At 39.0% G+C, this 72,089-nt stretch overlaps 1 protein-coding gene across 4 annotated transcripts; it reads left to right on the top strand.

Annotated features, from left to right (window-relative positions):
* The first annotated feature begins 29,818 nt into the window (after positions 1–29,818).
* Positions 29,819–62,812, top strand: Cpsf6 (cleavage and polyadenylation specific factor 6). 4 transcript variants are annotated; one of them, XM_048418738.3, is made up of 11 exons: positions 29,819–29,964; positions 38,565–38,774; positions 41,098–41,201; positions 43,501–43,646; positions 44,579–44,752; positions 44,883–44,993; positions 45,419–45,923; positions 46,237–46,352; positions 48,088–48,241; positions 50,993–51,182; positions 58,079–62,812. In XM_048418738.3, exons 1-10 carry the CDS (start codon positions 29,905–29,907, stop codon positions 51,177–51,179), a joined length of 1,767 nt encoding a protein of 588 aa, XP_048274695.3. In that variant the 5' UTR covers positions 29,819–29,904; the 3' UTR covers positions 51,180–51,182; positions 58,079–62,812. The 4 variants fall into 4 exon arrangements, with proteins under 4 accessions (XP_048274695.3, XP_048274693.3, XP_048274697.3 ...); XM_048418736.3 differs by having other exon boundaries at positions 50,990–51,182; XM_048418740.3 differs by lacking the exon at positions 44,883–44,993.
* Positions 62,813–72,089: the final 9,277 nt, after the last annotated feature.

Genomic DNA, 72,089 nt, shown 5'->3' with positions numbered 1-72,089 from the left:
GTCTACAAGAGCGAGTACCAGACCAGGCACCAAAGCTACAGAGAAACCCTGTCTCGAAAAACCACACACACGCACACGCACACGCACACGCACACACACACACACACACAAAAGAGCTAGTTGCTAGTTGCTGGAGGACAGGCTTCAAAGCTACAGGGAAACTCTGTCTTGAAAAACAAAAACAAAAACCAAAACAAAAAAGAAACTTCTCTACAAGTTTAAAATTTGCTTAGTTCAAACTTCTGAAACACTTGAAAAGTTCCTCCGTGTTTTGGGGAAAATGTCGGTAAAGTTTGTCCCTTGGAGTTTCTTTGCTTTTCCCATGCTGAGGAATTCATTTAGCCTCTGCCAGCAGTGGTTCTTTTTTGGGAGGTGATTGACCCTTTCACAGGGGTCACAGGGGTCACCTAAGACCATCTATATGTCAGGTATTTATTTTGTGATTCATAACAGTAGCAATATTACAGATATGAAGCAGCAACGAACATAATTTTATGGTTGGGGGTCACCACAACATGAGGAACTGTGTTAAATAAAGTGTCACATCATTAGGAAGGTTGAGAACCACTGCTCTCCCGGCTGGCACGTGTACCTCTTTGGTTTGTGATTTGGCCGCTAGCTTTTCTTTCACATTCATTCTTTGCTTCTTATTTGAGTCGCCTGCAGCCTGCATACCAGCTTTCACAGCTGTCCTTGGCGCATACCAGACACCCCAACCTGGTAACTCTCAGCTTTCCCTCCTGCCAATTATAAGGATAGATGCAAACTCCCCGGTCACTTCCATCCTCCTGTTCTGATTGCGTCTATTTTCTGCACTGTTTGTGCTGGCCTTTGCTAGTCTTTGCCAGCAGGGGGCTCTGTATACCTGTTGCCAGGAATGCCTCCTCCTTCATGGGCTATTTATTTTTTTAAATCGTTTTTAGAGTGTTCATTCCTCACTGGTAACATTCCTAGTAAATGTGATGACTACCCGCGTTACTTTGGAGTCTAGATAACAAAGAAGATGCTTGAAACCCAAGTATAACCAGTGCTAGTCCACGACTTCACCACAACCCTGAAGGCAATATGCTAAAATCCCCATTGTCTACTTAAGCCCTCCATCAGCACCATCTACCTTCCTTCCCTCAACAAAAATACTCACCTTTAAAAATTATTCAGAGCCAGGTGGTGTGGCACGCCTTTAATCCCAGTACTAGGGAGGCAGAGGCACGCAGATCTCTGAGTTCAAGGTCAGCCTGGACCACAAGAGCTAGTTCCAAGACAGGCTTCAAAGCTACAGAGAAACCCTGTCACGAAAAACCAAATAAGTGGATGAATAAATGAATGAATGAATGAGCAGATAGATAGATAGATAGATAGATAAAATTTGTTCAGACCAGCTATCCCAGAATCAAAACAGTTCTTACACACAACACACTGTACATCTTTACCCAAAATACTCACTTTCACAGAAACTGATTTCCTTATTTTGTTATATCTTCAAACACTGGCATTGCTTTCAGGACAGGACAGAACTGGTAGAAATACGTTTTTAATGGAGTGCCTGCTGGAAACCTGTTAAAAAGTATGTGATTTTTTTTTTTTTTTGCTAATGGGGACCATGAAAATATGTTTAATTGGGGAAACATCATGTAGTTGGTTTTTTTAAAAGAGAAAATATGTTTTAATTTTATTTATTTATTTATTTATTTATTTACTCATTCATTCATTTATTTTGGTTTTTCAAGACAGGGTTTCTCTGTAGCTTTGGTGCCTGTCTTGAAACTTATTCTGTAAACCAGGGTGGCCTCAAACTCACAGAGATCTGCCTGCCTCTACCTCCCAAGTCCTGGGATTAAAGGTGTGCACCACCACCATCCAGCTGTAGGAAATAATTTAACAATTATTTAGTTAAATAATTATTTAGTTAAATAAATTATTTAGGCAAATTTTGACTTGGGGTTCACATCACTCAAAGGTCCAGAGTTAGGACGAGCTGTAAGAAGCTTAGAAATACAATACTAACCATACCATGCCACAGAGAACAAGGTTTCTTGCCATCTCACTCCTCCCAAGGCCTCATCTTTAGTTTCTACACCAAGACATTTGAATTGTTTTAGAATTCTCTCATAATCACCAACTAGCTACACTAGTTTCAACACATTATATTGTTGTAACATTATACACAATAGTTCCATCACAGTATATTGCTCAGGCAGATGAAAGTAGTTTCTGAGGAAAAGGCAAACTTTTTCAGAAGTCCTAGAAGACGTCTCTTTGAGCCTCAGCTACAACCAAGATGCAAGACCAGCCACAAACATAACTGGTACCTAGCAAATGAGTTTGGAGCTGAGACTAGTTGTCCTAAGAAAGGCCACATGAGAAATGAAGTCTGGGAAATGGAAACAATGTTCATTATGTTTTGCCACCCATGTGCATCTATCCTATCTTCCACAACTTCATCTTACCTATCCCCTTGATTTGTGATATTTCTGTTTTCAACCAAGGTAAATACTTTTCCTGGGTGTCCTAGTTAGGGTTTCTATTGCTGAGAAGAGACACCATGACAAAGACAACTCTTTAAAAGGAAAACATTAAATAGGGGACTTGCTTATAATTTCAGAGGTTCATTTCATTTTCATCATGTGGGGAGCGTGGCAGCATGAGGGAAAGATGTAGTGCTGGCTACATCTTGATCAGAAGGCAACAGGAAGCCGACTGAGGGTGGTAGATGAGCATAGGAAACCTCAAAGCCCACCCCCACAGTAACACACTTTCTCCAATAAGGCTATACCCTCTCCAACAAAGTCTATCAATATATCTATCAATATCTATCAATAGTGCCACTCTGTATGAGATTACAGGGGCCAATCACATTTAAACTACCACACTGGGCTATCTTATCTACTGTCAAAGGCTTTGATGCCATCCATGAGAGAAAATAATCCTCTCAAAGCAGAATCTTCAGGCTAGAATGTCAGAGATGTAGCCAAGTGTCTCCTAGATAACTAGATTTGGTTTTCCTCAAAACAATCATTTAAAAGGATCTTTGTTTTTTAGACAAATGTGCTGAGATGTTCACAGAAGGCTGGAGAGACAGCTCAGCAGTTAAGAGCATTTGCCGCCCTTCTAGAGGACACAGGCTTGATTTCCAACACCCACACGGTGGCTTGCTACTATTTGTAACTCCAGTTTCAGGGTATTTGGTGTCCTCTTCTGTACTTCAAGGGCATCAGGCAGCATGTGGTATGTAGACATGCATGTAAGTCAAATAAATGCAATACACATGAAACTTAAAAATAAATTTAAAAAAAGAAAAAATGTGCTGTTTGGGATTTGTTTCCCAATACTCCAGTGGAAGGACAGGAAGCTGTGAGATTATCAATGACATCAGATGAAGCTGCTGGACGGATGAGTGCGGCTTCTGTACTAATTTATCCACTTTTGTAGACACAGCACTTTTTACAAAAGACTATTTGGAGCATCTTAAACGAAACCTGTTTGTACAAATTAAGATAGAGAATTAAGATGTGTGATGGGAGACTGTACTGCTTGGTTTGTGTGTCAACTTGACATGAGCCAGAGTCACAAGAGAAAAAGGAGCCTCAGTTGAGGAAATGCCTTCATGATATCCAGCTGTAAGACATTTTCTCAATTAGTGATCAATGGCAGGGAAGTAGGTAATCCATGGTAGGAGGTGGTCAGGACCCTGGGCTGTTGGTCCTTAGTTCTATAAAAAAGCAGGCTGAGCAAGTCATGAGAAGGAAGTCTGTAAGCAGCTCCCATACATGGTCTCTACATCATTTTCTTCCTTCAGGTTCCTGCCCTGTTTGAGTTCTCATCCTGACTTCCTTTGGTGATGAACAGCAATGTGAAAACAAACTTTCCTCCCCAACTTGCTTTTTGGCCATGATGTTTCATCACAGCAATAGAAACCCTAACTAAGACAAAGACCTAAAATAATACCAGATTTATAGGAGAAAATATATTCCTTTTTTATACAAACTTTGAAAAAATACTCTGTGATGCCAGGGGCCCAAGTTCCTTTTACTCTATTAGTTCCAGGTACTAGATGATTCATACTTTTTAAAAATGTTTTTATATTGATTTATTTTATGTCCTACACACATGCCTGGTTCCCAAGGAAGTCAAAAGAGAGTATTGGATCCTCTGGAACTAGAGCTACAAATAGTTGTGAGCCACCCTGTGGGTACTGGGAACTGAACCTGGGTCCTCTGCAAAAGCAACAAGTTCTCCTAACCACTGAGAAGATGGTTCACATTTTGACAAGTGAGAAATAAGAAGAAATACTACTACCTTTTAAGAATGCAACCAAGAGTCATGAACATCATTTGAACTCAAAAGTTAATCACATAACCAAATAATCTAGCTATGAGCAAAGCTTGATTCTTGGTCCACAGTCCCTAGCTGCATTGTTCTTTCTCCTCATAGCTGAAAAAGCAACGGGACCAGCATGCCATTAGCTAAAAATTTTTGAAATGTGAACCAAACAACCTTTTTATCCCTTTACATTGATCTATCTTAGGGATTAGGTGATATGATCTATTTAGGGATTTGTCATATGCTCTATCTTAGGAATTACATCATACTCATGGCCAGTAAACAGCTATTTCTCAGTTTTCTTTATAATGTCTACATATGCTTCTTCATGGTCTGGTAGTTTATAATTTGAATGATGAGTCTAATGCCTACCAATTTTCCTAAGTTATAAAGAAGAAATTGATTTTTTTTCAAATAGGTTTCATTGTTACCTAGGCTCACCCCCAAACTTCTGGTCTCAAACAAACTTCTCTACTCAGTCCTTCCAAAAGTCCTAGCCTTTTGGGTAGCTAGAACTAGAAGCAGGCACCATTATGGAGAACAAAGAAGCCTTCAGTGGCCGTGTTAAGAGTGGATGAAGTAGCCGGGAAGTGGTGGCACACACTTATAATTCCAGCACTTGGGAGGCAGAGGCAGGTGGATATCTGTGAGTCTGAGACCAGCCTTGCCTACAGAGAGAGTTTCAGGACTGCCAGGGCTACACAGGGAACCCCTGTCTCAAAACCACCTCTCAAAAAAGAGGGGCTGAAATTCTGAGAGAATGTATATTTTCTAACATGGGCATAGCCATGTCAAGAACCAATACCTCAGACCCACCTTGAAATCTGCAGTGTATCTGGCAATCATGTCTTCTACAACACACAAATGCTCTCTACCACTCAGAGGTTCTCCACCCAGTTTATCCCTTGCCATTACTCCTTTTGATGCATCATATTCCGTACAGAAATATGAAAGTCTAGATGGTTTTTCACCTCTTTATTTTATATAGCTATTCCTGATAAGTAACCTCCAAGGCCATGGCAATTGTAGTTCTTCCGAATGTCAAAGAGGTAGTGGTGCCTCTGAACCAGTGTGTACTATGTCTTCTCCAACTCAACTGGATCCTGGATTCATCTGATGGCCACTTGTTCTACTTTCAGTTGAGCAAATTTTTGTTGTTGTTTGTTTGCTTGTTTTTTGAGACAGAATTTTTCTATGTAACAGTCCTAGCAGCCCTGGAAGTAGTTCTTGTAGACCAGGCTGATCTTGAACTCACAGGGATCCACCTACCTCTGCCTTCTGAGTGCTGGGATTAAAGGCGTTGAGACAGGATTTCTTTGTGTAGTCCTGGCTCTGCTGGAACTCTCTCTGTAGAACAGGCTGACTTTAGACTCACAAATATCTGCCTGCCTCTGCTTCACCAAGTGTTGTGATCAAAAGTGTGAGCCACCACTACCTGGCCTTGAGCAATTTTTGCTCACAGAGTATATAAACAAATTCTCCAATAGAGGTACCATATTTTAATCACATAGACTATTAACTAACCCTATTACTGATGTGGTAGTGAAGGTCCATGGGGTAATGTCACAGATTTCTTTGGATTAGAAGATACGAGATAAACCTAGTTTCAAGCATGAAAATACAACATAATAAAAAACATTATGTATAATTAATATATGCTAATAAAACACTAAAGAATGAATAAGGGGAAAATATGGAAAATATTTCAACTTTATAAAAACATTTATTGAAAACTATTAAAACAGATCAGAATAGATAATATGTAAGGTAATGAAGAAAAATTTGTTGCTGTAGAAAAAACTTTGCATTGTATGCTTGGGTAAAAAAGATATCTATTATGATGCCATCTTGAAAACATTTTATTATTGGATACTAATTATATAAAATGAATCTAGAGCATTTTCAGACATGCATATGCTTTGACCATAACCCTCTCTCCTTTCCTTGACATTCCCATCTTCTTCCTTCGCAGTCTTCTCATTTTAGGTACCACCCCCCACCACACACACAGATGGCACATGGAGAGAAAACACACAATACTTGTCTTTCTGAGTTTATTACCCTTTTGAGTGATTTTGTTTTTTGGTAAGTTCAGTCTGAGATAGGGTTTCTCCATGTAACCCAAGCTTGCTATCTTCCTGTCTGTGATGCTTTGAAAGAAAATGGACCCCAAAGGGAATGGCACTACTGGGAATAGGTGTGGCCTTGTTGAAGGAAGTGTGTCACTGTGGGGCGGGCTCTGAGGTCTCCTTTGCTTAAGCTTCGCTCGGTGTCACAGTCCACTTTCTGTTGCCTTCTCATCAAGATGCAGCCAGCACCATGTCTGCTGGCACTCGACCATGCTACCCGCCATGGTGATAATGGACTGAACGTTTGAGTTGTAAGCAGCCCCCTCAGTTAAAAGTTTTCTTTTATAAGAGTTGCTGTGGTCATGGTGTGTTTTCATAGCAATGAAAATCCTAAGACGCTGTCTCAGCCTCTTACAGGCTGGGGTTTCAGGCATGCACCATCGTTTCTGGCTAGAATACTATTTTGCAAAATCAATGCTTATTTATGCTTATTAAATAAAGTATCTGGAAAGATAGACATGAAGCGTTAGGATTATCAGTGGTTATAATGCTATCCTTCCTTTTGCTCTGAGCATTTTATACACGTCTCTATAACTCTTGCATATTAATTTTCATGGGATATAAATAGATGAAAGGTATTTCCAGTGGGCAAGGGGGTAAAGAGAAATACTCAAGAAAATACCTCACGCCTTAATAGTAGTTATTTCCACACAATGTTTTCTTTTTTTGAAGATTTGTTTATTTTATGTGTATGGACGCTTTGTATGTATGTACATCTGACCGCACACCAGAAGAGGTCATCTGAGACTAGTTACAGATGGCTGTGAGCCACCATGTGGGTGTTAGGAATTGAACTCAGGGCCTCTGAAAGAGCAGCCAGTGCTCTTAACTGCTGAGCCAACTTTCCAGCCCTCACAATGATTTCTTTTACCTAAAGCCTTTTCATGCTTTCAGACAGTTCTCTAAGAAAGATACACCATTGACTTCATTTTTATTTGTGATTTTTTTCTTCTTAAATTCTCTTGAATTTGCTATTGGTATAGGTGCACTGTTGCCATTTGGGCTGGTGCTTGCTTGCTATACCGTGTTTGTCTCCTTTCCTTCCCCCTTTAATGTAGAAATGAGGTATGATCATGCTGCCTGGGCTGACTTCCTGCAATCAACCCCCTAAGTAACTGTGACCAACTGTGTGTGCTACTAGGCCCAAGGCTATTACTCTCTCTACAAGCCAGGCTAGCCTCGAATTCACAGAGATTGGTTTGCCTCTGCCTACTGGGTGCTGGGATTATAGGCCCATGGAAACAAGATTTAAGGTCGTGAGCCCAGCGACAGGAATTTTACTCTCTAGTCTCTCACCATCGTATGCTTGTACCAAAGGCTACAACAGGGTCAGGTGACCCTGTCTTGTATATCCCACTCTAGTAACTGATTACTTGATGACTCTCTTTGTCCCCGAAGGCTCCTTGCTCATGGCTGCTTGTCCTACAGAGTTTTATCATCACTCATTTGTTTCTATGAGACCCGATGTTATGATTGTTGTCACTTTAAGAGACAAGCCACGCCCACTCCCGGCGGCCCGTCCCCTCCTCTCACCATCTTGGCTTCTCTCTGTTCCCTTTGGTCATGTAGGCGCTCCCACCTCCAGCTCTCTTCTCTGTCTCTCTCTTCCTCTTTCTTTATCTCTCTCCCCCACCTCCTTTCTCCCTGTTTTGCCTTCCCCTCCATAGCTCCCTGAATAAATATTTAACCTCATTTCTACATGTGTGTCTATCCATGTTTCTGTCTTCTGCCGGACTGCCATGTGTCTCCCTGCCTGGAACCAGCCACAGCCTGGAGACCAGCAGCCATCTCTGCCTGGTACTGGCTACTCCCAGGGACCGCTGCCGGCCACCACATGGCCTCCTACCACCATTCGGGGACCTACAGCATTTCTGCTTCTAGGGAGCTTGTAGCATTTTTAAAAATCATAACAATTGGTGTTGCTTGACTCGGATAGGCAGTCCTGCTGGGAACTCCTTTCCCAGGGTTAGGATCCTGAACCAGGGTTTTTTTCCACTCCCACCACCGGCTTTCTGGCTTCAATCGGTGAGTCTCCCCACTTCTGCTACGGTTGCTTCCCTCAACTGGAATCGTGTTTGGACTGACCCAGGGTCAGTCAGCCCGTGTTTTTGACTGGAGCATTTGATTTGATTTGATTTGGAGCCCGTGCATTTGACTGGAGACCCAGGGTCCCCCAGTTTCTTCATCTTTTTTTTCATTTCTTCTCTTTTCTTTTTCTTCCCTCATCATAAAACGCCGCTCAGAGTGGCCCCAGGCCCCTCTGGTTTCTGAGTCACCCGACCAGATTCAGCTAGGCCATAGCACTCCACACGTGGTCAGAGGACGCTCGTCCACGAGTCCTGGATATTCGCACTGATTTGCACCCTGCCTATACGGGAAGACGTTCCCTTATAGGCCTTGGATGCCGCTGTTTTGCCGGTTTTCATGATTTTGGCTGTGGACAGCAACTGCCGGTGGTGGTTCCCCAGCTTTTTTCAATTCCAGCCATGGCATAGTGCAGTTTTTTTGGTTCCAGCCTTTTGCTCCCCTCTGTGCCTTGTGATGTGACATGGCGGTTCAGCGACAGGACAGATCACACCTTTAGGTCCCTCTTATTAAAATCTTTACATCTCAAAAAATTGTGGCTTTTTCATACAACATGTGCCTGCTGCCATTTTGACTGGGGTCAGGTGACTTTGCCACCATCTTGGTCAGGTGACCAAGCTCTCCCATTTTTACTTAAGTATACTCTGCCTTGTCCCCTGGTTTTCACTAAATTCCTCTTGTTGACTCTGTTACATGTGTTTTGCGCAGTGGCATGCCTTTGGTAGGGCCCACAAAGAGCATCCACTTTGCCCAATTCCTGTTCACTCTTTCTGTGTATAATAATTGTTCATCACATCTCATTTCAGACTACAAGATCAATAATTCTCATGTTTTAAATTGGTATGCACTTTTAATTCTCTCACAAAAAAATGCCTTATATTTTGTTCAACCCTCATTTAAAATATGGTAGATGTTCTCTACCATTTCTGCGATTAACTTTCTATTGCAAGTAGTTTCTTCTTTCTGTCTTTTCACGAGTGTAACTTTTACCTGTTAAGTTAAGAGCCAGTACAGTCAAGCTCAGACCCAACTCTCTACTATACTGCAGTATACCTAATAAACAGCCCTCAACTGCTCAGAGTTCTCAGAAATGTGATATTTAAATATTTAATTATTAAAAAACTTTTCATAACAAAAAGAGACAGATTGGCTCCTAGCAGCACTCTGCTTCCTCCAAAGAAGACAGAAGACAAATGGGCACACATCAATGTCCATTCTCAGTTTGCTTCAACTGCCAAACACTGACCATTGGGCAAAACTACCTTTCATCTAAGCTGAAGATCTCCTGACGTGGACAGAATCACTGGAATCGACAGCCTAGCTGCTCAGGTCAAGGTAGGCCTGTCTTCCTACAGATTTCTTAGCCCACAGGATCTTCTGGAGCCTGTCAGGCCCTGCGCTAAACAGCAAAAGGCAAATGCAACCTTCAGCGACCATGGAGGACCCCAAAAGAGTAGCTCTGGGTGCCAACCAAGTAAGTTCTCTGTCACTTTTTAATCAGTAACTCAAGTAAAATCTTAACCTTCTCAAAGAACTCTGATACAGTTTGATAGCTGAGAGGTTTTGCCAGGTTAAAAAAAAAAAAAAAAAACAATCTCACCAAACAAATTTCAGATCAAATTTGTTTCTTATGCTGCCTTCCATAGTCTTAAAAAATGCTTTTCATTGTACAAAAATATGTGACAGTCATTATACAATATATATGTCTAAAATTTCTGTTTTCACAAACCCAAAGAATTCTTGTGAGTTCCAGGGAGCCGAATTAAAGAATCCACCTTAAACAGGTCAGATACATCCCCCTCAATTCCCTGGTCCTAAAATTTTTTTTCTTAATTTAACTTTGTTCTTTGTTCTGCCAATACCTTAAACAGGTATAAGAGATACCAGACATTCCATGCCACAAACACTGGACAGGAGCAAAGAGACCATCTATGCCAGGATGTGGCCAACACCCAGTCTTCTCAAGTCCCTCCCTCAAAAACGACACTCACAAATAAGCTGAAAGCAGTCTTGAGAATTTGCTGCCCCAATTCCATCAAATTGTGATGTCTAATTTCCTGCTTTTTATTATAAAAAAGAGCTGGGAATGTTGTGATTGTCCTCGCTTTAAGAGACAAGTCACACCCACTCCTGGCGACACCTCCCCTCCTCTCGCCATCTTGGCTTCTCTCTGTCCTCCTTTGGCCACGTGTGCTCCCCCTCTCCCGCTCCCCTTTCTCTCTCTCTGTCCTCTTCTCCTTCTCCCAACCCCTCCTCTAAGTAATAAATATCCTATTTTATTCTGTGTGATGTGTCTGTCCACGTGTCTCCCAGCCCAGCTGCTCGCTGCTGGGAAACTGCACCTTCAGGGGACTCACTGTCCCCTGGACCCTTGTAAATTAGATTTATATATGTCTATCTTAGGGTCCTCATTGTTGTCTAGGTTCTCTGGGTTTGTGTTTAGTAGGCTGGTTTCCTTCCTTTATGTTTAGAAGCCACTTATGAGTGAGTATATATGATAATTGTCCTTCTGGGTCTTGGTTACCTCACTCAATATGATGTTTTCTAGATCCATCCATTTACTTGCAAATTTCAAGATGTCATTATTTTTTTCTGCTGTGTAGTACTCCATTGTGTAAACGTACCACATTTACCTTATCCATTCTTTGATCGAGGGGCATTTAGGTTGTTTCCAGGATCTGGCTATAACAAACAATGCTACAATAAACATAGTTGAGCACTTGTCCTTGTATGATAGAGCATCCTTTGGGTATATACCCCAAAGTGGTATTACTGGGTCTTGAAGAGGGTTGTTTCCTAATTTTCTGAGAAATCGCCACACTGACTTCCAAAAGGGTTGTACCAGCTTACATTCCCACCATCAATGTAGAAATGTTCCCTTTTCTCCACAACCTCTCCAGCATAAGTTGTCATCAGTGTTCTTGATCTTGGCCATTCTTACAGGTGTAAGATGGAAATGATTTGCATTTCTCTGATGACTAAGGATGTTGAACATTTCCTTAAGTGTCTTTCAGCCATTTTAGATTTTCTGTTGAGAGTTCTCTGTTTAGGTCTGTATTTCATGTTTTTTATTATGTATTCTTTTGGTGACCAATTTCTTGATTTTTTTGTATATTTTGGAGCTCATATCTCTGTCTGATGTGAGACTGGAGAAGATTTTTTCCCATTCTGTAGGCTGTCGTTTTGTCTTGTTGACCATGTCCTTTGCTTTACAGAAGCTTTTCAGTTTCTGGAGATTCCATTTATTAATTATTTCTCTCAGTGACTGTGCTACTGGGGTTATATTTAGGAAGTGGTCTCCAGTGCCAATGTGTTCAAGTGTGCTTCCACTTTCTCTTCTATAAGGTTCAGTGTGGCTGGCTTTATGTTGAGGTCTTTGATACATTTGGACTTGAGTTTTGTGTCATATTTTCATTTTTCTACATGTTGATATCCAGTTATGCCAGCACCATTTGTTAAATATGCTTTCTTTTTTCCATTTGATTTTTTTGCTTCTTTGTCAAAATTAGGTGTTTTTCGATGTGTGGATTAATATCTGAGTCTTCGATTCGGTTCCATTGGTCCTCCTGTTTATTTTAATGCTAATACCAGGCTGTTTTCAGTACTGTAACTCTGTAGTAGAGTTTGAAGTCAGGGATTGTGATGTCTCCAGAAGTTCTTTTATTGTACAAGATTATCTTGGCTATCCTGGGTTTTTTGCTTTTCCATATGAAGTTGAGGTCCATTTTTTCAAGATTTGTGAAGAATTTTGCTAGAATTTTGATGGGCATTGCGTTGAATCTGTAGATTGTTTTTGTAAGATTGCCATTTCTAGTATGTTAATTTTACCTACCCAAGAGCATGGGAGATCTTTCCACTTTCTGGTGTCTTCTTCAATTTCTTTCTTCTAAGATTTAAAGTTCTTGTCATACAATTCTTCCATTTGTTTGGTTAGAGTTACTCTGAGATATTTTATGCTATTTGTGACTATTGTGAAGGGTAATGTTTCTCTGATTTCTTTCTCAGCCCATTTATCATCTGTGTAAAGGAGGGCTACTGATTTTTTTGAGTTAATCTTGTATCCTGCTACATTAATAGAGGTGTTTATGAGTTGTAGAAGTTCCTGGATAGAATTTTTGGGGTCCCTTATGTAAACTATCATATCATCATCAAATAGTGAGAGTTTGACTTCTTTTTTTTTTCTGATTTGTATCCCATTGATCTCCTTTGTTGTCTTATTGCTCTAGCTAGGACCTCAAGTACTATATTGAATAGATATGAAGAGAGTGGACAACCTTGTCTTGTTCCTGATTTCAGTGGGATCACTTTGAGTTTCTCTCTATTTAGTTGGATGTTGGTTGTTGGCTTGTTGGATATTGCCTTTACTATGTTTAGGTATGTTCCTTGTATCCCTGCTCTCTCTAAAACCTTTATCATGAAGGGATGTATTTTGTCAAAAGCTTTTTCAGCATCTAATGAGATGTTCATTTTTTTTAAATTTGTTTATGTGGTGGATTACATTGACAGATTTTCATATGTTGAATGATCACTGCATCTCTGGAATGAAGCTGATTTGATCATGGTGGATGATGGTTCTGATGTGTTCTTGGATTAAATTTGCCAGTATTTTATTTAGTATTTTTACATCAGTGTTCATGAGTGAGATTGGTCTGTAATTCTCTTTCTTAGTAATATCTTTATGTGCTTTGGGTATCAGGGTAATTATAGCTTCATAAAAAGAGTTTGGCAATGTTCCTTCTGTTTTTATTGTGTGGAATACTTTGAGGAGTATTGGTATTAGTTCTTCTTTGAAAATATTGTGTAATTCTGAGCTGAAACAATCTGGTCTGGGGCTTTTTTCATTGAGAGACTTTTGATGACTGTTTCTTTTTCTTTAACAGATATAGGCCCATTTAATTTGCTTATCTGGTCTTGATTTAATTTTGGTAAGTGATATTTATCCAAAAAGTTGTTCATTTCCTTCATATTTTCCAATTTTGTAGAGTACAGGTTTTTGAAATATAACCTGATGATTCTCTGTATTTCCTCCATGTCTGTTGTTATGTCCCTGTTTTCATTTCCGATTTTGTTAATTTGAATATTCTCTCTCTACTCTTTGGTTAGTTTGAATAAAAGTTTGTCTATTTTATTGATTTTCTCAAAGAACCAACTCTTTGTTTCATTGATTATTAGTATTGTTTTCTTTGTTTCTATTTTGTTGATATCAGCTCTCAATTTGAGTATTTCCTGCCATCTAGTTCTCTGGTGAGTTTGCTTCTTTTTATCCTTTTTATCCTTTTTCAAATGTTCTGTTAATTCACTAGTGTGGGATTTTTTTCTAGCTTCTTTAGGTAGGCATTTAGTTCTATGAAGTTTTCTGTTAACACTGCTTTCACTGTGTTCCATAAATTTGGGTATGTTGTGAGGTCATTTTCATTGAATTTTAGGAAGTCTTTAATTTCTCCCTTTATTTTCCTTGCCCCATTGATGATTCAGATGAGCATTGTTTAATTTCCATGTGTTTGTGAGCTTTTTGGAATCAGCACTGCTGTTGAATTCTAGTTTTAAGCCATGGTGATCCAATAAGATACACGAGGGTATTCCAATTTTTCGTTTGTTTTGTTGCTGAGTATGTGACCAATTTTTGAGACAGTTCCATGAGGTGCTGAGCAGAAGGCATAATCTTTTATGTTTGAATGGAATAATCTATAGATGTCTGTTAAGTCCATTTGAGTCATAACATTTGTTAGTTCCTTTATTTCATTGTAATTTTTTTGTCTGACTGACCTGTCCCGTGGTGATAGTGGAGTGTTGAAGTCTCCCATTATTAGTTTGTGGGGTTTAATGTATGATTTAAGTGTTAGAAGAGTTTCTTTTACATATGAGGGTGTCCTTGTATTTTGGGCATAGATGTTCAGTATTGAGATTTTCTCTCGATAGATTTTTCCTGTGACTAGTGTGAAATGTTCTTCTTTTGATTGATTTTAGTTTGAAGTATCTTTTGTTTGATATTAGGATAGCTACACCAGCTTGTTTCTTAGGTCCATTTGATTGGAATTTTTTTCCCAATCCTTTACTCTGAAATGATATCTGTCTTTAGGTTGAGGTGTATTTCTTGTATGCAGCAGAAGGATGGATTCTGTTTTCATATCCCAACTGTTAGCCTGTGCCTTTTTATAGGTGAGTTGAGTCTATTTATATTGAGGGATATTAATGACCAGTGATTGCTATCGCCTGTGAATTTAGTTTTCATTGTTGGTGATCTTAATTTGAGCATTGTGTTTCTTGTAAACAGCAGAATGTTGGATCCTGTTTTCACATCCATTCTCTTAACCTGTGCCTTGTTATAGGTGAATTAAGTCTATTGATATTAAGTGATATTAATAGCCAGTGGGTGTTAACTCCAGCTATTTATTTATTTAATTAATTTTGGTGGTAGAGTTTGTGTGTTTTCCTTTTCTGAGTGGTGCTGGTGGAGGGTTGGTAGATGTCTGAGTTATTGTGGGTATTGTTGGCTTCCTTGGGTTGTGATTTTCCTTCTAGTACTTTCCGTAATGCTGGGTTTGTGGATCCATATTGTTTAAATTTGTTTTTATCCTGGAATATCTTTTCTCCATTTATGGTGAAAGAAAGCTTGGCTGGATATACTAGTCTGGGCTTGCATTCATGGTCTCTTAGTTTCTGTAGCAAATCTATCCAAGACCTTCTTGCTTTCATGGTTTGCATAGAGAAGTCAGGTGTAATTCTGATAGGCTTACCTTTATATGTTACTTGACATTTTTCCTTTGCAGTTCTTAATATTCTTTCTTTATTCTGTATGTTTTGTGTGTTGATTATCATATGGCGAGGGGATTTTATTTTTTGATCCAGTCTATTTGGTGTTCTGTATGCTTCTTGTACCTTCATAGGTATATCCTTCTTTAGGTTGGGAAAGTTTTCTTCTATAATTTTGTTGAATATATTTTCTGGGCTTTTGAGCTGTAATTCTTCTCCTTCTATCCCTATCATTCCTAGGTTTGGTCTTTTCATGGTGTCCCAGATTTCCTGGGTGTTTTGTGTTAAGAATTTGTTGGATTTGCTGTTCTCTTTGTTCAGTGAGTTTATTTCCTCTATAGTATCTTCAGCGTCTGAGATTCTTTCTTCTATCTCTTGTAGTCAAGTTCTGACTGGAGTATCCTGTGAGTCTTGATCATCTCAGACAGCAGTTTTGAATCTGTTCTGGATGTAGAACTCCGACATTTGGGCCATTTATTCCTACCGGAGATTTCTCAGGTGGCCTCCCTTGATCAAAGCTGATTTTTCTTAACTCAGAATAAATCCATAGCCTCTCATTTTCTGTGGAAACAAAAGCAAAATCTCTTCTCCAAAGTAACATACCTTTTGACTTCAGTTTTGAAGCCAAGGTATTTTCAAAATGCCTATCTTGGGTTAGTTCAGCAGCATTTATAAACAAAAGTCTTTTAGCAGCTGTTGCTCCTTCCTCAGCATTCAAACAATTCAAAGAGAGAATAATAGCATACAGTATCAAGATTCTCTGTTTATTTTCCATCTTTATGCAGCTTTATTTCAACCTCTATTTCTTTTATTTTTACTTTTACTTTTTGAGACAGGTTCTCTGTATATTTTTGTCCTGGAATAACTCTGTAGACCAGGCTGTCCTTGAACTCACAGAGATCCTCCTGTTTCTGCCTCCCCAGTGTTGGGATTAAATGTGTATGCTACCACACCTTGAACTCACAGAGATCTGTCTCTGCCTCCCAGGCATTGGGATTAAAGGTGTGTGCTACCATACCTTGAAGTCACAGAGGTCAATCTCTACCTCTGTCCCTTGAAGTCACAGAGGTCAATATGCCTCTGCCTCCCAGGCATTGGGATTAAAGGTGTGTACCACCACACCCTATTTCTCCCTTTATTTCTTTTTTTATTTTTAATGACTTTAACCTTTAGCCTCCATATATTTTTTAACACACTGTAAACTCTTTAGAGGTTTTCTTCATCTTTGAACCTCTCTTTACTGTATCTCTCTCTCTTTTTTGACTACATGAGTCTTTAAGGAGAAGATTAATCCTCTCCTTTAAAGCCGTGGCTTTGACGGCTAGATCAAGTCCATTCCTTAGCTTTCCAGCCTTGTGGCTGAGATACCAGCCAGAGCTGTGTTCACTGCCACAACTCTATGGCTTTTCAAGGTCCTTGCTAGCAAGCAAGCTGTAGCATTCTGCTCACAGACCACACTCAGTCAGACTGCCTGCCTAAAAGAGTCAGAGTTTGCCCTGGCAGGACGGCCCAGAGAGCCAGCATTTTAAAACAGCGCAGCTTTTTTCCTGCAATGGCTGAAAACCCGAAAAGCATGCATTCAGCTTTTCATCAACACCATTTAAGTGTTTCGTGGCAGGACCTCTTTAAAGAGCTGCAAGATTTTGCAGCTAAAGCTGTCAGGAAGCCTCTCTTAGATGAGAGCGCTTGCTTGCCTCTAGCAAGCAGAGCAGACCCGAGAAATTGCTGCTACCAAGAAAACATGCTTTATTCTTTCCCAAGCTTTCTCTGGATTCAGTTATCCATGTTGGCGCCATATGTAACATGAGGGCCGTCTTGTTGGGGTTTCTGTTCCCGCCCGGTACCCTACAGCCGGCAAATCCCAAAGAGAAATCACACACAGGACTCCATAAGGTTATAAACTGATTGGCCCATTGGGTCAGGCTACTTATTAGCTCTTATGACACATATTACCCCATTATCCTTATCTACATTATCACATGGCTTGGTACCTTTTTCAGTGTGACAGCTTACATGTTGCCTCTTCGGTGGTCTGCGCAGGAGTGGCGGAGGGAGTTTCCTTCTCCCTAGCCTTATCCTATTCTCATTGCCCCGCCTCTACTTCGTGTCTGGTTGACCCGCCTATACTGCCTGCCTGGCCAATCAGCGTTTTATTAAAATATGATTGACAGAATACAGACAATTCTCCCGCATCAATTTCTTGTAACTTTTTGTCAGTCTTCTCATCCATTTCTTTAAAAGAGTTTTTCACATTCTGTTTAATGGTCTCTAACAGTTTCATAATGTTACGTTTAAAGTCTATTTCTTCTACTTCTTCTGGATTAGGGTGTTCAAGTCTTCCTGTCGTATGCTGCTGGACTCTGGTGTTATTATGTTGCTTTTCAGATTGTTGGCGGGATTCTTGCATTGACGCCTGCCCATCACTTCCTTCAGATGCTGTTAGGAGAGTCTTGGCGACTTGGTCTGATCTTTGCTGTGGCTAACTGTTTACTTGGGGTTTTTCTTGTTCTGCCCTATCTTAGGTCCCCTCAGCACTCTAGTTGGCTCTCAGATCATCTTCACCCTGAAGTAGGCTGTGGTGGTGGATCTAAGGACCCCACAGATGGAAAGAAGTGCTTGGGAGGCAAGCTGGGATGGGATAAGTAGAGAAGGGCAGTAGCCAGGGAGAAGCCCCGTTGAATGGCCAGAAAATTTAGGGGATTGGAGGGTGCCTGTGCTCTGTTCCCGGGGCATCTGGATGGCTGGTCAGACACACACTTACCCCTCCAGATAGATCTTCTGGTACAGGAGCAGGGCCACTTGCTGGCCTGGGACCTCGCAGACAAAAGGGCAGGCTTGCTGGATACAGGCTCAGTGAAACAAAGGAACTACTGCACAGTTGCACTCACCACTTTGTCCCCAGGCCCTCAGCCCCAAAGCAGGCTGAGTTGGGGAATCCTATGACCCCAGAGAGGGAAGGGGGTGCTTTGGGGCAAACTGGGATGGGATACCTACCTGAAGTAAATCTTAAGGCACTTGTTTTCCTTTAGCATCATAGTATTACCTTAACATCCAAGAAACACTGCTGCAGTCAGTGATAAACCTGTTATGTTAAAGTCAGTTTTGTGAGTTTTTGGAGTCTTTGTACCTCCAGTTCCACATGTAATGATGGTCCCTGTAATAACAGCTCAATGGTTAACTGGAAATTTAAGCATGACATTGGATATATAGAGAAGTTGGTAAAGCAGATAGGAGAAAGAGGAAGAGGGAGAGTATGTGAAATTTTTTGCACAGGAGAGTTGAGTAAGGTGTTTAGACTTTTATTTTCTGGAACTGGAGAAAGAATGGCTGATCTTGGTGCCCTCTGGAACTCAAGGGAACAGGGCCCTGTTTGAGTTACTGTATACTAGGAAGTATCTCTTGGGCTGGGAGAGTAAAAGGATTTAAGGTGGGACAGATGAATCCAATGAAGAATTCCCTTGAGCTTGGCAGGTGTGAGAGTTACAAGAATTACAAACCCAAAGAATTCTTGTGAGTTCCAGGGAGCCGAATTGAAGAATTCACCTTAAACAGGTCAGATTCACTCCCCTAAATTCCTTGGTCCTAAACTTTTTTCCCTAAACTTAACTTTGTCCTCTGTTCTGCCAATACCTTAAACAGGTGTAAGAGACACCAGACATTTCCATACCACAAACACTGGACAGGAGCAAAGAGACCAACTATGCCAGGATGTGGCTAGCACCCAGCCTTCTCAGGTTCACCCTAAAGATGATGCCCACAAATAAGCAGGAAGCAGTCTTGAGAATCCACTGTCCCAATTCCTTTAAACTGTTGTGCCTTACCTCCCATCTTTTTATTATAAAAAAGAGATGGGAATGTAATGATCTGTTCTGATCCTTTAAGAGACAAGCCTCACCCACTCCCTCCCCTGTCCACTGAGGCAGGCATATCTTCCTTCCTGCTTGCTGCCTGAGTCTCTCCCTCTTCTGTCTCTCCCCTGAAGAGGCAGCTCTGCCTCTCTCCATTCTCTTCCCACTTCTTCCCTTACCCCTTGTTCTTCCTTCCTTCTCTCCTTTCCCATCCATAACCCACTCTATAAATATCCAACCTCATTCTACGTGGCATGCTTATCCATGTCTCTGTCTCTTACCCTCCATCTGGCTCCTTGCCAAGGACCAGCCGCATTCAAAGATCTGCAGCATGGTCTTCTGGCATACCCATCTGTCTGTCTCTCCTCGTGGCCTGCTGCAGCCACTTGGGGAACTGCACCATCCCTGCTTGGGACTGGCTACTCTTGGGACTGCTGTTTGCTGCCTGCCACCACAAGGCCCACTGCCACTGCTCAGAGACTGGCAGCATTTCTGCAGCTGCAACCGCTGGGGATCCGCAGCATTTTACTTTCACCATTACAGCCAGGACTACAAAGAGAAAAGCTATCTCAAAAAACACTAACAAAAAAACAACAACAAAAGACACTAACATAGAAGGGAGACTACTTGAGAGGGGAAAGGTACCAGCAAAAGGAAGAGAAGGAATGTACAAGAGCAGATAACAGTGGTGTATGAAAATGATGATTAAAATATTGTGCGCCCACATTTCTATATGGTATGGCAGTCAAGCACTAAAGCCATAGGCTCCTCCTGAGGTGGTCACATAGTCCTGCAGACAGGCTGTCACTGTCCTAACAAAGGGTCAGGATGTTGTTGCTCCTTTCTTTGTAATTTGGAGGATGCCTTATAGAGATGCTGATTCAAGCCTATGTGACAGCTAGCATACACAGCAGACAGGTAGATGCGGACGTGACAAAACGCCATTCATTTGGTTACCTAGGAGACTGAATGCTGGTGTATTTCCTGCTCAGTTTATGTGTTGGTATAAAAGCTGTTTGGAGAATAAACGAGAGGAATTCTTCAGGATGTGAACTCCAGACTTCATGAGGGACACTGAGAATCTCCTTCCCTATAAAGCCATGTGAGTTGTGTCTTTATTCCCGTGCCTCCACGCTGGTCCAGAGAGATAATTTATTTTGGGGTCTGGTCGAGAGAAATAATAATTTATGGTCTGGGCTATCACTGGACCCCGACAAAATATATGATGTGTATGTGTGAAAACATCACGATCAAGTATCTCTTTCTTTTTACAATGAATTTTTTTGTTGTTTTTAGTACAGGGTTTCTCTATGTAGCCATAGCTGTCCTGGAACTCACTCTGTAGACCAGGCTGGCCTTGAACTCACAGAGATCCACCTGTCTCTGACTCCCAGGTGCTGGGAATAAAGATGTGTGCCACCACCACACAATGAACTTTTTAAATGAGGCAACTGATTGCTTTCTCCTTAGATTTATAATTGGAACTAAGACAGCTGCATGTTTTCTTGCATAGTGATTATTTGAACTGGAACTAAGGTTGAATGGCCTCACAGGTGAAAGGAGAAAGAAAAGGAAACCCTGGCTTGCATCTTTGAAAATAGGCAGATGCATCCCAAACAGGCAGGACCACACTTTTAACTTCTTCCCGACTTGCTAAAATACTTTGGGTAGTGTAATAGTCTGTCCTGTCCCTTTAAGAGAAAAAACCCTGCCCACTCTCTCCTCCCCCCTGGCCCGCCCACCAGGGCAGGCAGATCTTCCTTCTGCTTCCAGTCTGATTCCTTTCTGTCTCTCTCCCAAAGAGAGGGCTGCTGCTGTGGCTCCTCTCCTCTCCTCTCCCCCACAGCCTCTGTGCTCTTCTGCCTCCTCCCCTTCCCCCCTTTCCTTTCCTTAACTCACTAAATAAATATCCAACCTCACTCTGCATGGCGTGCCTATCTGTCTCTGTCTCTTACCCACCATGTGGCTCCTTGCTTGGGACCTGGCTGCCTTTGTGGCCCGTTGTGGTCCCATGGTCCACTGCTGAACACTCAGGGACCTGTGCTGTTTTATTTTTACCATTTTCAGCTATGGCATAAACCCTCAAACTACATTCCACCAGTGTCCTCTGGCTCTGCTTTTCCTCAAACTGTCCCTGCCACCACTACTGACAAGATGGGTCCACAAGATTGGATCCATGAGGCAGCTGTTTTCAATTCCAGCCTTTGTTCCCTGTCGGGGTCCAGTGGCAGCCCAGACCATAAATTATTTCTCTGGACCGGACACCAACATAAACTATCTCTCTTGACCAGTTTGGAGGCATGGGAATAAAGACACAACTCACATGGCTTTATCGGGAGGGTGACTCTCTGTGATTCTTCATGAAAGAATCACAGTTCATATCCTGAGAATTTCCTCTTGTTGTTCTCCAAACAGTCTTTATACCAAAATGTAAACTGAGGGGGAAATGCATTAGCATTCTGTTTCCTCGGTAACCAGGTGAATGGCTTTTAGTCGCGTCCACATCTACCTGTGCTTGTTGTCATGTCTCTCTGGTCAGCATGTTAGCTGTTACATAGGCTGAATTAGCACCTCTTTTTAAGCATCCTTCAAATTACAAAGAAAGGAACAGAGCAACATCCTGAGCTTTTGTTAGGTAATGACAGCCTGGCTGGAAGGCTACTTCCAGGCATGACCACTTCAGGTGTGGAACTATGGCTCGAGAGCCTGGCTACCATATCATATAGAAATATGGGCCTACACTTCCCCACCATGGCTTGTGGCATGGCAGCTCAGCAACACGGCTGATCATGTCTCTAGGTCTCTCTTGTTAAAACTCTCACGGCTAAACAAATGTGACTTTTCCGTACAACATGTTACCGCCACCATTTTGACTGAGGTCTGGTGACCTTACAGCTTTCTTAACTGAGGTCAGGTGATCTTACCTCCACCTTAACTGAGGTCAGGTGACCTTAACTCCATCTTAACTGAGATCCAGGTCAGGTGACCAAGTTCTGCTATCTTTATTGAGGTATTCCCTGCCTGGTTTCCTAGTGCTGACTCTGTTGCGTGTGTGTTTTGTGCTGTGACAAGCCTTTTGTAGGGCCCACCAAAAGCATACACTTCATCCAATTCTTGTTCACTGTGTGTATGTGTGTTGTGTGTTTTACAATTTTTTAAAAATGCTTCAAGATTCCTAGCGGCAGTAGGCAGCAGAAATGCTGTAGGTCCCAAATGGTGGTAGTGGGCCATGTGGCTGCAGACAGCGGGCACTGGGAGCAGCCAGTCCCAGGCAGAGACGGCTGCCAGTCCCAGAGTGGTGGCCCGAGTGGTGGTGGCAGGCCATGTGGCGGCAGGCGGCGGGCCCTGGGAGCAGCCAGTCCCAGGCAGAGAAGGCTGCTGGTCCCTGAGCAGTGGCTGGTCCCAGGCAGGGAGACACTTGGCGGGCGGGTAGGAGACAGAGACATGGATAGACACGACATGCAGAGTGAGGTTGAATATTTATTCAGGGGGTTATGGAGGGGGAAGGGAGAGGGGGCAGAGAGAGAGACAGAGAGAGAGAGAGAGAGAAAGAGGAGGAGGAGAAAGAGACAGAGAAGGGGGAAAGCAGAGAAGTGGGGAGAGAGGCAGAAGTGAAGCTGCCTCTCTGAGAGGAAGATGGAAAAAGAGAATGAGCTCATGCTGGAAGCTGAAGATCAGCCAACATCAGCAGATGGGTGAGGGAGTGGGCGTGGCTTGTCTCTTAAAGAGACAGAAAACCATTACATTCACATCTCTTTTTTATAATAAAAATCAGGTGGTTAGGCACCACAGGTCAAAGGAATTGGGGTGGCAGATTCTCAAGACTACTTCCTGCTTATTTGTGGGCGTCACCTTTGGGGGGGACCTCAGAAGGCTGGGTGCTAGCCACATCCTGGCATAGCTGGTCTCTTTGCTCCTGTCCAGTGTTTGTGGCTTGGAAATGTCTGGTATCTCTTATACCTGGTTAAGGTATTGGCAGAACAGAGGACAAAGTTAAATTAAGGAAAAAAAATTTTTAGGACCAGGGAATTGAGGGGGATATATCTGACCTGTTTAAGGTGGGTTCTTTAATTTGGCTCCCTGGAACTCACAAGAACTCCTTGGGTTTGTAAAAACAGAAGTTTTAGACACGTACATTGTATAATGACTGTGACATATTTTTGTACAATGAAAAGTATTTTTTATTTGGTGAGGTAACCTGGCAAAACCTCTCAGCTATCAAACTGTATCAGAGATCTTTGAGAACGATAAGATTTTACTTGAGTTACTGATTAAAAAGTGACAGAGGACTTACTTGGTTGGCACCCAGAGCTATTCCTCAGGGTCCTCCATGGTCGCTGAAGGTTGCACTCGACCTTTGCTGTTTAGTGCAGGGCCTGTCAGGCTCCAGAAGACCCTGTGGGCTAAGAAATCTGTAGGAAGACAGGCCTACCTTGACCTGAGCAGCTAGGCTGTCGATTCCAGTGATTTTGTCCATATCTGGGGGTCTTCAGTTTAGGTGAAAGGTAGTTTTGCCCCAAGGTCAACGCTCGGCAGTCGAAGCGAACTGTAGATGAATGCTGTTCTGCAACTGCAGATGGTCATTGTTCTGTACCCATTTGTCTTCTGTCTCCTTGGAGGAAACAGAGTGCTGCTGCTAGGAGCCAACCTGTCTCTTTTTGTTATGAAAAGTTTTTTTTAATAATTAAATATCACATTCCCCAGATCTCTGAGCAGTTGAGGGCTGTTTATATTAGGTATAGCTGCAGTATAGAATCTGTCTGGAAGGTTGGGTCTGAACTTGACTGTACTGGCTCTTAACAGGTAAGATTTACACTCGTAAAAAGGCAGAAGGAAGAAAAAAACTGTTTGTAATATAAAGTTAATGACAGAATTGACAATAGTAGAGAACAGCTTAATATTAACTATAAGGCATTTTTGTAAGAGACTTAAAAGTACAAACCAGTTTAAAATATGAGACTTATGATTTTGTAGTCTGAAATGAGATGTAATGAACAATTATTATATATAACAGAGTTAACGAGAGGATTTTGGTGAAAACCAGGGGACAAGGCAGGGTATAAAGTTACCACTGGGGAACCCGGCAGGTAATACCTCAGTAAAGATGGCGGAATTTGGTCACCTGACCTGGCCCTCAGTAAAGATGGTGATAAAGTCACCTGACCCCAGTAAAAGTGGCCACAGCCACATGTTGTGTGAAAAAAGTTACAATTTTTGAGCTGTACGGATTTTAAGCTTAATGAGAGGGACCTAAAGGCGTGATCTGCTCTGTTGCTGAGTTGCCATGCCATACCATAAACTGCATGGAACTGAAAAAACCGTACCATGCCACGGCTGGAATCGAAAGGCCAGCTGGAATTTTAAAAGCTGGTTGCTATCCAGAGCCAAAATAGTGAAAACCCGTGAAAACAGTGGCATCCAAGGCCTATATCAGAACATCTTCCAGGAAATAGGGGGAATGCAAATTGGCTGCTCCGAGCGGCATTTATGATGACAGGAGAAGAGAAGAAGGAAAGAGAAGAAATGAAAAAAAGATAAAGAAGCTGAGGAACCCCAGGTCCCCAATCGAATGCACTGCACAGAAAGTGTGCAGTGCTAACGCGCGGGCAGACCGACCTCCAGGATCAGTCCAAACACGATTCTGATAGAGGAAAGCAACCTGATCTGGCTCTCAGTTAAGATGGCGGTAAGGTCACCCATGCAATAAAGTTAACACTGGGGAACCAGACAAGTAATACCTCAGTAAAGATGGAGGAACTTGGACACCTGGCCTGGCCCTCAGCCAAGATGGTGACAAAGTCACCTGACCCCAATCAAAATGGCGGCAGTCACATGTTGTATTGAAAAGCCACTCAGTTAAGATGGTGGTGAAGTCACTTGACCTCAGTCAAAATGGCAGCAGTCACATGTTGTATGAAAAAAAACCATAATTTTTGAGCTGTAGGGGTTTTAAGCTCAATAAGAGATGGAAAAGCCACAAATTTTGAGTTGCAGGGATTTTAAGCTTAATAATAAGAGAGACCTAGAAGCATGTTCCACCCTGTCGCTGAGCCTCAAGTCTCCATGCCACAAGCCACGTTGGGGAACAAAAGGCTGGGATTGAAGAAACTGCACCATGCCACAAGCCACAGTGGGGAGCAAAAGGCTGGGATTAAAAAAGCCGGACATTGCTACAGCTGGAATTGAAAAAAGCGGGGGGACAGACATGGATGGTTGCTATTCACAACTGAAACTGTGAAAACCCACGAAACAGCGACACCCAAGCCCTATAACGGGAACATCTCCCCGTATAGGTGGGGTGCAAATCAACACAAACACCCAGGACCCATGAGCCAGACGTCCCCTGCCTCCGGGTGAGGTGCTATGGCCTGGCTGGATCTGGTCGGGGTGACTCAGAAGCCAGAGAGGACAGAGGCCACTCTGAGCGGCCTTTTAAGGCGAGGGGGAAAAAAGGAAAGAAAAGAAATGAAAAAAAAAAAGAGAAAAAAGGATCTGAGGGACCCTGGACCCTCAGTCTCAGGTGGATTGGCCCCAGGCCATTCCAAACACAATTTAAGCTGAGGGAAGCAATCATAGCAGAATGGGGGAAACTTACCAATAGAAGCCGGTGGTGGTAGTAGGAAAAAACCTGGTTCAGGATCCCAATCTTTGGAGAGGAGCTGGAGTGGAAGAGCCAGTGTGCATACATATAATTTAAATATACCTATGTTTACTGTTAAATGTTATAACTGTTCATTGTATCTCATTCCAGACTTGAAAGCAATAAGTCTCTTACATAAAATACTATATATTTTACTCCAACCCTGATTTAAACTAAATCAAACTTTTCTCTACTATTGTCAGTTCTGCCATTAGCCTTTTATTGTAAGCAGTTTTTCTTCTTTCTGTCTTTTTACCTGTTAAATTGAGTCAGTACAGTCAAGCTTGAACCCAGATCTCCAGTCAGATTTTATACTGTAGTTATATCTAATAAACAACCCTTAACTGCTCAGAGATCTGGGAAATATGATATTTAAATATTTAATTATTAAAAAACTCTTCATATTGCTGGCACAACTGAATATCATCATGAAGAATGAAAATAGACCCATATCTATCATCATGAACAAAATTCAAGTCTAAATGGATCAAAGACCTCAACATAAAGCCAGCCACACTGAACCTCATAGAAGAGAAAGTGGGAAGTACACTTGAATGCATTGGCACAGTGAACCACTTCCTAAATATAACCCCAGCAGCACAGACACTGAGAGAAACAATTAATAAGTGGGACCTCCTGAAACTGAAAAGCTTCTGTAAAGCAAAGAACATGGTCAACAAGACAAAACGACAGCCTACAGAACGGGAAAAAAATCTTCACTACCCGCCCCCCCCCATCAGATAGAGGACTCATCTCCAAAATATACAAAGAACTCAAGAAATTGATCACCAAAAGAACACATAATCTAATAAAAAAAAATGGAGTACAGACCTAAACAGAGAACTCTCAACATAGAAATCAAAAATGGCTGAAAGACACTTAAAAATTGCTCAACATCCTTAGTCAGCAGAGAAATGCAAATCAAAACAACTCTGAGATTCCATCTTACACCTGTAAGAATGGCCAAGATCAAAAACACTGATGACAACTTACGCTGGAGAGGTTGTAAGGAAAAGGGAACACTTCTGTATTGATGGTGGGAATGCAGCCCCTTTGGATATCAGTGTGGTGATTTCTTAGAAAATTAGGAAACAACCTTCCTCTTGATTCAGTAATACCACTTTTGGGTATATATCCAAAGGAATCTCAATCGTGTCACAAGGACATGTGTTCAACTATGTTCATAGCAACTTTGTTTGTCATAGCCAGAACCTGGAAACAACCCAAATGCCCCTCGATTGAAGAATGGATAAGGAAAATGTGGCACATTTACACAATGGAGTACTACACAGCATAAAAAAAATGACATCTTGAATTTTGCAGGAAAATGGATGGAGTTAGAAAACATTATTTTGAGCGAGGTAACCCAGACACAGAAAGACAATTATCACATGTACTCACTCATAGGTGGTTTGTAAACATAAAGCAAAGAAAGCCAGTCTACAAACGGCAATCTCAGAGAACTTGGACAACAATGCAGACACTAAGAGAGACTTACATAGATCTAATCTACATGAGAAATATAAAAAAAAAACAACAAAATTTCCTAAGTAAATTGGAACCATGGGGACCTTGGAGGAAGGTTGAACGGGGTATGGGAGAGGTGGGGAGGGGAGCAGAGAAAAACATAGAGCTGAAGAAATCTATCTATCTATCTATCTATCTATCTATCTATCTATCTATCTATCTATCTGTTACACTAAAGAACACCAATACCTTTGGTTCCCTGAATGGCTTTTGGTCAGAGTGTTTATTACAGCAACAGAAAAGGTAATTGGAAGAGCTTTGTAAAACTTATATTGGACCTCTGACCTCTAGAACTGTTGGATTATCTGTGTTGTTTCAGGTCCCCGACATTGTTACTAAATTGCTACAGTAACAAGAAGAGACTAGCATAGGGAGATAAAAGGCAATTTTGTGTGCAGCATGCAACTGGCTATTGTTGAACTTCTTCTAAAGACATTTGGACTTTCTGTTCTTGCAGACTTGAGACAAAAAGATTTTAGAACTTCCATCAAGAAATTATGATGAGAGTTGAGCATGGTGTCATACTCCTTTAATCCCAACATTTGGGAGGCAGAATCTCTCAGATCTCTGAGTTTGAGGCCTATCTGGTTTACAGAAGGAGTTCCAGGACAACCAAGGCTACACAGAAACCCTGTTCCCCAAAATAAAACAAACAAAAAACAAAATTTGAGATCAAAGACTTGTCTAAGGGTTATCTGGCTACTCAGCATTGAGCCATGACAAAATTCCAAGTCTCCATCCAATTTTTCATCTACAGACATAGTGACCGTTAAATGTCTAATAAAAAGGCTGCTATGTAGAAGATGCTAAATAAGTGCTAGGGGACCATGAGATGGCTCAGTAGGTAAAGCCACCTGTTGGCAGCATTTACCTAAGTTTGATTCCAAGGATCCATCCAGTGAAAGGAGAGAAATGACACCCAAAGCAGTCTTCTTTTTTCTTTTTTATTTTTTGTTTTTCGAGACAGGGTCTCTTTGTAGCTTTGGAGCCTGTCCTGGATCTAGGTCTTGTAGACCAGGCTGGCCTTAAACTCACAGAGATTCGCCTACCTCTATCTCCCGAGTGCTGGAATTAAAGGGGCGTGCATCACCACTGTTCCCAAGCTGTCTTTTATACATGAGCCATGGAATGGATCTATCCACAAACACGTGCACACCCAAAATAAGCAAATGAGTAAACCTATAAGAGCTAGTTATTTTTTTCTTTCTAGTTTACACTAGTCTTTCAAAATTTGAAAATTGTCAAGTAAGAAAGTACTCTGAAGTTACATTTGAAAAATCCTCAGTCTTTTTTTTTTTTTTTTTTTTTTGAGCGTTTCTCTGTGTGGCCCTGACTGTCCTGGAACTCACTTTGTAGAGCAGGCTGGTTTCAAACTCACAAGATCCACCTGCCTATGCCTCCTAAATGCAGGTATTAAGGGCATGTGCCCCCACCGCCCAGCAGCAACCAAGCTTTAACAGCCATAACAAGAACAGATGTTACTTGGTTTATTGATGATTTCAGACCAATCTGCATCTGGTGCCTTCCCTTTTTAATAAATAAGTAATATTTATTTATTTGTCGGAAGGGCTGGGGGTTGAGGTGATGGTAGCCAGAGGTGTTACATGGAGGACTAAACTGGAGTCGGTTTTCTCTTTTCTCGGAGAGCTAGGGACTGAATTTATCTGGTTTCACAGCCAGGCTCTTTACCTGCTGAGGGACAGACATCACATCACTAGGCCTGGTGAGTATTTCAATGGGAAGGAAAGAAATGGGTTGGTCCCTTGGAAATGGATCTGAATCACATACTGGTGTCAAAGGGCATGAACCTTTATGAGGCAACCTTAGTTCTCTATCTGTAAAATGGGATGTTTGGACCCAAGGACACCTTATTAATCTCCCTTCTAGTTCAGCATTCTGAATCCAGGAATGCCTAGATTTAAGATATGTTTACTTGGTTGTATGACCTCTAAAATTAAGTTAGAAGCCTTGGAAGACTTGCCTGAGAAAACGTCCTGCAGTCATAAAGAGGAAAGAAAGCAAGCGCACTGGGAGAGGAAGGAGGACGAGGGAAGAAGCGAAAAGATGCTTACAACTACATAAATATGAGGGAAGCAAGCATGAAATATACAAATAACTCAAGGCCACCACAAAATTCGGTTGTCTGAAGAAGCAGAAATAAGACATTGCCCTGGACATCACATTTTGTTTTTAATTGTGCACACATAACTCCCACGTCTGGAAGCAAAAAGAAAAAAAAAAGAAAAAAAGGGAAAACTGAAAACATAAAATATTTTAAAAAAGAAAGTGTAGGAAACAGTTGGAAAAGATCGTCTCCGGAAACCAGCGGGTTCCCCGGGCATGAGGGATGTTAATTTCCTGTGCCTCCCCGCCAACCTGCCGCTTAACCCGGCACACAAAAGAACTAGTTAGCGCCCTCGGAGCCGCAGTGTCCTCTCCGGGTCCCCATTCTGCCTCTACTGGGCCGCTGCGTCCTCGTCTCCGCCCCTCGGAAGTGACGTATGGCGCCCCGCCCCTCTCCGCCAGATCCGCTGCTGCTGCCTAGGCGGGCCGACCTGCAGGAGGCGGCGGCGGCGGCGGCGGCGCCCAAGGCCGAGGGAAGATGGCGGACGGTGTGGACCACATAGACATTTACGCGGATGTGGGCGAAGAGTTTAACCAGGTAGGTGAGGGTCTGGGTCTGGGCTCCGCAGCCGACGCGGACGGTGCGGCGGCCTGGACGCTTATCGGGGTCACCGCGGGCCGCGAGCCGGGCTCGGCTGCAGACCGTGAGCCTGGAGCCTCTGGGCCGCGCCGCTGTGTGTGCGGCGTCCCCCTCACCCCTTGTTCTCGCGCGTCGTTTCTGCGGGCGGTGGAGCGCGGGGCCGGGCCGCTGTGCAGCCGCCGCTGCCGCCCGCCCGCTCGCTCGTCCCTTCCTCAAGGCGGGCTCACGTCCCATTGTTGGCTACGGTGGCGGGCGCTTCCCGCCGAGCTAGGCCGCGTGTGCGGGGCGGGGAGAACAGGGCCGCCGCGCCCCCTCCCCCGCCGCCCTCCTGATGGGGGGGGGGCGAAGCCCTGCTGGCCGGGCGCGCGCCCGTCCGCCGCCTCCTCCATCCCGGCCCTGCTGCTCGGGTTCCGATTCCTCCCGTCGCTCCATTTTGTGTCTTCTTGTCCGCGCACGGTCGCCCTCATGGAAGGCCGCATTCACAGCCTTTTGTATCCCGCGCGCCGGGTCTCCTGGGCTCCCTTGCTCGCGTTGGCGACAGGTTTCGGTGTGGTGCCCGGGGTCCCGCTCCCCGGCGCGGTGGGCTAGGTGGCTTAGGTCTGCAACAAGTCATCTGACTTTTGCACTGAGCTCATTTTAGATGCGTTGACTCGCTTTGGCCATCGAGAGCTTGCGGTGCCTTTGAGGCCCAGTCCTTGGCCTTTGTGAAGAATAATCCGGGAAGATTAATGGCTTGCGCCAAAGACTTGGATGCGCGGTGGTTGGATAGAACAAAAAAAGATGGTGGTCCCTCGCTAACATCCGAGAGACCGAAACGGAGAACGTCTACCCGAAATTCTCAGTGTGTGGTTGCTTACAAGTCGTTGTGAATGTGACTGTATTTTTAAAGTGAAGTGTTTGCCCCGTGGGGCTCTTTTGAAAGGCTGGAGAAAGTGAGACGTGCAAGGTTTTCCGGTCTCACCGGCTACGGTAGCCTGGAACTAGCTGTGGTGTCTGGTGATGAATATCCTATGGAGAACTCTGGCCACCAAAGTCAGTAACGTGTAGCCTTTTACTCTCCCCTCTTCCATTTTTTTAATTGAATTTCATTTATATGTGTTTTTTTTCCTACGTTGCACCCAACAATAGTGCTACTAAAAGCTGTGTGTGTTTTTAAATTTTTTCCCGTTTTTTAAAAAATAATTCTATATTAAAAATTTCCAGATTCGGATGAGAAGCTTAATAAGATGCCGTTAGTATGGTGTTACCTTCTACTAATCGTATTTATGACTAGGTATGCAAGATTTAAAAAAAATGGAAACTCTTAAACCCTTATGCTTTGTTTTTCAAAAAATGACATTGTAGCTTTTGTTTTAATATTAGAAAAGCAAATTTTGATAGGATTTAAGTTCCAACTACTGACTTAGAAACTAGGTAATTTTAAATGTAATTAACAGTTGCAATAAAACGTTAAGTGTGAAAATCTTTTTTCTTGTTCTTGAGTTGTGTCAATCATGACTTAGAAATTTTCTTTGAATGCTACGCAGTTTCTAGTGCTTTTAATTAAGGTCAGTAGACTAAGACCTCGGAATCTTTTCCCTTTGATCTACCAAGACACGTAGCATATCTATCTGGAATACTGTCATAACTGCTGCTAAAGGGGGAAAAAAGTTTGAGACAGTCTTCATTAGCTTTTTCAGTAAGAGAACATATTGCTTTGTTTTTGTGCTCACAGTAAGGACGAATTGGGATACAGTTTTAGAGATTAAGCTTTCTTCACTAGTAGTGAAGCCTTAAATCCCAGCACCCAAAATTGTGCTTTACCAAGATGCAAAACAACCTTTATAAAATTATGCCTGTATTAAATAGTCAGTGGAAAACGAGACCTGTCTATACACAATTTCAGAGAATACAAAGTACAATTAAATCTGCAGCTTATAATAGATGTGTTTAGGGCCTGGAGAGGTGGTTCAGTGGGTAGAGCACAGGCGATCTGTGAGTTCGAGGCCAGCCTGGTCTACAAAAAAAAATACTTTATTTGGGAGGGACAGTATACTTATGCAGATAACTGCTTGATGGCTTCTTTATCTCTGCATTAACTAGTACTAGCAAGAGGTCAAGAAGAGATTAGATTTTTTGGACTCCATTGAGGAACTACTTTGTAGGCCTGCTTTTTATAAATGTAGCTTTTCATTGACTTGTACTTGAGCATTGTATTGATACACTGTTATGTAATTATACAAGTAAAGTCTTTGTAGGCTTAAGTAGATTAATTGGGAGATAAAGTAGAGGCTTTTCCCAAAACCTTTGGTTTGCAGCTCTGGGGACTGATCCCAGGACCTTGCACATCTAGGTAAGTGCTCTACCACTGAGGTATGTGTGTATCCTCCAGGGGCATTACTTGTTGCTGTTTGCATATAATTGGCTTATGTGGTTTGCTTGCTCTGAATTCCTGAGCCAAAAAAGTAGTCACAAAAAGATTGCCAGTTACTTTGAGATTTGTCATGTTTTCTATAAATGTTACTATCATTGAAGTGTTTTTATTAGATCCTTCCAGAATTAGAAGCAACAAAATTTATTGACTTAATCTCTCTTTTGCTTGTTTTTCTTTCTGTCCTGTAGCTCAGGTTGTCCCAGAACTTACTGTTTATTCCAGACTGACTTTTTAATTTGTGGTGCACCTGCTGCCTCAGCTTCCCCAGTGCTGGGATCACAACCCATCAGACTCAGTTGTTCCTTTTCCCCTTCCCTCATGCTAGGCACTTTACTCCTGTGCTATGTTCCTATGAATCTGTTCTCTTATTATCTGTGGTAACCTTATTTCTACTAGCTACTATAGTAACTAATACGTTTATTTGATTGTAGTCAGCAAATATTTTTCAGAGCTAATCATTAGCAATTTTTAGTTATTTTGGTTTCTAAATATCTATAAATGTTAGGTTTTTCTTTTTTAAACCTTTTTTTCCTTCCCTCCCTCCCTCCCTCCCTCCTTCCCTCTTTTCCTCCCTTCTTTCCTTTTTTAAATGTGTATGGGTGTTTTGCCTGCATTATATGTCTGTGAACACACTGTGTGGGCACCTGGTACCCAAGGAGGCCAAAAGAGGGAGTCAGATTCTCTGGAATTGGATTTATGGAGAGTTGTGAGCAGCCACGTGGGTGCTAGGAATTAAACCTGGATCCTTTGGAAGAGCATCCTGTGCTCTAACCAGAGGGCCACCTCTTCAGCCTCGAAACACATCTTTTGTTCTCTATTATGAGCTGCAGTTTTAATTGTACTTTTATTCTCTGAAATTCTGTGTAGTCACTAGTCTAGTCTTCATTTTCGTTTACTATTTAAAATAGGCAGTTTTGCATTTTGGTAAAGTACAATATTGCAGATAGTATGAGACATTGAGTATTAAAAACTTTAATTTGGTGTGGGATGGGACTAAATGAATTTACTTTCTATATTAGGTGATTTTAAGAATGGAGAATGAAGATTTCCAGACACAGAAACACACGATCAGCTTAGATCTTAAAAGTTTTTGGATGTGACCAAATGGAGAATAGTTGCTCAGTGCTCAAAAACGTTTAGGGCTTTAAAAAAAAATTAATTGGGTATGCTCAAGTTATTCTACATTCCAAATAATTTTGTTTGTGTTTTGTTTACCTAGGGGTCAAAAAGCTGCTAATGTAGACTTTGAGTGTCTGCTCTGTCAGGCTATGGGTTATTGACAGCAAACTGACTTAGTCTGCTCACTTTAAAAGTAAATGGAAATAATGCCTGGGGTACAGTCAGTTTGGAATTAAGGATTTAGATGTCCTCTTGTCAAATTTTTTGAATCCTTTTAAATTTATACTTATTATGTATTTATGGCAAAGCAACTGTTATCCTGTGGAACCTTATTTTGGTATGCTTAATGAAAATAGTTGAAAGATAAATCAATAGTGCTGGAGAGATGGCACAGTGGTTAAGATCTAATTTAACATTTAATAGAAATTATAACATTAATATACGTAGCATATTCAGAAAAGTAATGTTTTCTGGAAAAAAGAATCCGCTTTTTTAGAAGATTTATTTATTTATCATGTATACAATTTTCTGCCTGCACATATGCCTGCAGGTCAAAAGAGGGTTCCAGATCTCATTATAGATAGTTGTGAGTCACCATGTGGTTGGTTGCTGGGAATTGAACTCAGGATCTCTGGAAAAACAGCCCTCTTAACCCCTGCCCATCTCTCCAGCTCCAAGAATTCGCATTTTCTACATCCAAGAATTCAACTGGGATCTAAATATTGGCTGGGTGACATTGCACATGTACTACATATGTACAGACTTCTCACCATTATTCCCGAAACCAATATAGTATAATGCTTTTTCTTTTTGGGTTTTCAAGACAGGGTTTCTCTGTAGCTTTGGAGCCTGTCCTGGAACTAGCTCTTGTAGACCAGGCTGGCCTGGAACTCAGAGAGATTTACCTGCCTCTGCCTCCCAAGTACTGCAATTATAGGCGAGTGCCACCAACGCTTGGTTTCTATGGCAAACTAGTGTGGCTACTGGAATTAAAGGTGTGTATCACCATTGCCTGGTCTGTAAGATTGATCAGTGTGGCTGTTTTACTCTGGGAACTTCAGGCAAGCTTTATTAGAATACAAATGAAATAATCGCTATAGGGATCTATAGTTTATATGTAAATACTGCACCACTTTATATAAGAGACTTTAACATCTTCAGGTTTTGGTATTCTTGAGTGGGTTGGGCATATGTTGGAACCAGTCTCTTGCTACTGGATTTTTGTGCTAATTTTTCTCTTACATGGCATTGAACACATTTTGTAATGCAGAGTATAACTCCCCCCCCCCCCCCCTTATAGTTCTTTAAATGGAATGACTGTTAATACTCTTTTAAATATAGGGGTATTTTGAAATAGGTACTGTCCTTTACAGGTAGTATCCAACAGTGCACAAATGTATTAACTGTGATTCTAGGAACACCAAAACAGTATTGGGCTGATAGGATAATCCCAGTAATGGTATATATTACATATTATATATAACTTATCTGTGGTATTGAAAATGTAAGGGGAAAATTGTCGAAAAAACTTGAAGGGAGGTAGTACTAATGAAAGAGATTAAATCATTGCCTAAGAAAATGAGTGCCAGGTTAGTCTTTTTTCTATCCATCATACTTTTTAAGTGTGTTCTCTGACTAGGTAATATTTTTGTGTATCTTGTAGGAAGAAAACAGTGCTATTGTGTAAAATCTTGAGAGGATTCCTCCCTCCCTCCCTCCTTCCCTCCCTCCCCCTCTTGCTATTTATTTATTTATTTATTTATTTATTTATTTGAGGCAAGGACTTGCCTGTGTCCCAGACCGACCTCAAATTTATGACAGTCTTCTGCTCCAGCTTTCCAACTGCTAGCAAAGCAGTATAACCTTTACAGGGTTTTGATACCTTGCGTGCCATTAGAATGATTATAGTGATTTGGAATAGTAGAATTTGAAAAAAAATTACTTTGTTACTCTTTTCACAAACCCTAAGAGTTGTTCTTTTGTTTGTTCTTGTTCTTGTTCTTGTTGTTTTTTTTTTTTTTTTTTTTTTTTTTTTGAGTGGGGTCTCTCACTATGTTCTGGAAACCATTAAATTGTAGCCCTAAACTCAGCATATAGATAGCTAGCTACCTGCCTCTCTCTGCCTTCTAGTGCTGGGATTAAAGGCATGTGACAGTATTCCCTGCTTAAGAGCTGTTCTTTCGCTAGAAGTTAGAGATGCAACTTTATTGATGATTAGGTCCTAGAAATGTTTTTGGAATCTGAAATGATTAGAATATGTTAAATTTTACATTTTTGAGTGCCATTGAAATGTATTTGAAAAAGACTTCTCAAAGCAGAACTTGATGTTGGCTTTCTTTGACAAATTAGAAAAGTTTTAGTTTGTTTAGGTTTCAGAGTTCATTTTTTTTTGTTTTTGTTTGTTTTTTTTTTGTTTTCTTTTTCCAAGACAGTTCTCTGTCAAACAGCCCTGGCTGTCCTGGATGGAACTCATTCTGTAGACCAGTCTGTTTGCCTCTGCCTCCCCTGTGATGAGATTAAAGGCTTGTTTCACCACTCCCTGGCCAGAGTTCATATATATATATATATATATAACCTGTGGTAGGCATTTTGTATAACTTCAGAACATGCTCATTTTCACTTGAAGTATAAATAGTTAAAATCCAGAACAGTACTTAAAATATAGCTTAAAAAGTAGCTTTAGAAAATGAGTATTATTTGAATTGTTTTGTTAGCAATGGCAATATATGTATTCAGATTCATTAATTTTTTTTTTTTTCGCCAAGTCCAATACCTTTGGGGTTAAGAATACAGGCTTGGAGCACAGTGAAGCTAACTAGTCCACATGGAGATCAAACCCCAGGACCATGGTCTCAATTAGCATCATTTCAAGTTGGATTGGAAACAGTCCAACTACCAGACAAAATGGCTGGGCTGATCCTAAATACTGGTAGAATAATATGAATATGGAAAATACGGTTAGTGTCACCATAGGAAGTCATGGACGTAAGAAAACCATGATTGTAATACACTATCAGTTAGTATAGCTTCAATTACTGCCTGCAAATGATTATCTACTTAAGTAAATATTTTCATACATTTAAAATTAATGAAAAATTATATAATATCTTAATCTTTTCCTACAAGTGAAAGAAGAAGCGTAAATACTTTTAGTTTTGTGTTCAGTAACTTTGCATTCTTTTTTACTCTTCCTCCAACTGTATCTGTGGTTAGTTTATGTTGAGGATGGAAACATAGCTCCTTTTGGATAATTATAATAATTTTACTTGGTGCACAGAACTGGATTGCCAGAGAGTTGAAAATGCTCACTACCCTTTGTGGGAAGCTTTTTAATGTCTCAGGTGAATGGAAGCCACTGTTACAGGCACATTATCAGAAGTTTCAGCCACCAGCTTACCCTCCTTTTTGTGATTTTTTTTTTCTTTTTACTGTCAGTACAGTCTGTGTGTGCTTTGTTAACTATTATTAGCTATTATTTTGGCATTGTTCATTAAAATCAACGGCACTATTCAGTAACTTGTGATCTTGGTTTCTGCCTTCTGCTGAAGGTGACTTTTTTTTGTTCTTTTATTTGCCTCGGTATCCTAGGTCTTGTAAGTCGGCAGACAATCCTGCCTCCTAATTAGTAAAGTTGGTATGTAATATCTTGATTTTTTTTTTAAATCTCTTCTCCCTCTTCTCTCTCTCTCTCTCTCCCTCCCTCCCTCCCTTCATTCCCTCCTTCCCCCCCTTTCTTCCCTCTTTCCCCTCTCTCTCCCTCCCTCCTGGCCTCCCTTCCCTCCTCTCTCTTTCTCTCTTTCACAGGGTTTCTCTGTGTAAATGTTCTGAAACTAACTCTTACAGAGCAGGCTGACCTCGAATTTACAGAGATCCTCCTGAGTACTCCTGAGTACTGCTGGGATTAAAGGTGTCTGCCAACACTGCCTGGCATCTTGATAAATTTTGAAAAGCGTAGATAATTCATTATTAATGCAGGCTATCTAAAAGAAAATACAAGTCTTATTATGGCTTTTTAGTGAATAATGGAACAATAGCCACACTTGGTGCCTATAGTATTTTACTGATTTATTTACTATAGTGTATTGTGTTAACAATGTTTTTTTTCTTGGTCATTATTGTGTTATAGTCCCTAAAAACTCTTGTATGCCATTTATGACAGTTCTTAGTGAATTGTATACATGGGAGAATTTGAATTATGACTAGTTATATCTTATATATCTTAAATTAATTTATCTCAAATTTTCCTTAGAAGGGTAAGATCGTGGACTTTGATACTGATATACTTACGTAGTCTTAAAAAGACAAATATTTACAAATTAAATTACCTTTTTTTTTCTCTCACATCAATTTCTCTTCTTTCTGGCATATCACTTAGGCATGTAAGTGACATCCTAGCATTGCTTTAATTCTGCTGTGACAGTGTCATAGTTTTACTAAATCCTGTGTGGATTGCTTTTTACTTGCTGATGATCTTGACTAGATTTTAAGTCAGTTAAGCTTAAAAAAAAAAAAGTTAAGCTCTGTTTCCACTGAGAATAATAATACAGTTATTGCAAGATATTAGTTTGAATAGTTTTGCTTATATGTTTTTGTTTCACTAAATAAGACACAAACATGTATGTGCCCATTCTCCCCCCCCCATTTTTATGGCTTAGCTTATAAAACAGTTGCTTTCCTAGAGTAAATAATATCTAACTACCAAAGAAAATACTAGGGTTTTCACCTGTGGTCACATATTGAAGACTTGTAGTACCTCTGGTTTTTGTTTGTGACAGTCTTATGACATATAATCTTTTGAAACATCCGTTTGTATTAATGTGTTGTTACTTCTAAGAATATTTTTCGAGTAAGAGTCATCATTAAAGAACATATATATTAAATAAAGTGAGAAGAGATTTAATACCAGATCTTTGGGTCTTTTCCTGTCTTTTACCAGATTTTTAAAATAAGAAAATTGAATTAATTTGTATTAAAATTTACTTAGTATTATGATGTCATAATCTAGAACATTGTATCTGTGTTTTAGGAGGCGGAATATGGTGGACATGATCAGATAGATTTGTACGATGATGTCATTTCTCCGTCTGCAAATAATGGCGATGCCCCAGAAGACCGGGACTACATGGATACTCTTCCACCGACTGTTGGTGATGATGTGGGGAAAGGAGCAGCACCAAACGTTGTCTATACGTACACTGGAAAGAGAATTGCATTATATATTGGAAATCTAACATGGGTAAGTAAAGTTAACAGATTATTGGCAGTCATTTTGAACTGCTCTAGCAGTCCATGTTTTTTTTTTTCCCCAGTTTAAAAAGAAATGTTACTGTGTTTGTTTTTCTCTTGTGTCTATGTGATGAGAAGGACAAAACCAAATTCTTTTAAAAAGACATTCTCATTGCTCTAATTTTGAATTTTATAGTTTGGTTTAGGTATATACTCAAATGGAGTTTGCATTTTCCTTTTTTTAACTTTTATTTCATTTATTATTTTTTATTTATTATTTATTATATTATTAATGCATTGGTATTTTACCCGCATTTATGTATGTGTGAGGGTGTCAGATCTTGGAGTTACAGACAGTTGTTAGCTGTTCTGGGTCCTCTGGAAGAGCAGTCAGTATTCTGCACCACTGAGTCATCTCTCCAGCCCTTGTTTGCATTTTTCTTTACTCTTTTGCATTCCTACAAGTTTCAGTAAGAAAAATGTTTGAAAGGGGTCTCAAATTAAGAATTCGAAATTAGGGTGGGTGATGGCATGCGCCTATAATCCCAGCATTCGGGAGGCAGAAACAGGCGGATCTCTGAGTTTAAGACCAGCCTGGTCTACAGAGCTAGTTCCAGGACAGATTCCAAAGCTACAGAGAAACCCTTTCTCCAAAACAAAACAAACAAAAAAAGAATTCTAAATTATAGGATAAAAAAATGCCACTACAGTTTTCAAAAAGTCATTTTCTAATTCATATTACAGATTTAAGTTTCATTTTTGTTCTTAAATTTGAAATTAACCTGTAGAAGCTGTTATGTATTTTGTAATATTTGTGTTTGCCTGGTGTTTTTTGAGATGAATCTTGTTATGTAACTTTGGCTAGCCTGATATTCATTGTAGTACAGACTGACTTTGAACTCCTGTCAACTCTTCTGCTTCTACCCTTGAGTGCTAAGGTGCCTAGTGCCTAGATATACTTTATATTTTTATTGTGTTGTTCATAAGACTAAGACTATTTGGTTGAATGCTTCATGAACTGTATATCTAGTATATCTACTAATTTAAAAAAATATCATGTATACAGTATTCTGGCATGTATGCCTATATGCCAGAAGAGGGTACTAAATCTCATAGAGGGTTGTGACCACCATATGTTTGCTGGGACCTGCACTTAGGACTTTTGTAAGAAGTGCTCTTCCTCAGAGCCATCTCTCCAGCCCTCTTAATGTTATTAACATCAAATCTGAAATAATCACTAAAGTGGTCCTATGAAAATTTTTTTCTCAGCTCTTATATTGAAAATTTAAAAGCTATAGCAAAATTTTGGTACCCTTTTGTTCTATTTATAGCATTTTATTCAAAAATATTTTACTTCACATTGCTTTTGTGTTATTTTCATTTTATTTTATGTGTATAGGTATTTGTGTACCACAGACATGCAGTCCCTCAGAGGCCAGAAGAGAGCATCATATTCCCTGGGACTGGAGTTTTTAATGGTTGTGAACCATCATGTGGGAGTTGGGAGTTGAACCTAGGGTCCATGAGGCATCTCTCAAGCTTTGACTCCTTTTCTCTATTTAAACAAAATAACCGAGTCTCTTGTCATTCAGTCTGAACAATCCTTACAACCTTGGAAACAATGAGACTGCAGTTGCTAAATAAGAATTGACATGTATCTGTGTTATGTGACTTTGAACAAGCTGTTTGTCCCTCTATTGCATCTTATGAAAATGAGGTTGGACTTAGGTAAGCTTTCAGTATTTGATAAAAGGTACATAGTAGATATTCATACTAGTTTCTCCACGGTATAGTCAAAATAACCTGTTTGTTTCACAAGGTACTTTTCTTTAAAGGGAGGAAGTTACAAGTGAGATTGGTTTTATTGAGAATTTAAAATCATAGGAGTTTAAAGCTGGTAGAAACCAGAAACTTTGCTTTTTTGTTTGTTTTATTTTTTTCCCCCATACAGGATTTCTCCATGAATCTGTCTGGAAACTCATTCTGTAGACCAGGCTGGCCTCAAACTCAGATCCGCCTGCCTTTGCCTCTTGGGTACTGGGGTTAGGCTTGCGCCACCACACCTGGCTAGAAACCAGAAACTCTTGAAGTAAAACTGTGTCTGGCTCCAAGGGAATGTACTTTATAACTTAGAGAATTCCTATCAGGAAATGGAGTTAGACTTGCAAGGCGTTTTTCTGCTGTTTAAAAGTTGAAGGGTGACAGGCAGTAACTATACTTAGATTTACAGTAAACAATAATTTTGTCTTATCGTTTCTTTTTCTTTAAAAGTTAAATTCATACTATAAAAACCTGAATATTTTAATGGCTAATAAGGGGGAAATGTCTTACAGTGGACAACAGATGAGGACTTAACTGAAGCAGTTCATTCTTTGGGAGTAAATGATATTTTGGAGATAAAATTTTTTGAGAATCGGGCAAATGGACAATCAAAGGGGTAAGAATTTAGTTTTTTCCCTAATATAAACTGATAGTGATTATAGTTTACAAATTAAGTTTTTGTTAAGTTTATTGCTGATTATACACATGTACAACGCATGAACACATAAGCACTGACAAATGGCTTAGCTACTAAATATACTTGCTGCACAAACCTGACACTGAGTTAGTTCCTAGGCACCCACATGAACATATACACTAGAAGGATGATCTTAGGCAGAGGTTCATACTTAAATTTTATGTTTTGTTTTTTAAAAATGCACTGAAGCTGGTTGAGTTGGGACTGTAGGCAGACTAGGCCTGTTTCTTAAGTTTAATGAGCACTTTCCTTCTAAGGTTGAAATGGCAGTGCTGAAAAGCATTATTTTTGTTGTGATTAAGAGATAAGGAAGAGCTGAGTGTGTAGCTCAGTGATAGAGTTGCTTACACAATGTGGAAAAGCTCTGGCTTGATTCCAGCACCATAAAAATAAAACTGATGAAGAATGATGGGTAACTGAAGAATAAAATGTAACTTATGTTACATTTTATTTCTCTAATCTGGAAATTACATAGATAGGATAGGATTATTATGTAATACAGGTATTTAAAAGTAAGAAATTAAATTGCTACAATTTCACCATTTTCAGATAATCACTTTATAAATGTGCTTCCACATTTTCCCCTAAAAATAGTATCATAATTCACACTTTGTCATGTTTTATTGCTACGAGCAGAAGAAATAGTGATAAATATATATTACTTTTCTTACTTTTGGATATTGTGGTTGTTTCCACTTGTGTCTATTATAAATAATTTAGTAGGCACATTGTTGGTATTTTTACATTAATTTATGTATATGAGCACAATACAGTGCGTCAAAAAATATATTTACGAAGTTAAGCAACCATTGTAGTTCTTTAGTTTTAGAACATTTCATCATCTCCATCACCAGAGAAACCTGGGTGCATTAGCATTACCCTGATTGCCTGTGTCTCCTTTGCTGACAATCATTCATGTACTTTCTACCTCAGAATTTGCCTCTTCTGGACATTTCATGGAAATAAAATAATAATGATGTTCTGTGTGTTGACTTTTCTCTAGTATAATGTCTTCAAGATTTGTCTGTGTATTTGCATCAGGATTTCTTTTTATGCCTCAGTAATAGTTCCATATAATGGGGTAGCACGAAAGGAAGAATCCACAATCCATGTTTGGGTGATTTATACTTTTAGTTATTAAGGGGAATGTCTCTAAGAATATTAGTTTATTGTTTTGTGTGAACATACAATTTTGCTTGTTTCGGGCATATACCTAGGAGTGGAATTAGTATGGTATATTGTAATGTTTAACATTTTGAGAAGCTACCAGATTGCATAGTCAACATTAGTGCAGAAGGGTTATAGTTTCTTATTATTTTCATCAGCACTGAATAGTTGTCATTTTGATTATGGCGGGAATTACATCTCATTATGGTTTTGATTTGTACCTTCTTGGCTAATAGTACTAAGCATCTTTCAAAAATTATTAATTATTTTATGTGTATAAGTGTTCTGGGTGCATGTATGTCTGTGCACTCTATGTGTGCCTAATGCCCAGGGAGACCAGAAGAGGGAATTGGGTCCCCTGGAACTGAAGTTATGAATGGTTGTGAATTGGGTGCTAGGAATTGAACCTGTGGGAGCTGGGGATTGAACCTGAGTCCTGGAAGAAGAATCAGTGCTGTTAACCACTGAGCCATCTCTCCAGCCCTTATATGGAACATCTTTTTGTAGCAGTAAAAAGTGAAAACAGCCTGTTGACTGATGGGTGGATTTAAAGCAAAACCAGAAAATGACTGTGTGCAGTAGAACATGACTAGGCCACTGAAAGAAATGAATTAGTGATACATGTTATGTCATGACCAGGCTTTGAACACTAAGTGAAGCTGGTTGTAAAGGACTACATATTTCATTTGTTTGAAATTCTAGGTGAGGCAGATCCATAGAAGACAAAATGGTTATGGTTTCCTGTGTTTAAGGGAGGAGAATAAATAGGAATGGTGGTAGAGGTTGTGGACTTTCTTTTGATAATGGATAGTGTTATGAAATGAACAAACCGTGAGATTTTTGTAAAACATATGAATATACTAAAAAAATTAAATGAGTGAATTTAGTAGTATATTATAAAAGATAGTGTAAATGTGTGTAACCTTAAGAGTCTGTTTTTGACTCTTAAGTAATTTTGGCTCTTGAGTAAATTGAGACTATTTCTTTTTTTAATCAACAGTAACAATCTCAGTTCCTCCCTTTTATTCCCACCCCCTTTAACATCTTTTAGATTTGCCCTTGTTGGTGTTGGATCTGAAGCATCTTCCAAAAAGTTAATGGATCTGTTGCCTAAAAGAGAACTTCATGGTCAGAATCCTGTCGTGACTCCGTGCAATAAGCAGTTCCTGAGTCAATTTGAGATGCAGTCCAGGAAAAGTAAGCAAATCTCTCAGCAGCCTTTTTTTTAAATGTATTTTAAGCATTGTTGCTGGTATTTTTTAAAATATTATGCTTACTATTTCGTAATCATTTATCTAATGATTTAATCATTGATTATGAGTATAGGCTAATATACTGGAAACCGACTCCCGTTCCATGTTTTTCTAGATGTCACAGATCCAACAGCATGTCGCAGCAGAGTGTGAGCTTTATAGTGCCGCCATTCTTGTCCTATCATTCACATTAGAGAGGAGGAATGCCATATAGATGTGTTTGATGGGAATAGAGAGGCTAATGATAACTAGGGAATAGTTACTGACCTGTTTTTTTCCTGCTTGGCACCAAAACCTTTTGTTACTTGTTAAAATAATGTAGAAGAGATTTGTTACTAGGTTTTTTGTTTTTGGTTTTGGTTTTTTTTGTTTGTTTTTTTTTTTTTTTTTTTTTAATAAGATGAGTTCCAGGCCAGCCCAGGACAGGCTCAAAGCCAAAAATAAATAAATAAATAGATAAGATGAATGACCCATATAATTAATAGGAATTCAGATGGTTGTTTTGTTTTAATTTTTTTAGCATTTAAGACTTAAGAATATGTTACATTGCATAAGATAAATAATCTGCTATTGAAATTAAGTTTTTTGCTGAATTTCTGAAGTCTTGGCTGCTGTAGAATACTTTAAAAGCAACCTGTATTTTAAAAGCTACATGTTTATCTATTCAGTGGAAGTGCATTAAACTTAAATATTTCGAGACTTTTAAGAAAGTATTATGTAAGTAAATGTGACGGTTTTCCTAGCCAAGTACTTTGCATAGGCATCTGCAAATTGAAAAATAGTATAAATGAACTTTGAAGTAGTTTCTAATAACACGGTTACAATTCAGAGAACTGTTTTAATAAGTGCTATTTATGAGTATTTGGGTGTTTGCAGCTACACAATCAGGACAAATGTCTGGGGAAGGTAAAGCTGGTCCTCCAGGAGGCAGTTCACGTGCAGCATTTCCACAAGGTGGTAGAGGACGGGGCCGTTTTCCAGGGGCTGTTCCCGGTGGGGACAGATTTCCTGGGCCAGCAGGACCAGGAGGGCCACCTCCACCTTTCCCAGGTAAAACTTTCCTTAAGTTTATCATGGAGAAATCATGTCTGCTTAATACCTCTTTTCCTTTTCTCTCTTTTTCAAGTAATGTATTATTAATGTGACTTACTTTCCTTGTTATGCTATTTTTGGAACCCAGGAAATTTGATCAAGCATCTTGTTAAAGGAACTCGACCTTTGTTCCTGGAAACTAGGATTCCATGGCATATGGGGCACAGCATAGAGGAAATACCCATTTTTGGCCTAAAAGGTCTTTATTTTTCTCCAAACTTGCTTGACTTATATATAGAATATTTACATCCGTCTTATTTTCTTACCTCTTAAAAAATCCTTTCAAGACCATTTTTCCTTGTTTCACTTTCTAGCTTGGCATCAGAGTAGAATATAAGGTGGGTGATGTCACTGTAAGAAGTGTGTATGCTGAGAGATGGAAAGTATCTTTAGGTGTTAAAATTTGTTCAAGTTTTTGTTTTAGTGGTTTTTCTTAATTATAATTTGAAATAGTTAAATTTGTGAGGATATTCTTCACCTTTGTAGTTGTTAGATCATTACCATATGGATTTCATTTAAAGAGAGAGTTATGGTTTATGAATTCTGCTTTAGAAGTAATATCTTGGCATATAATAGTTAGTATCTTTATTGAACTGTTTTTCTCCCTTTTTCTTTATTTTGTAGCCGGACAGACTCCACCACGTCCACCATTGGGTCCTCCAGGCCCACCTGGTCCACCAGGTCCTCCACCTCCTGGTCAGGTCCTGCCACCTCCTCTGGCAGGACCTCCCAATCGAGGAGACCGCCCTCCACCACCAGTTCTTTTTCCTGGACAACCTTTTGGGCAACCTCCGTTGGGTCCACTTCCTCCTGGGCCGCCGCCTCCAGTTCCAGGCTACGGCCCTCCTCCTGGCCCACCGCCTCCACAGCAGGGACCGCCTCCACCTCCAGGCCCCTTTCCACCTCGACCACCAGGTCCACTTGGGCCTCCCCTCACACTTGCTCCTCCTCCACACCTTCCGGGACCACCTCCAGGTGCCCCACCACCAGCTCCACATGTGAATCCTGCTTTTTTCCCTCCACCAACTAATAGTGGCATGCCAACGTCAGATAGTCGTGGGCCACCGCCCACAGACCCCTATGGCCGACCTCCACCGTACGATAGGGGTGACTATGGTCCTCCTGGGAGGTGAGTTAAATGCATAGCCAGGAAAAGATAAAGAACTGTGATTGGAAGTCAATTACACTGTAGACATGTAAACAATTTCTGTCCTGCAGGAAGATGATTTCTATGCTGCCAGTTTTATTTCAGCCAAAAGACAATGATAAAGGGAATTTTGCTTAGGTTTGATCTGGTAGGGAAAATAGCATTCTTGAATCAGGAAAAGTAACAACTGTCTCCTAGGCAAATGCCAAAACCTGTTAGTGTAGAGCTGTTTACATTGTTACTAACTTGAGAACTTTCGTCACGCAACAATTTAACATTTATTTGTCTTTTGTAGGGAAATGGACGCTGCAAGAACTCCATTGAGTGAAGCTGAGTTTGAAGAAATCATGAATAGAAATCGGGCCATCTCAAGCAGTGCTATTTCAAGAGCTGTGTCTGATGCCAGTGCTGGTTTGTATATTTGTTTTAGTGTTCATTCTTTAACATGGCTAGTTATATTAAGAATAACCCCAAACCCAGGAGCTGGAGAGATGGCTCAGTTGTTAAGAACTAGCTACTCTTGTAGAAGACCCTGGTTTAATGCACAACGATCTGTTAACTCCAGTTCCTGAGGATCTAAGGCCCTTTCCTGGCTTCTTCCAGGCATGCGTGTAGTAAATAGACAGACACACATGCATTCAAAACACCCATATACATAAAATAAAATTTAAATATTAAAAAATCGAAAACCCAAAGCTAAAAGTAAGTTTATAAGGATAGGTCTCTTACTCCTTACGTAATCCATATGCTCCCAATCACTATCATTTAATTTTAAAGCGTTGAAGGAAGATGCATGTCAGTGTAGTGGAAAGACCCCCAATTTTAAGTTGCTATATTTAGATTTAAATACTAATTGGGGGTTGGAGAGATGGCTCTGATTAAGAGCACTAGCTGCTAGTGGTAGGATCCAGTATCCTCTTCTGTCCTCACTGGGTACCAAACACTCATGGCTCACAGATGTACTTGCAAGCAAAACATTCATACACATAAAATAAAATTAAAAATAACTTACTAACTTTGGGATTTGAAAAGAGAGCTTAGGAGTTAACAGTACTGCCAGTCCTCCAGAAGATCCAGGATTGCTTCCCAACACCTATGTGGTGGATTAGAACCATCTATAGCCTCTCTGGGAAAACACCAAACGGTTAATGCTGGTGCAATTAGTTACAGGGGGCATGGTCAAGGCTGTGGCTGTGGTTGAAGTGGGGGCTATTGGGAATGAAAATGGTGATGTTGGTCTTGGTGTTAAGTGCTCCAAGGAGGTAGCCACTGCCATCCAAGGGGTCATCATCTTGGCCAAGCTTTCCATCGTCCCTGTGGGGAGAGGTAGCTGGGGGAACAAGTTTGGCAAGCCCTACACAGTTCCATGCAAGGTGACAGGCCACTGTGGCTCTGTGTTGGTACATCTCATCCCTGTCCCCAGAAGCACTGGGATGGTCTCTACCCCTGTGCCCAAGAAGCTACCAATGATGGCCATTATTGATGACTGCTGCACATGAGCCAGGGGCTGCACTGCCACCATGGGCAATTTTGCCAAGGCCACCTTTGATGGCATCTCTAACGTATAGCTACTTGACCCTTGACCTGTGTTGAGACTTGACCTTGGAGTCTGTGTTCTCCAGGTCTTATCAGGAATTCATGGACCTTCTTGTGAAAACCCACACCAGAGTCTCTGCTCAGAGGACCCAGACTCCAGCTGTGGCCACCACATAAGGATTTATATACAAGAAAAATAAAGTGAATTAAGTTTGTTTAAAAAAGAACTACAGTTCCAAGGGATCTGATATCCTCTTTTGGCCTCTCTGGGCACCAGTCTTGCTTGTTATGCAAAGACATATGTAGGCAAAACACTTGTATATATATATATAAAGATTAAATATTAACTTTGGTATAGTAGTTCAGAGTTCTAAAAATAGCTCATTTATTCTCATATTTGCAAAATAACTGTCCTGCATGAAACAACAGTCACTAGCATCATGAACACAAGAATCTTGCAAATTTCAAGGCACCGAACAAAAGTCATTATTTATGATCATCTTATAAGACACTTCCAAAAAATTGCTTTATCATTCTTATTCCAAAATAGTTGGTATGATGATAATTTGGAAACAGTTTGTTTGCTATTAACTCTTTCTTTTCCCTGCAGGTGATTATGGGAGTGCTATTGAAACATTGGTAACAGCAATTTCTTTAATTAAACAGTCCAAAGTATCTGCAGATGATCGTTGCAAAGTTCTTATTAGTTCTTTGCAAGATTGCCTTCATGGAATTGAGTCCAAGTCCTATGGCTCTGGATCAAGGTAAAACTTTCCTGTCTCATGTATTTTTAAAATAGTTAACAACAACAACGACAAAGTTGAACTTTAAAAAAAATGAGACTTGGGGCTGGGGAGATGGCTCAGTGGTTAAGAGCACTGATTGCCCTTCCAGAAGTCCTGAGTTCAATTCCCAGCACACACATGATGGCTCACAACCATCTGTAATGACATCTGGTGCCCTCTTTTGGCTCATAGGGATGCATGCAGGCAGAATACTGTATACATAACAAACAAATCTAAAAAAAGGGACTCTGATTTTACTTAATGTGTACCCAGCAATCTGAATGGATTTTTTTTTTTTTGATTAACTCTAAATGGCATCTTGGTGCTTCCTGAAATCCTTCAAAGCATCCACTTACTTAGAATAAAATTATATGCAAGAAATTGTATGGCTTCTGTTTACTCTTAGATTAACTGCACACAAGCAGATGTAATCTCTACTTTGACAGCTTGCATACTCACTGTTCTAGCCAAATGGGTTTCCCTTTCTGTGGACACAGCAAGCATTGACCATCTCACTGATTGCTATTCCTCCTTGGAACCATTTTATTTGTTCTTTTGTTTTTCTTTCCCCTATACATTTGTCTTCATTAATCTAGTGTGCCATATTTTATTTCTTTTGTAGTATTTACTGTAGCCACCTAGTCTTTTTTTATTGATGCTTATTTCTTACTGAACACATGTTGAATGTTGACAGGGGCCTTAGCTATTAAATATTGCTTGATAAAGGATGTTTTTGAAAGAGGGGATTAATAAATAGATGAATGTGTGGTAATCTATTTTGTAACAGATACAGTTTTATTTTGGATTTATTTTATGTGTATAAATGTTTTGCTGGATGCATGTACTCCAAATGTGTGCTAGTGCCTGAGTTAGGATGGCTGTGATGGTTGTGAGCCATTATGTAGGTACTGGGAATCAAACCCTGGTCCTCTGCAAGAACAACTACTCGGCTATCTTTTCAGCCCTTGTAATAGATAAATTTCTTTTTTTTTTTTTAAATTTTTTAATCCCCTGGAACTGGATTTTCAGACAGTTGTGATCTGCCATGTGGGTGCTGGGAATTGAACCCGGGTCCTCTGGAAGAGCAGTCAGTGCTCTTAACCACTGAGCCATTTCTTCAGCCCATAGATAAAGTTTTTAAAAGGTTACTTTTAAAGCACTTTTACTAATATCGAAATTTTATGTATTTTGGGAGGTAAATGTTAGTCTTCACATGATGTTGCCTCTTTTGAGACAGTTCCTCTTTGTAGACCAGGCTAGCCTTGAACTTACAGAAATCGGCCTGCCTTTACATTCTGATTATTGTGATTTCACACTCTGCTACATTTTTAATATACTGATTTTATTTGTGTGTTTTTTCCTGCATGTATTGCTGTGTACCATGCATGCTGGGTGCCCACAGAGGTGAAAAGGGGGCCCTGGATTCTCCAGAACTAAAGTTAGAGATGGTTGTGATGGTTTCAGCACACTATATGGGTGCTGAAAATTGAACCTGGGTCCTCTGGAAGAACAGCCAGTGTTTTTAACTCCTGAGCTAGCTCTCAGTTGTCTGTGTGGTACTTTGTCCTTAGTATGCTTTTTCTGGAGGTAGTATCTTAAATTAAGAGAAGGACAAAGTCTTTCCTTTGTTATTACCTTTTGGGCTCCATTTAAGTATGTGCATATTTGAACAAATTTGTCATTAACTGGAGACCATATCGTGCCTGTTTGTTTTGTGAGGACATCTAGTTTGATCAAACAGCTTAACACTTAACCACTTGGCTGGTAAAGAAATCATATAAAAGAATTCTTACTTAACCTAATGGAATTATCATGAGCTTCAGCTATGATTGGGTTTTTAGATGTGATGGCAAAATTAGCATAGATTTCTTTTTTCTTCATTATTTCGTAGTTTCAATGTAGACCTTAGCAACTTTAGCATGACTTTCATTTTCACCTTTTCCCTTAAATGAACAATGTCCAGATTACCTGTCAAGCATCACTACTCTCACAGTTTGGGACTATTATTAAATAATCTAAGGATTATCCAAGTATAAGCACTGTGCTACTGTGGTCCTTGAGACGCAGCATAGAGTGTGGATACACTGGACAGAGGGATGGTTCACAGTGCCGGCAGGAAGAAATAAGATGGTAAAAAAGATTTCATCATGATGGTTGCCACAGTGTCTTGGGTCTTGGAACCCTTACTAGGTACTGCACCCGAAGGGACAGATACACTTTCAGTAGTGTCAGGATCAGGAAGGTTCTGCTACAGCTGCAACTTGGAGCTTCTGTGCATATATTAGCTGCAGTTATTCAGAGGGACTAGCTATCTAGGTAGATTTCTGTAGACATCCCAGAGAAATTGCCTTTGTTAGTCTTTGCACACATTTCATAAACACTCATACTCAGACTCCTGATGGGAGCTTGCTACCCCATCTTGAGCCTGCCTTTATGGAAACCTTTTTTGCCAGTGTTACATGGGAGTATTAGGAGCTTTGGAGCTCCCACATAGCCAGTGTACATTCATTTAGAACTTCATTTACTCTGGCTTCCTCCACTCCTACAGTTAATCAGAATGGTATAAAAATATTTTATTTCTGAAATTTTACATTTAATATTTTCATACTGGTTAACTGTAACTGAAACCATGGAAAATGAAACCAGTGATTAAAAAAAAAGACAACTATATTGAATGTCTTGAAGCTTCCCAGCTATGGAGAGCATTAATCCAGTAATTTCTTTTAGAAGACGTGAACGATCAAGAGAAAGGGACCATAGTAGATCACGGGAAAAGAGTCGGCGTCATAAATCTCGGAGTAGAGATCGTCATGATGATTATTACAGAGAGAGAAGCAGAGAGAGGGAGAGACACAGGGATCGGGATAGGGACCGTGACCGGGAGCGTGACCGAGAGCGAGAATACCGTCATCGTTAGAAGGTGGGCATTACTTTTTATTCTTATATTTAGTGTGTGTGTGTGTGTGTGTGTGTGTGTGTGTGTGTGTGTGTGTGCGCTATTAACAGTAATTATAACTCCAAGGCTGTTGTTTATACAGTAACTATACCTACATTTTAAGTGGTCCAAGTACTTGTTCTGATTTAATCTTCTGAAAACATCTGAAAGCAGGTAAGCCATCACAGGTAAAAATTCTTGACCTTTTTTCCTTGAATTCTGCAAGTGTTCTGTGACTTAGATTTCAGATTGTTTATGGTCTTAAAGCAAAAAAAAAAAATCAAGAGGACTCATTGTGTACTTCTAAAATTTAAAAATTTGAATTCTTGTAATCACATTTATTGTTTGCATATGATTTAAAATATTTATAAAACAGGGAATTGTTTCCGATATGAATATTATGTGCTTGGATTTTTAAAAATAAAGTTTCTATTCTCCCTTGAACTAACTTCATTTGTCCCTGAAACTTTTTAAGAACATCTAAGTTTATAGTTTATAATACAAAAAGATGTTTCCCATTAAAAAAATTACTTTTTAGAAAAAAATTTCTGGCATTTGATTTTTTTCTTTTTTAAGGAGCATTATCTTTTTAATTGCACAGAAGGTATAAAGTGGGTTCAGGGTACATAATCTAAAAGCGTTAAATTGTGCTAAGCCATTCATCCCAAGTTAGAAATAACTGGAAATAATTTTCCTTGTTTCATTCATAAGCCATAATCATTGTCTTTTTTCTGTATTTTAAAATTTTGTGTACTTTTCCATAAAGTAGAATGAGTTGTCTGTTTATGCTTCATTTTTACATGTAATTTTATTTTATATCTGTGAACAGTGTTTCATGAAGAATGGGGAAAGAGCACTGTGAATCTTGCATGTGACAGGTTATTCTATTAACACCTTTGTTCCATATATTGATGGCATAAATGAGTTAGATAAGGCTTAAAACAAATCCTCTATATGTAAATATTTCAAAAAAAGTTACTGGTAATCCAGTCCTGAAAATTGTTAATATTTAAATTGTAATTGGCTTTATCGTGTATATAATTTGTGACAGCAGTTTCTTTAATCACCTCTCTCTTTCTCTTACACACACACGTGCACACACACACACACACACACGAGAAAAAAAGATGTCTGTCTAATTTTTATGAAACATAGGAGTTAACCACTCTTGCTGTTTCAGGGCTTTTTGAAATGAGAAAGATGATTTAATACTTTGTCTTACATTTTGAATATGCCCTTGAATATTTATTAAGACCTTTTTATTATGTCCTATTAAAATTTTTAATTCTCAAAACATTTACCTACTAGTTTTAAAATTTCTAAAGTTGGTGATGTTTGAATATAAAAATTGAACATTGTACCATATAAAACTAAACTAAATTTTAAGTGAAGTTTTTTATTCCTAGTAAAAATCCCTTATGATAAATTCTGACTAGGTTTTTATTTGAAATGTCTAATTCTCTGTCATTTGATAAGGTACAGGTTCTACATGTTGTATTTTATAATTATTTACTTTAGACTTTGCAGTTTATCAACTATCTGACAGTTACCAAAGATAATGACAGTGAAACTTGGATACATTTTAATTTATTCAGTGTGCCCATCAAGGGTCCTCTAAACCAGTTCATATGTAGTTAATAAGTAGCCGTTTTCTCATGGGTCTTTATAAAATTAATTCAGTAAAGCAGGTTATGTTCCTTTTGAAAATTTCATTGTTAATTTTTACATACTTTGGATATATACTCCAGTCAAGTGTATACACCTAAATATATCATGATTTGAGTTCCATGTCTTTCAGACATGGACTACAATTTCCTAGTGTCAATCTGTTGATGTTTTTTGCAATCAGTGATGTACCATATCCCAAATCCCATGTTTTGTTTGTACATTAATCAGAATTGAGTTGTAATATTGTTGTGTGCCTTCATCCAAGCAAAATTTTACAAAAGCCTTCCCAATGAGGAGTGGGGGGAGATGTTTTCTTGGATAATTGTACCTTTGCTATATGCCAAGCAATATTTATTGTAAGTAGATGTAAGTGGGTGGGGCCTGGGATTAAATATATATATTCAAGTGCAAACGTTTTTGCAAATTTTACTACTTTATAAGGTCTGTTGACCTCTTTAGAAGTTTTTGAATATGAGTCCTTTTGAACTTTCATGTAAATCTTAAATGGATTAGAAGTGCTTCAACAATAAAGTAAATATCAGTCTTTGTATAAGTTAATAATGTAATACACTATCAAGTGTTGAGGTGGGCAAAGGGCAGGTTCTGGAAACTTGATGTTGGTTGGCAGCTGTTACTGTCTGTCCCATTCTAAGTTTTTTTTGTGTTTGAAATGTTGGGTAATGTTAATTACATTCTCATTTGAAAACTGTATTAGTTTTTCTAAAAGCATTTCATATCCAAGTTAAAATAGGTAATAATACTTCAATGAGAAAAATAAGCTTTGTAAATTTCAATGTGTAAATGCATTGTGCTTCATATTCTGTAATTTTTGCCTTTATTCTCAGACCACTCTGAGCAAAATAAAAGGTGTAAGATTGTGTTCATAAAGAAATGTTACAGTTAACAGTTGAGTTCCTTAGATTGTGTTCACCTGACTGCTTGTTTAGAACAGCTCTGCTCAGCTCAGAAGTTTCTGTTAACAACTGAGTTTGTGTACTGGAGAATAATGAAAGCAAATTGTTTTTGTGTACTGGAGAATAATGAAAGCAAATTCTTTTTCGAGATGTTTTTTTATTCAGGCTTCTCTTTCTAGTTTATGAAATTTACATTTTCTCAAGTGATTATATTCTTTACTAAGTACTGTGTTTGGAGTCTGGGTTTAGTAATTGTAAGAGTGTGGCCATGTGATTACTTCTGACGTGAATGTCATGAACTTGAATTTAATTAATTACTTTAGAATACTTTGTATTACTTACTTAGGTTACTATAGCTTTGTGTTAATTTGGAGGGAAAGCCCAAATTAAGATGTTTCATCTCCTTAGGAGTGTTATGTTGAGGCTTTTGTGAAAATTCTTTTCATTGCTTGATGAGCAATAACTGACTGTTAACAAGATCTTAATTATTTCTACAACTCCTAGGTCATTTGTTACTGCCTAGTATTCCTTCCCAGCTTTGTGTCCATCTGTCTGAATTGCTGTGCTTTATCTTGCTGTGCTGGTTCTCATTTCTCCTCTTATTTCTGATATTTTTAGTATTTGAAAAATCTGTCTGATTATACAGTGTCTTAATTGAAGTGACAAGAAAGGGTAGGAAGTGATCCCTTGGATGTATTTTTGCTCACTGTGGTTTAAGAATATAGTTTTGTTTATAAATAATTGATGTTTTTCTGTCTTAAAAAATTTGAATGCCAATGTGAGTCACCTTGCTCTTCTCACCTTCATCTCAGTGTGAAATTTCCTACCATTGTTTAGTTTGTATATTGGATTGTTTTGAATAAGTATCTTTATTTTTTTAATGAATATTCAGTTAGCATTGTTTAAAGGAAGCTTACTAACCAGTAAGAGAAGAGTGTCATTCATGTTAATCCAAATTAATGTTCTTGCTTTCTGTGGTTAGAAAGTTCTATCTACCTCTTGATGTAGGTGAATTGTAAGTAACAAAGGGTGATTCTTTTTGATACAAAGTCTATTTCTTTTTCTTTTTTGTGATGGAGTTTATTTCTACCATGGAGTCAGTTGCATAGAACACCTAATTGTGTATTTTGTAGAGTAATAAATGCTTTAGTTGAAGGGGTAAGTATGATGTTTAGACAAAAACAGGATAACATAAACTCTTGGTAGCTAGAAACTTTTTGTGAGAACCAGCAATAAACAGCATTGCTTTTTATGTACTGTGTTCTAGTCCATATAAGAAGACACTTAGGAATTAATGTAAGTTTAGATGCTTCTGTTGCCTACTTCGTCCTCAGTCCTCATTCTCCTCAGGAGAAACTTTTGGATATAGAAGGTTAATTTTATTTATTTAAAGGCATTGAATTTCTAAAATTATGTGAGAATCCTTTTTGATTCAGCACATTAATTTGAAAACCTGTAAGAGCTGGGTGTGGTATTGCACACCTTGACCTCAACCAACAGCTAGAGACTGCAGGAACATACTGTGAGCTCCAGGCCAGCCTGGTTTACATGTGGAGTTTCAGGCTTGCCAGGCCTCTATACTAAGATTCTGTTTCAGAAATAAATACAAACATGCAGTATATAGGGAGAATCCTATAAAATAGTCAAATGCTTTACTTTAAAAGATGAATTTTTTCTTGAATTTTAAAATACAAATAATGCCGTTTGCATATAGGTGATGAACACTCAATTTGAGTTGTTAATAATAGTTTGATGTCATACCGAAATATAGGTATTTCGCTCTGTATTAAAATTATACTGCTTCTTTAGCTTGCAGATTTTGAAGCTGTAGTTTCACTGTCTTGGTTCATTTAACAGCTGTTTACATAGGTTCCCTTTTATAATTGACAGCTAGAGCAAGTAATTGTGTGACTTTGACAGTACAGAATTGATTAAATGCTATTTTGAATATATGGGTATTGAATGTATTTGTCACTTTTAAGCTTTTTGATATCTTTGTTTATGCAGATGTCTATTTAAAATAGACTTTGAGATTATAATATGGAGTTGAGTTATTGGAAATGGGTTGTATTGCCTTCAGAGTTTTCTTCCGTTTGAGATTGTAATATTTGTGTTTATGTAAAGTGTTTAGAAAGTAGAAATAAAGGTTTCTAGAATATTCCCTAAATTTTATGTCTGTATGGTAAAATTTTAAGATTTATTAATTAGTGAAGACTTACATAAAGATATGTAGCAAAAGATGAGTTCATTAGTCCTGCATAAAGATGTGTATTGTGACATCCCAAATAAGATTTCCTGTATAAAAATAGTAAACTAGGGTCATGGTAATATGTACCCTGTGTTTTTTTTTTTTTTTTAAATCCATAATGTTGTCTACAGTGTTCTGCCTGCATCTGTGCCTGAAGGCCAGAAGAAGGCACCAGATCTCATTGTAGATAGTTGTGAGCCTCTCTGTGGCTGCTGGGAAAACTGGAAATGCAGTCAGTTCTCTTAATCACTGAGCCATATCTCTAGCCCCCCTTGTCCCTTTTCCCCCTTTGGTTTTTCAAGACAGCCTTTCTTTACCTTATAGTCCTGGAATTTTCTCTGTAGACCAGACCGGCCTTGAATTCACAGAGGTCCACCTGTTTGTGCCTCCCAAGTGCTGGGATTAAAGACGTGCATCACCACCACCCCGTCCATGTGGTTTTTTGAAAAAAATTGATTTTCTTTCCTTTTTTTTTTTTCTCCTATCCTCACACTGTGATTTTTAAATGATTTGTTTCTCAGTGATCCATTCTTAATCCTTTGTAATACAACAAAAATATTAGGGGAGATAACATTCCTTTTTTAGTAGGAATTATGAATTTCCCTGCAATCTGTTTAGCAGCTTAAAACATGTGCTTTGTACTTTTTCTAATGCCTTACTGTTTTTAAATTCACTAGTGCTGGGAGTGTACTGTTTCATAGGTCATGGGCATGTAAGAAGTCCTTGATTCATTCTTAGTATCAAGTCCAGAAAACAGAAAAATTCTAGTCCTACTAGAATTGTGACTTGTAAAATAGAATATTTCAAAGTTGACATCACACAGTTTTTTTCTATTAAATAGTTCCTCTATGTAAGCCTCATCAAACTGACATGAAAGTGGAAAGACAAAAGGTGATACTATAAATAGCTTAAATGTTTGTTTGAAAAGTACAGATGTATAGAAAGCATTTAGATGAGAAAGACCCTTTTTACTTTTAAGGTTCATGTTTTTATTAGGAAGTATGAATATATGTCTTTATACTGATATTCTTAAGATTCTCCTAAAGATAATTGAACACAAAATTTATGGTTGTCACCAAAACTATCATTAACTATAAATAGCATAGGATCTTTTAAAATTTTTATGACAGGATGCCACTGACCTTTGTGTGCTTGAAAAATATTAAACTACCTCTTTAGTATTTCTATTTTAAATATTTGATATTTCAGTGATAATTTTTAAATTAATGTCCTTTTTTGCTTTACATATATTATCTATATATGTATATATTTCTGAAACTATAGTATCAATTTTACTGTTAGTTTCCCTTTCCCTCTTTATGTAAGTTTTCAATGAAGTTTATCATTGTAGATTCCCATTAGTTTCTGTTTGGTTAGTGGATATAGGTGAAATAGAATGAAAGTAACATCTCAAATTTGTATTATGTCTAAAGATTTGTATGTGGATGTCATATTTAATGTCCATACTGAGGTATTTATTTATAAATTTTGTACCATGGAACACCATTGATTTATAACAGATTGGCGGAATTTCGTGTATGCTGTCAAATACGGTTAATTTGTAAATTTCATTGCATTTTATATTCAGTTCAGCATTTGTTTAATAAATTGTGTGGATGAATGAAAAATAGTTACATTCAAATCCAAACATTTTCCCATTTATTTTGTAGTATGCATATTTAGGAGATGATTTATGGCTGTTCTCATCATCACAGAAACAGTAGCTGCTGTGTTTTCTTTTGTTACTGTAATTTCTTTCTCTTAAAAATTCATACATATTGTACAAAATATTGGTCTTCAGATGACAATCACTGAACTTCAAGGGTAGTAATGTATAAAAAGAATGAAATGAGAATTTCTCATTTTGAATTTGTAAATTTGGAGCATTTCTCCACCATGCAAGCAGCTACTGTTTGAGTTACTTTTTATTTTGTGTTAGAATTCCTAAGAGTGAGTAGATGCACGACTTGTGTATGTATAGCTAAGCCAACATTTTTCTGTGTATTCTGGGGAATAGCAAAATCTACATCACAAATTTTGACACATTACAGCTGAAGGAAGAGGAACACCTTCCAAGACAAAACAGTCTTCATGAGGGAAAAGTGACGCTTGTCCAGCAGTTTGCTTCTTGTGATTGAACTGAACCTGTAAGGATTCATGGATAAACTGAACAGGAATAGATCTGAATAAAGCAAATCTGCATAAATGGTAACCAGTAGCTCTACTTTTATTTTTTATGTTGCTTAACTGTTTTATTTGAAGGAAATCTGTGTGATTAAAAAGTTAATAGCTTTTGCAACTTTATTACTGGTTATATATATTTGGCTATTATAATGTGCAAGCAATTGGAAAAAATTCAAGTAAATGCTTGTTTTTTATAGTAGTTTGTTCTTGTTAAAAATGTTGATATGATAATGTCTGTAAACAGCACCACTTTGATTACAATAGATGTAGTGTTGTAATAAACTGTTTAATGGGGCTGATGTGTAAAGTTATTTGATGTTTACACCTCAGGGAAAGTCTTGTGTTCAGCAATATCTAAAGATAATGTTACTATGACAACATTTTTACTGTCCTTTAAAAAAAGCATTGCAATAGGGTGTTTGGATATGCATCAATCTAATCTTGCGTTCAGTGAATTAAACATAACCAATTAAGTGTCTCTTGCCCTTGATTTTGATATTAGAATAGGTGATTACATGGATATTTAATATTTCTATATTCTGCTTTTTAAGCTGTTTTTACCTAGTTAGCTTCTGATTTTGCTGAATGGTATGTAAACTTGTAAAAATTGAAATTGGCAGATACTGCAATCCAGTCAATGTGTTAGGGGTCGAAAATTTGAGGTTGTAACTTTTTTGGTAAAGACTCATGTATTGCTACAGTAGTGCAGCTTAATTACACCCGAGATATACTAAAACAATTAATTGTGAAGTGCTAGCATTTAAGAGAGATTTTTAGTAATTCTGATTTGATATGGTAGTTTACTGTTTCTTGGTGATGGTTCCATAGGCAGTGTAAATATAGTCATACAACATATAAATGTGCGTAAAGAAAGGCCTACTGTTCTTCTGGGTAGAAATTCTGAAGGGTGTCATGTTTATTAGCATTGGATTTTATTCTTCCGTGTGAGTAATGGGAGTTTATAGTTACACCCTGTCTTTATGGTTCAAAGAATTCTGTGTATATTCATGTAACCCTCTTGATTTATGCTTGATTAAAGTTAGTGACTCAGTTAAATTTTTTTTAACTCTAGCCCAAAGGCTGTATTAAAAGCACCTGGCTAGCATGTGTTCTGCAAAATTAGCAGAGACAGTCTGTCAACTTGATGACTTATTTTTATAGGAAGTTAAAAATCTGAAGTACTGAAGAAATTTGAGAAAATCCTTAAGATGATTTGTTTTAAATATGTTTTAAAGATCTTATTACTTAGATCTTTGGATATTAGGCATTGACTTTTAAAGATTGTCTAAAATTTAAGGGCAGTGCTTCGGGTATTTATGTGCTGTAGATAGAGATAATGTGCAGCTCGAGAGGTTTGCACTGCTGTTCTTCAGTTTCCTGTCTGCTTTTAAAGGACTCAACAATTAGTTTCAAAATATCCTTACCACTGCCAGTTCATTCAAAAACATTTTGTGAGCGGAGTATTTTTGTAAGAGATCATTGGTGTTTATCAGAACTGTTAGCTCTCATGATTTTTCTTAAGTGTTTAATCTTGTTAAAATGCAAGTTGCCTTTTAATTTGACAGTTGTATCAAAATCTATTTTCTTGTTTTGTGTATAGGTATTGTAAGTTTTTGTCATTTCTTAGCTTTTTTAATAGTTTATTTACAATCCTAATGTGAAGACGTTTGGACATACATATGTTTACAAGGGAAATTAGTTAATAGTAAGATTAAAAGGTAAGTAAAATGTCCATGAGATCAATTTTCTCTGAACACTTTTAAAATGGAATCACAAATACATATACTTGAAATGAAACTGGAAATTTTGTACTAATTTTAATCCTTCATTACCTTTTCTTTCTTTTTCTAATCAGTGGAGCCCTTTAGTTGCCTTTCTGTCCGCTTTTCCTTGCTAGGCTTGTTTCTTTCAGTGACTGTGGTTGCAGATAGTGTGAGTGTTTGGCAGTTGTTTGCTGTGGTGGGCAATCATTTTAAGTTGTCAGGAAGAAATAAAATAACTTTGGTTTGACTAAATTTGCAAAGTCTCCTACCTGATAACACATGAATGTATAGCAGTAAAAGTAAAAATTGCAAATCTTGTTTTATTTGTCAAAATCTTTATGTTTAGAAGCCAGTGTTTGAAAACTTGTTTTTAATGTCTAAAAAGCAATCCAAAGAGATAAATCTTTGCAAACACACCAAATAAATATAAAGAGAACTAGGGAAAAAAGTGATGGGGGGTTTGAAATTATAGTTCATATATTGGTGATGAAAACAAGCTTGAGTTTATTCTGAATCGTAGCATTGCCCATTGCTGCGCAGCCACATTCCTTGCAACTAGTAGTAAAGTTGTAGGTGCATGGGAAAGACCCACATGGTGTTTCTCCTGGATAGCACCCTGAGTTCATTGTACTGCTGTGAGGTAAAGGAAATAGGTTTATAGAAACAATATTTCAGTGTAAATTTACAAGTGTTTATGTTGTTTTGTCAGTTTCCAGCAAGATTTTGAGTAACTTGTCATAGCTATTGATCATATGTTAGCCCATTTAATGGCTCTTTTACCTAGAATATTCTTAAGCAGTTAACTACAATTTGGAATTCACAAATAACGTGTAGCTTAAGATATTTTCATTTGATTCTCCTATGGAGAATGCTTCTTTCGTTTTTACTAGTTTAAAGTCAATTCAAAACATAAACATGGAGGTTTTAATGAGCATTATAGCATTTTGTAGTGATGGGAAATTGTTGAAAAGGGTAAGACTTTCTTTCCCTGTGTGTTGAAATGTGCCAATAAGTACTTTTCTGTTTCACACAATGAGATGCTAGTGCAAGGCTCTACTGAGTGCTCTTGACATTCCAGTTCTGTTACCCAGGTAGTCATTGCATCATTTGTGTCTTACAAGCCCCAGAGTTGGGTCTTAAGTTTTAGCTTAAGTTATTTTAAGAGGAAGTTTTTGTTCTGATTCTTTACTGAGAATACAGTATTGATATTCTTGCTATTGCACAGATAACTGATTTTTAAATTTTACTCATGAAGTTCATTTGCATCCCTTAGCCCTCTGTAAATGTTTCCCCCAGTTGTATGTACTTAGTAAATGCATGCTTCTCCACTGTACATATTAGACATTTTTTGTGCTAAAATATATTAAGTAGGATTTTTGTAGCAAAGCATTCTATTTTTATGTTCTTATAGTATATGTGTTAACTTTAATCTTCAATTAAAACACTGGTATATTTATTTTTTAGCAACTTGACTCCTAGAAGCCTTAGACTAATTTTTAAATAAACATTCAACCAAAAATTATGAATTTATTGAGATGTGGCCTTATATATGGTATTTCTTGTGTTCATAATGTGACTTGTTTTTTTAAATTTAGATTTTATTTAAATCAAGATTTAGAATTTGTTTTATTTTAAGTCAAAATAGAAAATGTATTAAGTGTCTAGGCTTCTGGGAGGAAGTTCTTATACTCTTCTTTCTTGGCATTAGAAAGAAGCAGTATGAATTTACGGATATTTGAGCTATTCAGTCTGTGTTGTGTTCAGACTGGGTTAGGTTTGTCTTGACCCAGTGTTTTCTTTAAGCTACCGTTTGTCGGCCTTCTGACTACACAGCTACTGTGGCTTTTGTATGGGAACAAATAGCCAGATTTCAGGGTTTTAAAGATGTCCCGTCACATTAATTATATTGTAATGGGAGGCTTTTAAAATATTAGGTAAAATTTAATTGAAGTCACATAAATTTTGACTTAAATGATATCTGTGGATAGTAAATACTACGAGCAGTTTTTCATGTGGGAGTACCTGAACACTCAACCATGGGAGTAAATTACATTCATTTCATAATTGGAGAGACCCTTCTTTTAGTAGAAATATTTCATTTTGAAGGTGTATTTTTTGCTACACTGTTGCTGTGTAACACTTCTCATCATTTTCTGTATGCAAATTATTTTAAAATACAGTGGTAAATTCATGTTTATTTTTTTCCTTTGGAAATTGTACTCAGGTGGCATTTAGTGGGAAATGACCCTTTGGGGTAAATCATAATGTGTTTTGAGGACTGCATCTATAACATATATGACTTTAGCCTTAAAGAGGTCTAGTATTTTTTCCTTTGCATCCCGTGTTGTATTAGCAAAGTAGTTTACAGTCCAGAACAGCCTTACAAAGTTGTTTTACAATTTTTAATGGAAAGTCCTTAACAACAAAAATTGTATCATATTACAGTACTCATGAATTATTGAATAATCATTCTTTGTAAATAAGCTGTCTAATATCAGAAGGCCAAAGAAAAGTCTTGAAATTTTAGCTATTGAATGTGGTGTGGTGACTTCATAAGATTTCTGTGCAAAAGGTAAGGTAATATTCCATCAGATAGGCATCATTTTGATGTCCATGAAAACTAGGCTTCCATATTAGCTTCTTTCAAAAGGCTCATTCCCTTTTTATTAAAATGTTTGTACTTGCAATTTTGTGTTTAATGTTTACTTTGTCTTTTCTTTCTTTAGCATTTAGGTGACTGTTGAGCAGTTTGCTATATGGTCATTGTTGGCCTTAAACTGCGCTAGTAACAAGCATGGTATTTATCTTGTATTGAAAATAAAAACAGTTTGAATAATACTTTGCAGTTTGTCAGTTTGTTTTACTTAGAGTTTATTTCGTTTCACTTTGAGTAATATCTGGGGAAAATGCAATACTAACAAATGAGGTGTCACCTGTATTTTGTATAAGCCAACCTCGAGAGTGGTTATTTCTTTTGGCATATTCTTAAAGTTTTAATTACATTCATATTCTATGTGTGCATGTGCATGCCATGGTCTGTGTGTGGAGGATGGGGGACAATTTGCAGGGGTTGGGTGGTCTCGTCTTTGCTGAGCCATCTGGATACAATTATGATTGCCTCATTTTAGGGAGATTATGAAACCTCACCAGTCCTTTTGAAGTGGAAACCTGGCCTAGAGTAACGAACAGCCCAGCTCCTTAGAGCACTGTTTGCCTGTCCTGAATTCCCGAGTTCAATTCCCAGCAACCACTTGGTGGCTCACAACCATCTGTAATAAGTTCTGGTGCCCTCTTCTGGTATAAAGTTGTATATGCAGAACACTCGTGTACATTAAATAAATCTTTAGAAGTAAAACTATTTTTAGATCACTAGCTGACTTGAGTGTAACATGGATTATAACTGTTCTTAATAATGGAAACCCATAATCAGATGTAGGGGTTAATGCTGAAGATCAGAGAAGCAGAGCAGCCAACCATTAGAGTTCTTACCTCTACCAGTGCTCAGACTGAATGGGGTAGGTATCCTGTTTCTATGAAACCTCATATTGAATCTGAGCTCCTGTCTCCTCCCGCCTTACTATTATTCTCTGTGCCCAGGCATATGACTCCTGTCTCCACCTCCCGAGTGAAAAAACTGTGCCAACACTGCCTGGCTTCTGTGGCTTAGCTCTGCACTGTGATCTTCAGGCAAGCTTTATTTGTTGGATCACAAAATACCACTACATTTGGGAACATTATAAGACATACTTTCAAATAGTAACAGATTTGCTCTTCAGATATCTGATCCATTGGTGCTGGAGCTGTAACTCATTTGCTAGGGTAGTTGCATAACCATGCAGGAAGCCTGGGTTTGATTTAAAGATAGCATTACATAAAACTTCAGGGTCTGAAGTTGAGATTTATCCTCATCTCATGAGATTCAGGCCATCCTGGACTATATGAGAGTACATTTTAAAGGGAAGCTGTGGCCCATGTGTTTAAACCCAACACTTGGGAGGCAGAGATAGATGGATCTCTGAGTTTGAGGCCAGCCTGGTTTATAGAGTTAGTTTTAGAACAAGTTCCAAAGCTATAGAGAAACGCCATCTTGAAAAACCAAAAAAAGGTGGGGGGGGGGAACCGGTACTCAAATGTTTAATTTGATTCCAGCTACAAAGTTCTGACTGTTGGGTGAGAACGCTAGGCAAGGTAAAGCCTGTTACCATCTGCACTTACGTGGTGTTGTGAGGTTTCTTGTTACTGTTTGTGCTTTTTCCAAGTGGCATTATTAGAATAATTTAATGCTCTAGAACACAAACTATGTAGTAGCCAGTCATAGCCTGCATTGTCTCAAACTTAGGGTATAGTTGAAAATGGTCTTGAATTTGGGATGCTTAGAAAAGTAGGCTCCTGGTTAGGAACTTCTGTCTGTTTACACGTCTCCAAACCCTATGCTAACAATAGAGGGGTTTGCTTTTAAGCTGTGAAAAGTACTGAGAACAGTTTCTGCTGTGTTTTACATCCAAACTAAAGGTTTCTTGCATAGCTAGACACTCTGCCTTACAGTTCCAACCTGGGGAAGGTGTCCCTCCTGCCCCCCAACAAAGGACTTAAGATTCTCCTCTTTCTACTTGTTTCTTAACCCTAATCATGAAATAGGATTATTTTCTGACATTATTTTGGGCCTTTTCTCATTTATCTTTCATTAGCAGAGTTCTTAGGAATTTGTGTGCTGGCATTGGTTCTGATCAGGTATGCAGGATGACAGATACACTTAAAAAAAAATCTATAGTGAGCCAGGTGTGGTACTGTGTGCCTGTACATTGCTAACATTTAGAAATAGAGGTAGAAGAATCTCTAGTTTGAGGCTAGCGTAAGTTAAAAGTTAACCCTACCCTTATGTTTCTGTTGTATAGGCTCTTGCTTATCAGACCAGAGGTTAACAGAGGGTTAGTTCTTGGTTTGCATCTTGATAGCATCTCCTTCATTTCTGTCTAATGGTACCCTTCAGGTTGTGGCTTGTAATTAGATGGGTGAGTCTCCTATTGGTACTTTGAATCATGGTAAAAATCCCGAGATAGAAAACTTACAGCACTTTTAGCTCTCTCTCTCTCTCTCTCTCTCTCTCTCTCTCTCTCTCTCTCTCTCTCTCTCTCTCTCTCTTTTAAAAAAAAAACTTGAGTTTTAGGAATCTCGTCATTTGGCTTTTGTGGTGAGTGACTTTTACCTGCTAAGTCCTCATGTCTATCCACTCAGACCTTACATGAAATGAGCTTCCCACACTCAGCTCATTGGAAAGTGTTGGCTTATTAACAGTATACCGAAACCTGAAGAGTAAGACCTGGTAGAGGGATACACCTGCTTTCTGGAGGAGGGAGGGTCTTATGAAAAGTCCTTTTGGCAGGAGTGTTCAGTGTAGTAGGAATTTAAAGAATGCTTGTTTGTCTGAAGCATGTAGTAAGAAATATGAGAGGTACGGGATTTATCAATACTAGAACCTAAGGCTTGTAAGTCAAAGAAATCCGTGAGATGACTCAGCCGGTAAAGGCACTTGTAGGCAGCCATCCAGTCCTGAAGACCCGAATTCCATCTCTAAGACCCACATGGTCTAAGGAGAGAATTGACAACTGTGTACATAAGTACAGTGGCACACATTAACCCCCCACCACACACTTGTAGTTTAAAAAAATCTGCTTAAGTATCACTGATTGACAAATGTGTAAGAAATGGCACAATTCAGTATTTCAAAACATCTTTGTTGCAGAGTAAGTTTGGAAAAAGATGTGGTAGGTAGGCCAGTGAACTTCATAACTGTTCCTCAGGAGATGGAGTAAAAAGGGTCGCATACAGGGTCAGTGGACTGCAGACCCATATTTCTTTATGGTGTAGCAGCCAGGCTCTGAAGCCATTGGGCCGATCCAAAATGATCACGTATCCCTGCAGACAGGCCGTCTCTGCCTGACAAAGGTCAGGATGTTGGCTGCTCCCTTTCTTTGTAATTTGGAGGATAGAGATGCTAATTTGAGCCTACGTGACAGCTAGCATACTCAGCAGACAGGTACATGGGGACATGACAAAAGGCCATTCACCTGGTTGCCTATGTGACAGAATGATGATGTATTTTCCCGCTCAATTTATGTATTGATATAAAAAGCTGTCTGGAGAATAAACAGGAGATCTTCAGGAGAAGGAAGCCTGAGATGCCCTTTTCCGTAATAATGGTGTAAGTTGTGTCTGGTTATTCCTTGCGCCTCCTTACTAGTCCAGTTAGAAAAAAATAGATATTTGTCTTGGAGCCACATGGGCTCCAACAGTGGACTACAGAGACAAGGTGAAAAGATGGGGAGCATTAGGAGATATTTAAGGACTAATTAGTATCTGCTGTCCAAGAAATGACATATGATTTTGAAGTTGAGAACTGGAGTTGTCTTAAGTTATGTAACTTTTAATTACAGTTAAGATGGAGAAAAAACCAAGCATCATAAGAACTTGGCCAGTCGTAAAAGGAATGGGAAGAACTTTGGTTTAGAAAGCAAACTGAAGGTACCATTGAGCCGGGCAGTGGTGGCACACACCTTTAATCCCAGCACTCTGCCTGGTCTACAAAGCAAGTTCCAGGACAGCCAGGACTGTTACACAGAGAAACCCTGTCTCAAAACCAAAAAATTCTCATTAAGTATGTCGGGGTCTGGTGCCAGTCCAGACCCTAAATTATTTTTCCGGACCAGAGGGGAGGCGTGGGAATTATTGAGACAACTCAAATGGCTTTATCAGGAGTGAGATTCTCAGTAAATTTCATGAAATCCTGAGTTCACATCCTGAAAATTCCCCCATTTTCCTAACAGCCTTATTTTCCAAAACATAAACTGGGGGAAATTCATTAGCATTCTGTTTCCTAGGTAACCAGGTGAATGATTGTGGTCACGTCCACATCTACCTATGCTTCTCTGACACGGTATCCTGCTTTGTAGACCGAATTAACATCTCTTCATGCATCCTCCAAATTACAAAGAAGGAGCAGAACAACATCCTGACCGGCTAGGTGACCACCTCCTGTGCATCAGGTGCAAACTGGCCTGGGATTCTGGTTGCCATACCATGTGAAAATATGGGCTTAGGGTAATATGAAGAAGTGCTTTTTGGAAGGTCATGCATGGGTTTGTGCATAAGTTTGTAATATTCATATTTAGTGGCCTGTCTATTTTGGAGTAGAAATTGAGAATACTGTATAGGTGTGGCTTACACTCTGGAGAAGTAAGGTTAATTGTTAGCTTTATCGTGTGGTAAGTGGGGGCTGGAGAGATGGCTCAGCTGTTGAGAGCACTGACTGTTGCAGAGGACCAGCACTCACATGGCAGCTAACAACTGTCTGTAACTCTAAGATCAGGCAAACATGCAGGTAAAACACCAGTGTACATAAAAACCAAACAGAAGACTTGTTAAGTGTATCTAAGTTTAGACTCCATTTTATTGGCGGCAGTTCATTTACATGAATCTGATTTCTAAAAGGTAGATGGATACAAACAGCTATGGATGAAGACTGTCCTCTACCAACCTGGCCACAAAATGCGGTTTACCCATGGCCTCCCTATTTGAGAATGTGTTACTTAATGGATTTTGTACTTGTAGCCTTTCAAATCTTAGTCACACTACATAGATTTTACATTGGAACTCTGCAGTTCTGACAGCAGAAGTGATGGGAGGTTAGAAAATGCTCTTGGGATTCTAAATTTTCAGCTATTTGTCCATCCCTATCAAGCCAAGCTCCATGGCCTTAAGTTCTTTTAAGCTATAATACCTGAACTGTAATTAGGAATGTATTTGTAAATCTTCACTTCCACAAATTCCACTCAGTCCTTAGAGCCAGCATCAGTACCTTCATTTTAGTTGCTTTGTTCTAAAACTTGGAGATGCCCCCTCCTTGATTCATCACATTTCACATCCAATACATTATGAGTTCATCTACCATCAGTGAATTCCCAGCATCACTCCTTATAGTCTCACTGCTTCCTGCCCTTGCTACCGCATACAGTCTATAGCACAGATGACAGTATTCTCAAAATCCAGCAGTGGCTACCTATTTCTGTAGTAAGCTGCGGTCCTTAAGATAGTGCCTCATTCAGACTGCCTTTGACCACAGAATCCCGTTTCTGCCTTCCAACTGCAGCAATTATAGACCTGAGCCACCCTGCCCATGTGATAACAAATTTATTTTGCCATAATTTCAACTAGTTCTTATCAATGGCTCAGGGTTATTTCTCCTTTTTTGTTAATATCACTGTAATAGGCATCTTAGTGTAGAAAAAGTAATTTTTTCAAATATTTGAGTAAGAAAACAGCTGAGAGTTTTGAACAGAGTAAATTGCCCCTAATTATATGTAAAATTTCCCATCCTTTGAATTTTGAGTGCTTTTAAATTTCAATTTGAGAGAAACATTTGTTTTTATAGTGATGAAAAGTTATTTTTACATACTTTTAGTTTTTATAGTCATCTGTTTTGCTTTGTAGTGTTAGCGATCTATCCAATCTATGGCTTTTCAGTACCAGGCAAGCACTACCAACTGGCCTATAATGTATATATCAGTTGGTAGTGTACTGCCATCTTCTGATTTTGTGTAAATTTTGTAAATCGTGTAAAAGGGAAGTCCATAATAATAATTTTCATTTGGGAAAACATTTCATTAAAGAGATTCAGACTCTGCTGGGCATGGTATTGCATACCTTTAAATCTCAGCACTCGGATAATAGGAGTTCAACACTGTTGTGGTCTACATAGTGAGTTTCAAGACGTCCAGGACTGCACAGTGAGACCTTATCTCTGGATAACAAAGAAGAGCCTATGATAGTATTCATTAATATTGATTGTTAACTTGACAGAATACAGAATCACGTGGAAGGCACACCTCTGGGCAAACCTATGAGGGGTTATCTAGGTGGGTAACTTAACTGGGTGGTACCATATCATGAACTGCGTTCTAAAAGGAAAAAGTGAACTGACCATTGGTACTGGCACTCTAATCTTCCTGACTGGGGATGCACTTTAACTAGCAGCCTCATATGCCTCCCTCCATGTTTTCCCACCATCTTGGGATTCCCCTTAATCTAAGGCAAAAGTAAACACTTAAATTGTTTGGCCAGATTTTTTTTGTGTGTGTCACTTCTCCCAGTGACAAAAATATGTGCAGTATGCTTGAGCATTTGGAGAAAACTTCTGGCTGTCTAAGAAAGGAGGTAAAGGACTAACACATACTGGCCATTTTTAAGAAACATTGGGCTATCCCAAATTAAAAAAAAAATAGAGGTTATACATACTGGCCACTGTGTCAGTGTTATTGCATATGTACATTAAAATTCATTGTGGTTCCTCAGTTTGAGGAATATAGTAGTTTATTTGCTTTATCTTGGAATCAAGGGAGAATATGCCGGATTATTTTTAGGAACTATTTACAAATATACAATGTGACAGAATCTTCAGATAAATTAGAAGTTGAGCATGCTCAATGAATACAGAATTTAGAAACAAATGTAGCTTCTGTTAAATTTAGTAAGTGCAAAATTCTTTTGCTAAAAGTATTAAACCTTAATTGGAAGACATTAAAATAAATGAAAATCAGTGCATGTACTATTTTAGGAAGAAATAGTATTCTATAATTTCTCCCAAAGTAATTTGTAAAATCAATGCAAATAGAATTAAAATCTGAAAGAGATTTTGTTACTGAGTGTAAGTCTGGTTCTAAACTTTGTATGGGAGTTGAGAAGCAAGTGAATGCTGAAAATGGAGAGAAGTGGTAGGATTTGTTCATAATAAGTGGGATAGTACAGACAGTCCATCAGTGTGCAGATTCCATGAAACAACGGAGAGATAGGAACCATGTGTGTAAAACTTTCAAATAGAATAGAATGGGGATTTCTACAGACTGTACTGTGATGCAGATGTTACAACAGGATACTTCCCTCGTTCTATATATAAATATCAATTCTGGGCGGGCCAAATAAGTACTTAATGAACTGGGTGGTGGCAGTTGCATACGCCTTTAATCCCATCCCTTGGGAGGCAGAGGCAGGTGGATCTCTGAGTTTCAGGCCAGTCTGGTCTACAGAGTGAGTTCCAGGCTAGACTTCAAAGCTACTGAGAAACTCTGTCTCGAAAAACAGGACAAAATGAAAAAAAGTATTCAATGTTAGAGGCAAACGTTTACTACTTAAAAGAATTTGATGATGTTGAAATGTATAAGTTTGCGGGATTTGCTGATTCAGACAGATCATACATTGTAGTCCAGGCTGTCTTGAAACTCATGCATAAGTAACTTGGACTGACTGTTTAATTCCTGGCAGTCCTGGAATTGACATTCATGAGCCACCACACCACCACACCTGGTGCAGAGTTTTGGGTTTTTTTTTTTGTTTGTTTTTGTTTTTTTAAAATATAGAGTAGTAAAAAGGAAAAGACTAGGTATTGAGTACATTAAGAACTAATGATAATTTAAAGTGAAAAGAGAAGTTCTATACTGGGAGAAGATACTTCAAACAATTCATTAAAGACTAGTAACAGGACTGAGGAGGCTATAGCGATAGTAGTGTACTTTTGTACACAATAACTTAGGTTTGGTCAGATCTATCATAATATGCGAAATCCAACTGAAAATAAACCAGATGAGGTGATGCTCAACTATACACCCTAGTGTATTGAAGGCTGAGAGAGGAGGAGCATGAGTTCAAGTCTAGACTGGGCTATGCAATACTCTGTGTGTGTGTGTGTGTGTGTGTGTGTGTGTGTGTGTGTGTGTGTGTGTGTGTGGTTGGTTCAGAGGGAGGAGACGTGAACTGACACTTCAGAGAAACAGCCTATAAATGTTAAATATAGCCTTATTAGAAATCCAGGAAATGTATGTTAAGATCACAAGTGCTGTTTTGCAATTGTAAGATTAGGGAAAATACTTGTGTGGATCTATATTTTGGCTTAGATATGTTAAGTGGAAAATCTGGTGTTGGAAATGCAGATTGGACAGACCATGTTGGGAAAATGGCCTAGCATCTCCTTGAGATGTATATGCTAGAGAAATTTCTAGTTTTTCGTAGGAGATGCTTATGAGAATTTAGGGGTTTTTGTTTTGTTTCCAAGACAGGGTTTCTCTGTAACCTTCGCTGTCCTGGAACTTACTCTGTAGACTAGGCTGGCCTCAAACTCAGAGATCTGTCTCCCTTGGCTTCCCAAATGCTGGGATTAAAGGCGTGCACCACCACCACCTGTATTTCTTAGGAATGAGATCTTGATGTTGTTTTGTATTTCTTAGGAATGAGATTTTGATGCTGTTTTTCTAAGTCACCCTAAAGATATTTTTAACATAGCTGTGGGTGGAGCAGATCCCAGGGCTAGGCTGAGGGTAGGAGAACACAGCTAAGGTGATAGTGTTTTTAGGCTCGTGACAAATTCGAAACATCCAATTCCCTGCAATGTCTCACAGAGGTATTCTTTCAATAGAGGTATTCATTCTCTTGGGACCTAAACATGTATCTTGTTGATAGCGTTTCCTGAAGCATACTGCTTGCTGTGTATTGTTCTCCTTGAGGAAACACTGGTGGACCATTCTTCTATCTGCCTGACCATAATCTTTCTATGCCAGAGTTTTTCTGCTTTTCTCATGAGTTCCCCCCCCCCACTTTTCCAAATAACTATTTTGAGTCTAAGCACTGTCATAAGAAAAGGAAATGACGCCAAAATCAGCAGTACCACATACAGGCACTAGGTGGAGCTCTGGTGCTGTGATTACCTTAGACCAGCAGAAGGAATTCCCAAATTGAAATGTTAACAAGATTTTTTTCATTTTAAAAACTTGCATATAGTCGGGTGATGGTGGCACACGCCTTTAATCCCAGCACTAGGGAGGCGGAAGACAGGCAGAGATCTTTGTGAGTTCAAGACCAGCTTGATCTGCAGAGCTAGGGCTGTTGCACAGAGAAACCTTGTCTTGAAAAATCAATCAATCAACCAACCAAACAAACAAAAACCCAACCCACTTACAAGCCCAGAAAGGGCACCTTCCCAGAAAAGGCTTGAGAAACATTCAGATTCTTTAAAGGCTACAGGCAGGTTCCAGTCTAAAAGTAGACCCTACAATCTGGGAAAGACAGTTGA

Source organism: Myodes glareolus, chromosome 26, assembly GCF_982192425.1.
Source record: "Myodes glareolus chromosome 26, mMyoGla1.1, whole genome shotgun sequence".
NCBI lineage: Eukaryota > Metazoa > Chordata > Mammalia > Rodentia > Cricetidae > Myodes > Myodes glareolus.
This window is presented reverse-complemented; position numbering and strand designations above follow the sequence as displayed.

Bases quoted from the DNA above. Each gene is read 5' to 3' on its own strand.
- Cpsf6 (XM_048418736.3), top strand. From the start codon at position 29,905: ATGGCGGACGGTGTGGACCACATAGACATTTACGCGGATGTGGGCGAA. The intron at 41,202-43,500 runs GTAAGAATTTAG...AACATCTTTTAG, and splicing joins GCAAATGGACAATCAAAGGG to ATTTGCCCTTGTTGGTGTTG. The intron at 45,924-46,236 runs GTGAGTTAAATG...TGTCTTTTGTAG, and splicing joins GACTATGGTCCTCCTGGGAG to GGAAATGGACGCTGCAAGAA.